Here is a 70157-nt window from a genome sequence, read left to right on the forward strand (position 1 = left end):
CAAGGAAGCAGGATTTCTCCAAACACAGAGGTTCTTCAACTCGGATGCTCAGCAGAATCACCCAGGGTGATTGTTAAGATGCAGAACCCCAAGTGTTCTAACTCACTAGGTCTGGGCAGGGTCCAGGGATCTGCATTTTATTTTATTTTATTTTTTATATTTTTTATTTATTTATTTTTGGTTGTGTTGGGTCTCCGGTTCGTGCGAGGGCTTTCTCTAGTTGCTGCAAGCGGGGGCCACTCTTCATCGCGGTGCGGGGACCGCTCTTCATCGCGGTGCGCGGGCCTTTCGCTCTCGCGGCCCCTCCCGTTGCGGGGCACAGGCTCCAGACGCGCAGGCTCAGTAGTTGTGGCTCACGGGCCCAGCTGCTCCGTGGCATGTGGGATCTTCCCAGACCAGGGCTCGAACCCGTGTCCCCTGCATTAGCAGGCAGAGTCTCAACCACTGCGCCACCAGGGAAGCCCCCAGGGATCTGCATTTTAAACAAGCACCCTAGGGGACTGACTGACCACCTCTGAGAAACCTGTTCTGCGGGCTTCAGTGTGCAGGGGAGGGCATGCCCGCTCTGAAGAGTCTCCAGGTCCAGCCTCAAGGGAGGGGCAGGGCTTAGCCACACAAAAGGAGGGGAACAGGCTGAGGCCCAGAGACACCAAGCAATTGGCCCAGGGATCTACTACCTGCAGGTTCAGTTTTAGGTACACTGTAGTCAACTTACTTGATCAAGTATATCTCATGTTGTATACTGAAGAAAAAAAAAAAGGCCACATATTATATTCAGGTCCTCCCACTGAGAGGGAGAATTAATTTCCCCACCTCCTGGATCTGTCTGTGGGACACGCTGATGTGACAGAAGCACAGCTTGGGCACTGGGATTTGTTCTTCCTTGTTGCTTTTTGAAACCCCAAGACCACCACATGAAGGAGCCAGTGCTGAGCCTGTTGGAGGCTGAGACCACGTAGAGCCGAGATGATCCATCCTAGCCAAGGCTCCCTGGAGCTTGCCGATCGGCAGACAAGTGAGTGAAGCTGAGCTGTCCTGGTGGGCCGCCCTTTGCCTGCAGCCGCATGAGTGACCAGCTGAGCCCAGCCCGAACTGCTGACACAGACAATCACGAACCACCATGTTTGGGGGTTTGTAATGCAGCAAAGACTGATACAGCCTAGTTACTGGGGAAGAGAATTTTCCTTCCTTCCCTTGTGGCAAGTTTTTCTTAGTCATGGTAATTAACACTAACTGCCCAACAGACAAACTCCAAATTGCAAAGACTTAACATAGGAAGCTTCATTTCTTGCTCAGTAAAATCCAGTGTGGATCTGGTGGTCCTCTTCTATCGTGTAGCTAAGGGAACGCATGGCCTCAAGGTAGCTGTGGAAGGGAAAGACAGGGATTGAGGCCCATCAGCTTTCAATTGCTTTAGCCCAGAAGTGACCACCCCTATGTCACTTCTACACACACACCATTGGTCAGAACTAGTCCTGTGACTGTAAGAGAGGCTAGGGCATGTAGGGGAGCATGGGACTTATTGGTGACGCTTGTCTTTGCCACAAAGAACATACCACAGGTATAATTAATGTCTTCATTTGTGTGGTTATCTGTTTAACATCTGTCTCCTCTGTTAGACTGAAGTCCATGAGGGCAGGGACCACATTGCATCCGTCTTGCATGGGACCTGCTCTACCCTTGGTTGGCATTAGGAATAGTTGTTGAATTGCTAGGTGAATGAATAATTGGGCAGGCCACAGTGTGATATTTTGTGTTTAGCTCCCAATTGCATATAAAATCCCCAATTAAATTTCTAACAGTCCCTCTCTCCCTGTAATATATAAAGTAATATATATGTATTACCTTTGATATTGTAAAACTCTTATACAGTGATCATTCAATGAATACAAATAGAACATGAAAGTCCCCACTAATTGCAGTCAGGGGTGTGGTTATGTGCATTGTATTGCTTGGTGAGAGTGGATTTGCATTTTATTATTGTTTTGATTTGCATTTTTATGTGACAGTTTTCTTGTGCCTGCCTCAGAGTGGCCTTGGCAAAAGTTCCTGCTTCAAGGCAAAACTAGGTGAGTTGTTCTCTCTGTTGTGGTTTTGGATGAATCTTTTGCTCTCTCTAAACCTCATTTTTCAGGAATTCCCTGGCTGTCCAGTGGTCAGGACTCCACGCTTTCACTGCCATGGGCCTGGGTTCAATCCCTGGTCGGGGAACTAAGATCCCACAAGCCACGTGGTGTGGCCAAAATAAATAAATAAATAAATAATAAACCTCATTTTTCTTATCTGTGAAATGACAAGAGCATCTGCCTCATAGGTTTGTCGTGAGGCATAGATGAGTCTCTCTGTGTAAGGTAAAGACCTGCCACTTGGCAGCCCCCATTTTATATAAGCTGTCCCCCCTTGCCCTTGTTCCACAGGCACCAGGAAGAACACAGTTTGTGAGGGAGCTGGGGCAGGGTCTATTGGAGGGTTTGGGGGAAGGGAGAAAGTTGGGGACTGCTCCATGAGACCCTAGACAGAGCTGGGCCCTATTCTGGGTGATGCTGGGTGCACAGAGAGGAGGCTGACTTGTCCCTGTCTATATTAGTTAGCATTTGCTATGTAACAAAACACCCTAAAACTTATTGGCTTAAAACAATGATCATTTTATTTAGCCCATGATCCTGTGGGTCAGTTGGGGGATTCTTCTGGTCTGGGTCAGCCTGACTGAACTCTGCATTTGTAGTCAGCTGGGGGATCAACTGGTGGCTGGACGATCTAGGATAGCTTCTGTCACCTGTCTGCAGTTTGCAGGCTATTGGCCGAGCTACCACAGTTCTCTTCCTCGTGCTTTCTCCCACTACCTCCTCCCTCTCAGAATTTGATTTTGTTCATTTATCACTACCCCACCCTCCCAACCCCCCACATGTAGCATGAGCCTCAGGGAGGCTGCTCCCACCTATAGCTGGAGAACTGGTATGATTAATTAAGATAACTGCATTTCCGTTGCTGGTGATTGGTCAGGAGAGGTCACAGTGGCCCAGTTCTGGCCAAAACGTCTGTTAGGAGTGCTCCTGGGAAAGATTTCCCCATCCCATGGAAGAGCTATAGAGAGAACAACTAACTCTGATTGAGGACTTGTTATGCCAGCCACTGTTTATTCAAAGTGCTTTAGCTAAAATAACCCATTTGATTCTCTTGAGTTAGGTATTATTATCCCTCATTTTACAGATTAAGAATCTGGGGTATAGCGTGATTAAGAAACTTGCCAAGGGTCAAACAGCTAGTGAGTGTTGGAGCCAGGATTTAATTCCAGATAGCCTGACTCCAGAGTACTGAGTTCTCAAGTACTACCATGCCACCCTCCTTCTTCCTCTGGTCATGGATCTCTCTTATGTGACACCTGGTACTGCTGTAGCCACTGTGCCAGCAGTTACCTGGGACAACAGAGCAAAGAGACAGAATGAGCCTAGGGAACCAGGTCCTTGCTAACAGCTCTGAGAGCCAAATCAACCGGCCCTGAAGCCCACTCCCCGCCTGTTGACCTCTTGCTTTGTGTGAAATACGTTTGCTTCTTTTTAAAGCCACTTTAACTCACGGTTTCAGTTACATGCAGCCAAAAAGTATCCTGAGACACCAAGACATCCAGAAGGAACAGAGGGAATGAGGGAAGACCTACTGGGTCTTCTGTTCTCATGAACCACTCAGCTGAGATTGACACACAAGGCCTCTGGCCTTTCACCCTGGGGCTGGTTTGGAGGCAGGGAAAACTCATAAGAGATGGGGAGAAGATGGATGAAATAACCAGGAGAAATGACAGTACTTCATAATTCCTTTATTAGGCACAAGATAAAAACATATACTCATGGCATCGAAAACCCACAGTGTTGATATAGGGTCCTGGACCCCAAGTGTCCCCAGAACAGAGCTTGGGACTTTTCAGGAGGCCAAGGGACAGAACCTGCCTGATCCTGGCACCCAACTCTGGTGCTCAGGTCAGGGGCCACTGAGGTGGACAGGCCTGGCCCTTCACTCCAAACTACTCTTTTGAGTTAGATGAGGACCAGCCTCACCATTTGCACTCTTGATCTTCCAGCCCAAATCCTTGGCTCAGGCCTGGATGGAGAAGCCCTTGACCAAGAGGACAGAGCTGCTGGGAGCACAATTCCCAGCACGGTCTGGGCTCTAGAGTCCTGAGTTACAGGGGAGAGGCCTGGAGCCTTTGGCACAGGGATGCTTCCCTTTCTCTGAAAAGGTGCAAGACACAAAGGCAGCTGGGTTGTTTGTGAAAGGGACTGTCCCATGTCACAGGTACCTGGGCATCAGCATGAGTGGATGCCGATACCTGCACTGTGGGTGCTCAGTGTAGACACTGCCCGGTGGGCATGGAAAGTGCTGTCAACTCTGTGAGCAGGACTTCTGTCTCTGTCGATCACTGCTGTGTTCCCAGCACTGGGAGCGGGGCTTGGCACAGCGAGCGCCCGAGGACTCGGTGAGGCACGAGCTCCTGTGCACAGCTGTGTGCATCCAGCACGCTCCACACACACCTCCTCCTCTCTCCCTCCCAGAAGGCACTTAAGGCTCGGCTCAGTTCAAAGAGGCAGGAGAGAGCTTAGAGATACCCCAGCCTCAACTGGCAGTCTGAGGCTGAGAGTCCAGTAGGGTGGCGTTAGCCGTAGAGACCCACATCTCTCTCTCCCTCCTCCTCCGCCTCCTCCAGCCCCAGCCCTTCTGGGACCACCTGGTCAGCCTCGCAGAGGCTGGATCGCGAGGTGGGTGTAGGGATCACATTCTCCCGCAGCCAAGGGTGCAGCAGGATGCCTGAGGCCGTGAGCCGCTCAGCTGGCTCCCTTCGGAGGAGGCAGCGGACCAGGCAGCGGGCCGGGGCCGAGAGGCCCTCGGGCAGGGCGAAGGCCCCACGGCGGATCTTGCCAAAGAGCAGGGCAGGCTCTGAGTCCTGGAAGGGGTAGTGGCCAGCCAGCATGGTGAAGAGTGCCACACCCAGGCTCCAGACGTCTGCTGCCTTGCCGGAGTAGGATGGCCGGGAACTGAGGATCTCGGGGCCCACATAGGCTGGGCATGCGTGCTTGTCCCACAAGGAGTCGTCAGGCCCGGTCAGCACGCAGGCGTCCTCCAGGTTCTCCAGCACCAGTTTTGTCCTGTGCAGGGGGAGAGACGGGGGGTCAGATAGCGGGACCCCCCACGCCACCACCCCACATTGTCACACTTAATGGCACCCATTTCCCAAGTGCCCGCTGGCATTTGCCAGACATGAGCCAGTCCTGTGAGGCTGGATGATTAATCCCGTATTACAGATGAGGAAGTCTAGGCTCAGAGAGATTAAGTCATGTCTTAAGGTCACAGAGCAATTAAATTTGAACTAGGACTCTGAGAGGAACACATTTCCCAACTGTCTCTGGGGCGGGGGCCTGTGTGGGGAGGTGCGTACTCAGGTGGCTGAGGGCATTAAGCCTCTATTAAACCAGATGCAAACTTAGGGTCTAGGCAGGTAACAAAATTAGAAGTAAGAAGTGGGGACTGTGCCAACTATCTCAGCACAAACCCTGCCTAAAAAGGGCACCACTAACAACATTACAGTCAATATTCGGAGTGTCCACTGCGAACATGACCCTGGGCTAAGCTTCTACCTGGTGTGTGTCATTTCACCCTCATACAACCGATGAGGAAGAGGCCATTTTGCAGCCACGGGGAGCAGGGCTGGGATTGAATCCTGGCTCTCTCCAGCCCAGAGCCAGCGCTATGAGCTGCTGATGTAGTTCCCAGGGCGGCTCCATGGTCCCCTTTTCCACAAGAGAAGTCAGAGATCACATTGTAATGAAAACAATCCCAGCTTTTAAAAAGTTAGCAACCAATTTTATTTATTTTTTTAATTAATTAATTAATTTTGGCTGCACTGGGTCTTTATTGTGGTGCACGGGCTCTCTAGTTGCGGCGCGGGCTCAGTAGTTGCGGCGCGTGGGCTTAGATGAGGTATGTGGGATCTTAGTTCCCTGACCAGGGATCGAACGGGGGCCCCTGGCATTGGGAGCGTGGAGTCTTAACCACTGGACCACCAGGGAAGTCCCTTTATTTTTTTTATTTTTTATTATTTTTTTGGCCGTGCCGCATGGCCTGTGGGATCCCAGTTCCCTGACCAGGGATCGAACTCGGGGCCCCTGCAGTGGAAGCCTAGAGTCCCAACCACTGGACCATCAGCAGATTCCCGCAAGCAATTTTAATTAAAAACACAAACGAACAGGAATTTGGGCCAAAAATAAAAAGTGTATGTAGACCACCATTTGCAACTTCTGCTTTAAATAACTCCCACGGGGCTTCCCTGGTGGCGCCGTGGTTAAGAATCCGCCTGCCAGTGCAGGGGACATGGGTTCGAGCCCTGGTCTGGGAGGATCCCACATGCTGCGGAGCAACTAAGCCCGTGCGCCACAACTACTGAGCTTGCACTCTAGAGCCCGTGAGCCACAACTACTGAGCCCGTGAGCCACAACTACTGAACCCACGTGCCACAACTACTGAAGCCCACGCGCCTAGAGCCTGTGCTTGGCAACAAGAGAAGCCACCGCAATGAGAAGCCCGCGCACCGCAACAAATAGTAGCCCCCGCTCGCCACAACTAGAGAAAGCCCTCACACAGAAACGAAGACCCAACACAGCCAAAAATAAATAAATTAATTAATTATAAATAAATAAATAACTCCCACAGAGCACTCTAGACTACTTGAACAGGAAGCATACTATTACCACTGCTATTAATCTTGTTCCCATGGCACCACTTCCTGGGTGCCTGTCTGAAAACGCTGACTAGTCCTGTGAATCACTGCACAGGGGGTGGGCTGAGGTGTTAGCATTATTGGCCCATTTTTCAGATAAGGAAGTCAAGGTTCAGGCAGGTGAAGCCATTGCTCAAGGACAAATTGCAAGTTAAAAAGTAGAACCAGGCTTCCCTGGTGGTGCAGTGGTTGAGAATCTGCCTGCCAATGCAGGGCACACGGGTTCGAGCCCTGGTCTGGGAAGATCCCACGTGCCGCGGAGCAACTGGGCCCGTGAGCCACAACTACTGAGCCTGCGCGTCTGGAGGCTGTGCTCCGCAACAAGAGAGGCCGCGATAGTGAGAGGCCTGCGCACTGCGATGAAGAGTGGCCCCCGCTTGCCGCAACTAGAGAAAGCCCTCGCACAGAAACGAAGACCCAACACAGCCAAAATAAATATAAAAATAAATTTAAAAAAATAAAATAAAAATAAAAAGTAGAACCAGAATTTGAACCCAGGTTTGCCTGATTCCACCATCCCTCTTCTGATGGTGCTTCTCAAACTATTGCCTTGAAAAGGGAAGAAAGTACTTTTCTCACTTCTGGGTGGTGGTCTGGGGGTGTTGTACTCACCCTAAACTCAAAATTATTTGAAGCTGTGTATTAGCTTAAAAATCATTATAAAATTTACATTCTACTTCTTACTAAAAGCATGTTCATTTTAGTATAGAATGTAAAAGGAAATAGAAAACCACCCTTAGGCAAACATCCTAGGAATAACTGCTACAGGCAGAATGGATGGTGGCTGAAATTAGTGGGTGAAAGTTTAAGGAGAAACAGGATATTTACATGCAGAGCCCCAAAGAACCTCAAAGTACTGATTAATTACGAGGTATTGCCCAAGGTATTTATTAATTATAAATGGTAAATTAGGAAACTTCCAGTGGAGAAACTTGGCAGAAGCCACCTTAACCAAAGATTGAGGTTAACATCACAGCAATCCGTATCAGCAGCCCGTATCTCCTGATAGGATGGGCTGAGAAGGCCCTATGGCTTCTGTGGTATTCTTGCCAAAAATGCATAACCTCAATCTAACTGTGACCAGAACATCAGTCAAGGCCTTATCCGTGGCCACGCTCACCTCTCCGGGTCAGTAAAGACGAAGCGCTGCAGCTTGAGGTCGCGCAGGACCAGCCCGTGCTGGTGGCAGTGCGCCAGGGTGGCGGCCATCTGGCGGAAGAGCGCGGCGGCCTCGGGCTCCAGGAGGCGCCGCCGGCGGCGCACCAGGCTGTGCATGTCCCCATGCGGCCGCGGGAAGAAGGCATAGAGGTGCCGCGTGCCTGTCAGGACCTCCACCGGCCGGGCCACATGGCCGTGGTGGGGCAGCCGTGAGTAGGGCTCCAGCACCGCCAGGGCCTCGCAGGCTGGGTACACCTGTGGGAGCATGGTGTGAACACGGGTGGGGACCCCGTGGGGCCCAGGTCGGCCTTGCAGCCGGTCACAGCCAACCCTTTAGACACTACTGTGTGCTGGGCCTTGTGCCCCAGCGTTTCAGCAGCAGGTCACTCAATCCTGACCAAGCGGAGGGCCACACGGCCAGCAAGGGACAGAGCTGGGATTGAATCCCTGTTCTCCATCATCTGTGCTCTTAGCTGCGAGCTCATATGGCCTTAAACCTCAGATAATTAAAAATAACAGGGGCTTCCCTGGTGGCACAGTGGTTGAGAGTCTGCCTGCTAATGCAGGGGACACGGGTTCGAGCCCTGGTCTGGGAAGATCCCACATGCCATGGAGCAACTAGGCCCGTGAGCCACAACTACTGAGCCTGCGCGTCTGGAGCCTGTGCTCTGCAACAAGAGAGGCCACGATAGTGAGAGGCCCGCGCACCGCGATGAAGAGTGGCCCCCGCTTGCCGCAACTAGAGAAAGCCCTCGCACAGAAATGAAGACCCAACATAGCCAAAAATAAATAAAAAACAAAAAACAAAAAAAAAACAGGTAACCTGAACAAAAATAACCCCCCCAAACAGAGGGAGTCCAAAAGGGCAGATAATGCAGAAATAACTCATCCTTCTCCTCCTCATCAATATGGCTACCATTCTCTAGGATTCACTGCCCACCCACCCTTTCCTTTGTTCCACAAGCAGGCATTGAATGCCTACCTGTACCAGCCACTGGGGTGCTAACTTGACTGACAGCCATGGTCCCTGCCCTCCTGGTGCCCATAGTCCAATACATGAGAGAGTAAACAGGCCAAAAAAACTAAATACTTACAAATTCTGATAAGAATTGCAAAGGAATGCTGGAATAAAGAGTATTCTGGCAGGGGGCACCTATTTTAGAAAGTGTAGTCCGGAAGGGACTCTGAGGAAGTGACCTGAATGATTGAGGTGCCCAAGGGATAAGCTTTCTAGGTGGGAGGCACAGGCAGTGCAAAGGCCCTGAGGCAGGAAAGAACCTGAGCTGCTCTAGAAACCCAGCCAAAGACCAGTATGACTGGAATGGGGTGGGGGAGGAAGGTGGGGCCCGTGGTGAGAGTGGGGAGGTTGTGGGGAAAGATGCTAGGGGCTTTATGGACATTAGATGGAAACCTTGCCATAGTCCTGAAAGGATGTTCAGAGGAAGGTGACTTGGAAGCCACACAGCTAATCAGTGGTAGAGCAGTCTACTCACTTTGGTTTATCTGCCTTTAAACCCTTTGCTTGTTATTTTGTCTATGACACACAGAAAATAAAAATAAGTAAATAAAGCATATACGTATTTAATCCATGAAAAAATGTAAGTAGATGTGTTAAAACAAAACAAAACAGTTGGGGCGGCTTGGAGGCAATAATCCAAAAACGGAGACTTTTTTAAAAGTCAGGGCAAGCGCATCCCTGCCTCTGAGCATTTGCACTTGCTTTTCCTGCCACCTGAATGTTCTCCTCTAGATACCCACAGGGCTGGCTCCCCCAGTGCAAGTCACTGCTCAAAGTCACCTCCTCAGAGAGGTCTTTCTGGACTTCCCAGCTAAGATCACCTTCACCCCCTCCCCTCCCCACTCCCTTCTCCCCCAGCTCCTAGTTTCTCTCCATAGCAGCTAAGATCACCTGACGTATGTTTTACTTATTCACCCCCAGCATGAACTGTGGCGGCAGAGCTTGGTCTACTTTTGAGCCACAGCATGGTACGTGGTGCATGGTGCACGGCACGTACAAGTGCTCACTGAGAGTTTGTTGAATTAATGAATAAGGCGATAATCTAGGAAGACAGGATGTAGATCTTTCTACACACCGACCAGAAAAGCCTAGGCAATGTGGAAACGGCAGGTCGGCCCCCACAGTTCACGCTGGACATAGGAACAGGCACATCCCAGCAGACTTCTTTAAATGTTCCTGAATATCTAGGGCCATGTGAAAGCATGGTGCTTCTGGCTCCAGCTTGCCATGGTTGTTCCTCTCAGCATGGACCTCCCTCCCCAGGGGAACAGAAAAAAACCCGTGGTGCTGCAGGAAGGGCACCCAGAGTTCAGGGGTTCCTTAGAGCACCTGGGGTAGCCCTGGGGACCAGCATCAGGCAGCCCAGAGCCCAGTGTGATGTCCAGATCTGGCCCTGCCCGCTGCACCCCCATCAGCAGGAGCTGGAACCACCATTGCTGCTCCTCCCAGTTGGATGGAAGCTTCAGTCCCTCTGCCTCTCTGTGCCTTCCCAAGGGGACCCAGCCCCCTTCTACCCCTCCCTGTGTACCTGGGTCTCCCTATCCTCCTTACCCCTGCCCACCAGAGCAAACCTGCCCTGCTTGTATCTGAACCACCTGTCCTAGCATGGGGCCCACGGCTCTGGGCTGAACCTGCTTGGGCCCAATCTCAGCTCCGACACCTCCTGGCTTTGTGAGCTGGCAAGTAACCACAGCTTTCTGGACCTCAGAGCCTGTCCTCTCTCTATAGAATGGGCCCAATAATAGTAACTACCTCATAGACTGTGTGAAGATTAGAGGAGTGATGCAGACTAGACAATCAACCTGGTGCATAGTAAACACCTACGATTATGCTTTCTCATCTCTGTCCTTGTGAGCTGAGACCTGGCAGTGTCCTGTATGGGTCACTTGGCCCTGCCTGTTGCCTGAATTCTGCCAAGAACTCTGATTTCTGTCAGGAGCCCTGGACTATGCCCTAGGATCCAGGCTTGATGCCATGTGGCTTCATGCATGGCCCTTCTCCTCTCTTGACCTCAGTCTTTCCATCTGTAAAATGGCCACCAGTAGGCCCAATGACCTCCAGGTTCCCAGGAGTTCTGATGTCTATCATATCTCATCCTACTCTTGTGCACATACTTTAAATGGCTTCCCACGGCCTAGTGGGGCCTTCTTCCTAATGCTTTCACAACCAGTGGCTGCCAGCTCTCATCTGCTGGCCCTGTCTGCACCCCCTCTCCACTCCGGCCATAATGAAGTCCTTTTCATTCTCTGAAGTGCCCTGCTCTCACTCCTGTAGGCCTCTGCATAGCTGTTTCCCCTGCCTGGAACTCCCTTCTCCCACTTTTCCCTGGCTGACTCCTACTCAGCCTTTTCTGACTCTGCCTTTGAATATACTAGAGGCTTCTCTGTGCTCTCATGGCCCCTAAGCTCCACCCCAGCAACATTTATCATACTATGGGGCCTAAGCTGTGAATTCCCCCAGGGCTGGGACCATCTGGTTTACCTCTCGGTTTCAGCCCAGCCTGGAGCTTGACAGAGAGCTGGGGATTCACTGGTTGCTTCCCCAATAAAAACAGAACTAAATTAATATAACAGTCCCTCAGCCCTGGCAATCCTTTCCCAGCCCCCTGTGATGCTCGCGGACAGTGGCCGCTGGGGAACGTACCTTGCAGATGTACTCCGTGCCTGTGGGGCAGTGCAGGGTGCGGTAGGTCCGGCTGCCCTCCTCAGGCTCCAGGAGAACATAGGGCCCAAGCCTGGAGGCAGCGGTCACAGCAGGGGTGTGAACTGGAGCAGGGGGTGGGCTCAGGGGCAGTTGGCAGGAGGGCAGCCTGGGCTGGGGCCCACATCGAGCATGTTTCTGGGTGGGACACTCAGTGTCTAGGTCATCATCCAACTCCAACCGCTTCTTCCTGGAGGGGGCACCCTCAGGAACAGCCAGAGAGGTGGCTCGCATCTAGAAAGAAGGGGAGAAAAGCACTAAAGTAAGGCTGCTTGGTGTCCCCTCTTCTCCTCTGCTGGTGGGAGGATACACTGGCACAGCCTTTATGAACGGTGACTTGGCGGTGTGCATTAAATGGACAAATGCGTATACCCTTGACTGGGTGTCCCACTTCTGGGAATTTATCCTCCAATTAAAATGCCTACCAAAAAATTAAATATGTGAAAGGCTGCTAATCAGAGCCTTGTGTCTAACAGTAAAAAGCAGGAAATTCCCCCAGTTGTCCAGCAGTAGAAGACTGGTTAAAACATCATGGTACAGCCACACAGTGGAATACCATACAGCTCTGAAAAAGACCAGGAACTCTCTACATACTGATGCAATGATGCAAGTACAAGGTTATCCCTACAGCCCATATGATAGAAACAATTAAATGTCCATCATTAGGAGACTGGTTAAATACATTATATTTCTCTATATGTGGAACAGTTGTAGCCATTTAAAAGACAGGAAATTCTTTATGTGCTAATTGGAAAGATCTCCAGAGTGAACTGTTAAGTGAAAAAAAGTACAGTGGAGAGATGGACTTGATGGTTGGTGAGAGGGAGGAAGAGAGACTTTGCACTGTATCTGTTGAGTGCTGTAGTATAGGCAGCTATTACCTCTGAAAGGTAGGGAGGGATGGAAGGAGGGGGAGGAGGAGTAGGGATGATGAAGGATGATGAATCAATGAAGTGTATACTGAATTTACATATGAATGGATGTTCTGGAATGAATATACTTATTGTCAAGTGAACAAAGGTAGCTGCTGAACAATGTACCCAAGATGATCTCATTTATGTAAAAAACCCCACCAGCATGTAATATGATGTATCTGCATATTTGTATATATAGGTGTGTAAATGCACAGGAAAAGGTCTGGAAGGACCCAGACTAAATTGGCCACAGTAGCTTCTGGCCTCCTGAGAGACTCCAGGAGAGGAAGGGATTTGGTAGGGAGGCAAGGGAATTTTCAATTTCAATAATTTAAAATAAAGATTCCACATTCATTTAGTGCTTGAGTATTTCAAAACAGATGGAGTGTACTTCTTTTTTAAAATGTGAACTTTGTCTACATGCAGAGTTAGTCCACCAGCCAGCTCAGTTTTACCACCAGGTGAGAATGAGGCCGGGAGGGGAGGTCTCTCAAAGCCCCAAGATTCACTCATTCAACTTCAGAGGAAGCACTCCCCACCCCCACCCCGGGCACAGCTGTGTCACTGTGTGTGTGGTGGGTGGAGGAGAGGGCAAAGGCGTGTCAGGGAGGAAAGGTTCTCTCCAGGACCCATCTGACCACCCATCCAGGCTCCAGATGAGCAACAAGGCGGCCCAGGTATGAGGTGTGAGAGGGAGATAGACTTCAGCCAGGTGAAGATCTTCCCAACAGTCCTAGGCAGGATTAGGGGGAAACATCACTGAGTCAGCTCTCTGACTGAGAGATCTCTCCAATCTCTCCAATCATGCCAAATGCATGGGCTCCCAAATGCATGGGCTGCCTTGGGAGGGAGGGAGCCCCCATCTTGAATGAAAGACAATAATCCCATCTTGGTAAGAATGCAGTAGGGGGTGACTGTAATCAGATATTCCCTGGATGTCATCCTGGCTCAGACCCTTCCTGGCTGGAGAGCCCTAGGCAAGTTCTTCAAAATTCCTGAGCCTCCATTCCCTCATCTGTAAAGTGGATGCAAAGCCCATAAGATTTTTGTGATGTTGAAATGAAAATACAAATAAATTAACATGGCCCTGTTGCAGGGTAGGTGTCAGGAAATGGTCACTACTGTTGGTTTATTATTATTATTATTATTATTATTATTATTATTATTATTATTACTCACAGCTGAAGATGCTGAAGTGCTACCCTTGGGAGTCTCAGAAACTTCTGCAGGGATCAGGTTAGGATGACACTCCTTACTGCACTGGCTATTCAGAGAGTAAAGCAAGATGATCCCTGTCTGTGTAGATGCCTTGTGTCCTGCAAAGCCTGAGACTCCCTGGAGTGGCTCTCCCATGGCCACGTCAGCACCCCAGGCTGCTTTTGCCCTATCCAGGGCTCAGAGCCTGGTCGGGCCTGGGATAAGCTCCATTGGACAGACGGGGTAACTGAGTCTATAGGTGAACAAGGGAATTTGCAGGCCGCAGGGCAAGATTAGAATCTCTGCCGTAAGATGGAGGCAGCCCCTAATTTCTACCTCTTGCTGTTCCCTGACACCCCCAGGGGAATAAGGGCGGGTCATACCAAACACACATACACAACCCAGGGCAGACGGGTGTACACACGCCCCCCCAAAACACACTCTGTCCAAGCCAGCCAGCCAAGGCACACATACAGGGCAGAGAGGGGCACCCACATCATTAAGAGACACACACCTCGCCCTCCACCGGCAAGCGTGCACGCACACGCACACAGAGCTCTCCCAACTATCATACTCACGACTGCGGGACGGATACCAACAAGGCCACACGCTCAGTCTGACCCCTCCGCCCACCCCGCCCCCACGCCCCCACAGCGAAGGCAGTGGGCGGCCTCGCCCAGTCCTCGGCAGCCGGGATCGGAAGCCGTAGGAGAGGAAGCGGCGGAGGGGCGGGTGTCCCGGAGCAGAAGGTTCAGCGGAAACCGAGGGCCGGCGAGGGGCCTCGGAGGGGCGGGCAAAGGGAAGGAGGCTGGGCCCCTGGGCTGAGATAAGAGGCCTCGCCCCCACGCCCCAGAATCAACAGGTACAACACACACAGTCGGCAACAACAGAGTACGCGCGGTTCCTACATCTCGCAAACCGGTAGCCGTCAGGCCCGTCACACCCGTGGCCCATGCCCTCGCGCCGCGTCCTGGCTGCCCTTGACCCTGCGCCCCCCCCCCGCCCACGGGCACCCCCGTCCCCGCACGGCCCGCACCTGCCGTCCGGTGCCCAGCCCTCCGCATAGCTCGCAAGGTCCCCGGAGACACAGCCCCACCCGGACCCCACTGGCCCACGCGGACCCCAGCAGATCCGCACGGACACATCCCACAGGTAGACAGGCTCCCCCCGGCCCCAGTGACCCCACAGACCTCCCCGCACCCAGCCACACAACTCCCCTGCCCGCCCCACACTCACACAAACGCGGACACCACACACCCTCCGCCCCCGGGACACGCTGCCACGCCCCGCGGGTACGCATCCTCCCGCCAGCCTGATCGGCCACGCTCGGCGACCCCACGCCCTGCGGGGCCGTGTCACCTGGGCCCGGCGGGAACACTCAGCCCAGGTCGCTCCCCGGACCGTGGGTTTCCTTAAAAGTTGTGTGTATGTGTGTGTGTGTGTGTGTGTGTGTGTACGTGTGACACGCGGCAACCCCAGCCGCCCCGAGGCTCCCGGCCGCCCCTCAGCCCCTCCGGCCGCAGCCTCCCGCCCCCGCCGGGTACCCTGCCCTCGCGCGCGACGGAGTCCTGGCGCCGGCCAAGCTCAGAGTCCCCAGGCACCCCCGGGTGGCCCGCGCTGCTCCTCCGTGGCTGAGCTCGGCTCCGGGTCGGGCTCTGGCTTCGGTCCCCAGCAGCCGGACGCGTGCGGAGCCGCCGCCGCTTCCGCTGCGAATGTCTCGGGGGCGCCGAGCGCCGGGCTCCAGCTCCGGCCCGGGTGATGTAAACCTGAGCTAATCAGCCACCGCCTGATGCCCTCAGGCCCGGGATTGCACCATCCCCTGAGCCCCGCCCCCCGGGGTCACCTCCGAGCGCGCCCCGCCCCACCCCTTCCGTGCGGTCCGCTTGCGGTCCCGGAACCCCTCCCGGCTCTCTAGGGGTGTCTTGTTTCCACCCCCGCCCCCTGCCTACCCCTCCCGCCCCGTGCTCGAAGACTCAGCGATGCCGGTGGCTGGCTCTCCCTATCACCTTGGAAAAAGCATTTTGCTTTTCTGAGTCTCAGTTTTCCCATCTGTGAAATAGAAGAACATCCTTCTTTCTCAGGATGGGGCGGAGGAGGAAAAGAGCAAACCGTGACAGTTTTCTGGGTGCCCCCACCCCGCGGTAATAAAGCACTTGCCCACCATTGCTTTATTAAACGTTTAGGAGAACCCTGGGCAGGCCGGAAGCTCCATTCCCCCCCATTCTACTAAGGGGCAGCCTGAGGCCCGGCTATGTGAAAGCAACCCAGGAGCTTTGCAAAGACCACAGACTTAGGAGCTGACTCTGGGCTCAACAGTACCATTGTGGTGCCCTGGGGAGGCCTGGGTTCTGGTGGGCTTCACAGCACTTATTTAATAGAGGTAGTGCAGCCTGGTAGTTAAGAGCAAGTCCCCTGGAACCGGCCTGCCTAAGTGTGCCCAGACCCTAACTCTGCCCAGACCCACTGCGTTCAGACCCACTGTGCTACCTCAGGAAATGGATTAAATAAGTTAACACATGTTAAATGCTTAGAATGCATGGCACATGGTAGATGCTCAGTAAACAGAGTGGAGACAGTGGAGGCTCAGAGAGGGACGGCACCCATAACAGGACTTGCACCCCAGGTGTGGGAAGCCCAGGTGCCACTCGCTGTTTGGTGAAGCATCCCTGTGCAGCCCCAGGGGTCCAATCCCTTTAAGGCCTTGATGTCTGAATTCACCAGTGTCAAAAAATAACTCCTCCAAGCAGAGGTTGATGGGAGGCAGGTGGAGTCACCTTTGTTTCCTTGGTTGCAGAACTCCAGGGACCAGCTCACCTGTGTCTCAGAGCCTTCAGGGCACACCAGGGGGTTCTGGGATCTCATTTAACCCTGGAGATTCCCATGCCTGGGAGGGATGAATGAGCTCATTTTCTACACCAGGACCTAGACTCAGTTGGACACTCCCACAGCTGTAGGGGGCAAGGAAAGGCTGGGATGTTGTTTTCCCAGCACCTCTCTGAAGCCAGACTGTGGCTGCGTTTGCTTATACATTCCTAACTTTGTTTCATGCTGTGTCAGACCCTGTTCTAAGTGCTGGGAACTCAGCAGTGACAAGACTGACTCATCCCTGCCCTCATGGATCTTATAAATCAGTGGGGAGACAGACCATTCTCAGGAAAATAAAATCAATAAACCAAGATCATTTAAAATAGATTATGAGTCATGTATTTTCTTGAATAAATAGCATAGATTTATTCTCTATCAGATATGACTGAGGGCTGGCTATTTTCAGTAGGGCTCATCAGGAAGGTGATGTTTAAACTAAGATCTTAAGGAAGAGAAGGGGTGAGGAGTGCAAAGATGTGAGAGGAGACGGAGGAAAGAGTAAGTGCAAAGGCCCTGGGGCACTTAAGGAACTGTGAAAAGGGCAATGTCACTTCTATTCTATAGATGAGTCAAGGTGAGGGGCTTACCCACGACCACCCAGCTTATTATATGAAGCAGATTTGAGATCTGAACCTGGGGCAGCTGACTCCAGTGCCACAATGTCCAGGGACATTTCACAATCTTTGCAACCCAGAAGCCTCTTCCAAGACTTGTGGGTATGGTCACTGAAACTGTATCTTGGGCATGGACCCCAGGTTTGGGGACCTTATCACAGTTAGGGGTATCAAATCCCAATTCTCTAGACCAGCACTTTTCAATAGAACATAACAAAACCAAATATGTAGTTTCAGATTTTCTAGTTATGCATTAAAGAAGCATAAAAAGAAACAGGTGAAATTAATTTTAATAATATAGTTTATTTAATCCAATATATATATAGCATATTATAATTTCAACAGATAGTAAAAAATTGTTAATGAAATAACCTAAATTTTTTTCATACTAATATCTTCAAAATCTGGCATATATTTTACGCTTAGTTTGGACACAAATCAGCATGGAAGCTAAATTGTCAGTGGTTAAAGTAAAATTGTCAGTGGATAAAGAATGTTAAAGTATCAAAACAATTACGGTTTGTTTAATGGAGAAAATGTTTTACCTGTTTTAAAATTAAAATTTAAAAAAATGAAAAATTCAGTTCCTCAGTCACCCTAGACACACTTTAAATGGTCAATAGCCACCTGCAGCAAATGGCTACCATACGGAGTAGCACCACCCTAGACATCCCTGGCACAGGGTCCAGCGAGTATAGCAAAGAAGTGAAGAGCCTGTTGGGTCTACAACAAAGATGCCAAATAGCCTTGAGCCTCAGCTTCCGCATCTACAAAATGGGATTAATTATACCTTCCTTGCATTGTAGTCTTCAGGATTAAATATACTGAAGCATCCTTATGTCATAGTCAAACCACATTTCCTGGGTTCAAATCTTACCACTGCCGAGTAGGGAGATTTTGGGTAATTTACTTAAGCTCTCTGTGCCTCAGTTTCCTCATCTGTAAAATGGAGATTTTAATAGTATCTACTTCATTGGTTTGTCATGAGGATTAAATGACAATGTTTGTGAAGTGCCTGGAATATAAATGCTATATAATGGGACTTCTATGGTGGTGCAGTGGTTAAGAATACGCCTGCCAATGCAGGGGACACGGGTTCAAGCCCTGGTCCAGGAAGATCCCACGTGCCGCAGAGCAACTAAGTCCGTGCACCACAACTACTGAACCTGTGCTCTAGAGCCTGCACGAGCCACAACAACTGAGCCCACGTGCCACAACTACTGAAGCCCACACACCTAGAGCCCGTGCTCCGCAACAAGAGAAGCCACCACAATGAGAAGCACATGCACTGCAGCAAAGACCCAACGCAGCCAAAAATAAATACATTTATTTTTTTAAAAAAACAAAATAAATGCTATGTAAGCATTTGTTAAAAAGTGAGAAAATAAAAGGAGACCAACACTCCCCCCCTCAAATTAAATGCAAAAATGTGCACTTTCCTGAAGAGAGAGTTTGGCTTTCATGAATTTCCTTCTCTCCAGGCTCAGAACATCCCTCCGCCCAGGTCCCTGAGCCAAGCAGGCTGCATTTCTATTTGCTGTAGTTCTGAGGACCCTCAGCAATACTGGGAGGAACTCAGAGGGAGGAGAGGAGGTGGGGTCCGGGGAGTGCTGTGCTTAACTTCCTCTCCACCCAGGTGTTGCTGGTGCCTGCTGTTTGCCTGAAATTCCACCACTGGTGTCCTCAAAACTTTCATCTTTAGGTTTTCCCCTACAAAAGTGAAACGATGGCTTAGAAAGAGTTCTGGTTGCATTCCAGATCTGGCTGAAGCCACTCACCCTGTGAGATTGTGGGCAAGTCTTCTCCTCTTTGGGAGTCTTAATTTTCTTATGTGTAAACTAAGAGGAGAGTTGGATTAGGTCAGGGTTTTCCCAGATATGTTGCATACAGCAGTAGTAGGATGCCAGACGGTTTTAGGGTCTCAAGACTCTATTAAATAACATTGAATCATATTGTGATACACGTATTTCCTTTTGATTTTCTTCCAGTTCCTGCAATTACTGGGGGAGAAAGTCTCATTTAACAGCGTCTGTGTTCTTAACACCTCAACGTTAAGGAAGGGAGAGCAGAGCTCAGCGAGAAACAGGATTTAGCTAGGATTTAAGAGTTTTGTTTTGCTTTCCTCATATTTAATTTTACAGTTACTTCCTCTTTATGGCAAATGATAGTGGCTTTCCATTTGAGGTCAGTGATTTAAATTTTTTTCCCTTTTAGATGAATTTACCTAAGTTTTAAAAAATGAGCTGATTGAAAGAAAAACATTACGGAACTAATAATACAGGTGGGTAAATGGATTTGGGCCAATCAATTTGGGAAAAACGGTGGGTGATTCAAGAGTTGCAACTCTGGACCTGTGCTCCTCTTGGGGAGCATTTATTAGGAGACCGGGCACCTCCCTCATCTCTGGGGTTTTCCAGTGGCTTGGCAGAAATCCCTCAGCATCTGAATCTGGTTCAGGCTGGGCCTCAGAAAAGGCAGGAAGGCCAGGGTTTGGGCACAGCACCAGCTCAGTGGTGGTCCTGTTGCAGGCATGGCTGTGCTGGGTGATCCAGCTCTGGCCCGTGGGCCTGGGTTTTCTTCGTGAAGAATGTGATTCTTGTGCCCATGGATCCAGCATGGCCCTGTGTGGGTGCCTCCCTTACATCATCTGATGCCTCCACAAACTTCCCCACCAAGTTGCTGTTTTCATCCCTGGAGGCAGATGAGGAAACTGGGGCTCAGAGAGGTGACATCACTGCCTAAGGAGGGGGGTAGGCAGTGGGATTTGGAGCCAGGTCTGGGTGAAACCCTGGGTGGTCTTTGGGTACACCGCCTCCTTGGCCTGTCCTAGTTGGATGACACTGAGCAAGTCACTTAGCTACTCTGAGACCCAGAGCCCTCATCTATCAATGGAATTGAGGATAGATTCCTCCTGGTAGGGTTACTGAACTGCTTACTGTTATGGGGAACTATTATTGGATTAAATGGAGAGTTATATGAGTTAATTACAGGTAAAGAGCTTAGAAGAGTTCCTGGCACATGGTAAGCACTTGATGATAAGTGATTAACATTATTTCCAGGGGGCCCGGGCTTCTACCTCCAACCCCAAGCACACACCCCTTGAGAGCTGAGCATCCCCCATGTGGCATGCCTAGGCTGTGCCCTCCATCTGCTTTCTCGTGTAATCCTGGCCACAACCCTGTGAGCTAAGAGTGAGTTTATGCCCATTTTACAAGTGAGGAAACCAGGTGTCAGAGAGAGGAAGTAACCTGCCCAGGATCACACAGTAAGGCGGGGGTGTTGAACCCAGGTCTGTATGGCTCCAAAGCCCATGTTGGTCCACTAATTCAGGAGCCTCAACGAGAATGATTGAAAGTTCCTGGGGAAGTCCCATGCCCTCCTCAAGTGTAAGGGGTCCTAACCCCAAACTGTGGTGGGAGGAGCTGGAAACTCAGGACGAAAGCTGGTTTCTGGTTCTGACCTTGCCTCTGACAGTTGGGTGACCTTGGGCAGCCACCAGTTCTGCTCTGGGCTCAGCCACATAATTACTGTTTTGTGTGTGTTGGGGGTGGCACCTCGGAACTTCCAGGGATCCTGACTCCCTCCTTTACCTTCCCACTGCAGGGAGGAGAGAGCCCCAGATCCACCCCCTCCTGATACTGGAGTCCTGCTGAGTTGGGTTGCTGAATCATCTGATTCCTGCCCTGCCTTCTTTCTGACCTGCCTCCTTCCTGTCCTGAGGCCACCAGGGCCAGGGAAGGAAAGGGATTATGTGTGTTCAATCCAGGCCACTGCCTGGCCCTTCCCTTTCTGCGAAAAGCTTGCAGGGTGTGGAGTGGGGGGTGCCTAGGTGTTCAGCCAGCAGCCAGTTGCATCAGAAAGCCTTGCGCAAGGCGCCCTCCTGGGTCAGGCGTAGAGCCCTGCCCCACAGCCCTACCCCCACCCCATCCCTAGCCTGGGGCCCCCGGGGTACCAGAGTGAGGATGGTTAGGCCTTGTTGGAGACACTGAGCCAGACTTGGCCCCTGGGGCCTGACCTAGCCAGGGCCAGAGGACAGAGGGGAGGGTTTGGGGCAGGTGCTGCTCATCCCTCCGGGTGATGGAAATTAGGCTGGAAACTGCTCCTCAACCAGTCCAGGTCAACCCACCCACTCAGCCCCTCCCTGGACAAAGAGGAGATTAGACCAGTGCCCTGGACACTGACTGAGCCCTGATCCTTACTGGTTGTAGACTGAGCCCTATTCCCTGACTGGGGACTCTGACTAAACCCTGACCTGAACCTTCAGATGTAGCCTGAGCCCTGATCACTGCCCACAGCCATGGCTAGATCCTGACCCTGGTCCCAGGCTGAGTGCTGACTTGGTCGCTGACGGGGCACCCACCTTCTCCCATCTTGACCCCTGACCTAAATTCCAAGGCCAGCTCCTGACTGAGGTATAGTCCTGCAGACAGATTCAGCTCTAATCCACTACCCTTGACCCCAGTCCCCAGATAAGCCCAACTCTCACCTCAGGCCTGGTCAGAGATACTCTCCTGAGAACCAGGAGCTGCGCTCAGGCCCAGGCATCGAGAGTTTGGCACCTGCCGGCCTCCCTTGTGAGCATCTTACCCCCTCCGAGGATGAGGATGGCCAAGGTGCTGGGTTGAACTGGGGGCCCCATGGAGCTGTCCTCTGACTAGCCCAAGACTGTGACTCAGCAGGGTGGGGGCTGGATGTGGAGTCAGGCAGGGCCACTGGGGAGGGGCTGGGCAGGTGCTGAATCAGTGCAGGGAGAGAGAGGACAGTGTCTCTGAGGTTAGAGATACAGGTGGGGTGTGGGGAGGCCCTGGGTCTGGAAACAGATGGTGTGCCTGGCAGGCTGGGATCATTAATATAAAGCAACTCAGCCCAAGTCCTATCTACCTCCATCTTCCCATTTATTGACCATTTTTCCATTGCTCATCCATATTTTTCTCTCTCAGAGCATCCCGTTCTTTCCCTTCATAGCACATATTATAATTTGGAATTATACATATATTTTATTATACATAATTATTATATATATATTTATATATATATATATATATATATATATATATATATATATATATATCTATATCTATATATATATATATCTGTCTCCCTCACTAAGCTGTAAGCCCCGTTAGGGTAGGCACCTGCTGGTTTGGCTCACCAGCATATCTCCAGTACTTGGTATAGTGCCTGACACATGGTAACTACTCAGTAAATAGTAGCTGAATGAATTAAATCCCTCCACCTATTTATTCATCCCTCATCTATCCATTTACCATTCATGTGTAACCCATTCCCCACTGTTTATCCATTCAACTTTCTCCTACCATCTCTCTATTCTTCCATCTATGCTCCATTCAATCATCACCCATCCAAACTCCCACCACCTATATATCTCTCCAGCATCAATCAAACCATTTATATATTCATTCAACAAATATTTATTGAGTACCTACTACCTGCCAAACACTGTCCTAAAGGCTGGAAATACTGCAGAGAAAATAACATGTATATATCTGATGTAACAGATGATGTAATAACAAAAAAATGCTTACATCCCAGTAGAAAGAAAATATGCAAGAAATAATTAACATAAGACATACTTAAAGTATTAGGGTATGTTAGAGGGTGATAGGTGCTAGGGGGGAAAAGTAAAAAAAAAAGAAAAAAAAGGAAAAGAGTGGGGAAAGAGGATCAGGAGGGCAGGGTGGAGGTAAGCAGTAGGTAGGGTGGTCCAGTGGATGCCATGAGACTGTCTGGAGGACACATTGTTCAGGCAGGGGGAATGGCTTATGCAAAGTCTCCAAGGGGAAGCCTGTTTGGTATGGCTGGAGTGGAGCAAGTGAAGGGAGGTGGTGGTAGATGAGGTCAGAGAGGTAAATGAGTGTTCAGACCATCTGGGGCTTTGGAGGCCTTTGAAAAGACTCTGGAGAGAGAGGAGCAGTGTTGCAATAATTCTGTTGAAGAACTCTGGTGGCTCAGAGCAGGGCAGTAGCTATGCAGGTGGTGAGATGTGATTTGATTCTGGGTATATTTTAAAGCAACAGGCTTGCTGATGTTTCAGATGTGGAATGTGAGGGGAAATGGTTTGTCAAGGATGCCCCCAAGCTTTCTTGGCCTCAACAACTGCAAGTATGGAGCTGCTATCAGGTGAGATGAGCAAGGTGTTTGGGGGAAAACCAGAGATTCAGCTTTGGTTGTGCTGAGTTTGAGATGTCTTTTAGACATTGTAGAGGAGCTGTTGGGTAGGCAGTTGGATGTAGGCACTGGAGTTCAGGGGAGAGATATGAGCTGAAGATATAGATCTGCAGTCATGGACATGAGGCTGGATGAGAGCAGCAGCGACTGAGTCCTGGACCACTCCAGCAGGCAGGGTTGGGGAGAAGCCAAGGAGTGACCCGTGAGGAGTGTCCTTCTGACAGCCAGGAGAGTGTAGAGGCCTGGATGCTAAGTGAAGAGAGAAGGTATTTCAAGGAGCAGGGAGTGTTCAACTGTGTCAAAAGCTATCGATCAGTCAAGAAGATGAAGGTTGAGAATTGAGCATTGAATTTGGTAACTAGGTGGCCTTGACAAGAGCAGTTTCAATGGGGATGGGGTGGGCAGGTAGAAGTATGATCCAAATAGATTTAAGAGAGAAGGGGAATCAGAGACAGTGAGTACAGACAATTTTTTTTCAAAAAAACCTTTGCTACAAAGTAGAGTAAAAAATGAACGGTAGCTGTGGGGAAGACTGCAGGATCAAGGGAAGGCTGTTGTCTTAAAGATCCATCCATCTACCATTTATTCATAAATCCATTCAACCACCATCTACCATCTACTTGTCCATCCACCATTCACCATGCATCTGCCCAAACATCCATTCCTTATTCATAAGCTGAGAAGTTTGTCCTGAACCTCTACAGGGTACCAACTCCCATGCCAGGCACTGGAATGTGGGGCGGAGGGAAAGAAATGGAGAACCCAGAATCTGGCGGTGGTAGCTACTCAGTTTAAGTTAATTGAATGGGTTAAAGAGCAAGAAAACAGGGTGCCTGCCCTCCAGGTGCTTGGTCTAGCAGGAGGGCACAGAATGCCAGAGCTGGGGCAATATCTGGGTGTCATCTAATATAAACCAGAGAGAGGAGGTGTCTTGCCTGAGGTCACCCGATGGGCCAGCAAGGGAACCAGGATTGACATCTGGGCTTCCTGTCTTGGCAGACAGGTTGAGACAGGTTTTTTCTCTTCTAGGATCTGTCCGGGGGATGGAATTTAACTGGGAGAAGGAAATGTGTGAGAACATGGCATTTTCAAGAGGACAGATTTGAAAATATTTTTATTTATTTACATTTTGGCTCAAAATTCAAAAGGTACAAGGGGTCGTACTTGAAAAGTCTCCCTCCCATTCCTGTCTCCTCTTTTTGCAGGCAACCAATTTTCTTGTTTCCTTTAAGATATAAGTTATGACTATTTTCCCCTTTTTACACAGATGGGGGCATACATTCAGTCCTTCAGGTTACTTTTTTTCTTCCTATTTAACAATTTGTCTTGGGGATTATTCCTCATCAGTTCAGAAAGTCGTTCTTTTTTTTTTTTTTCAGCTTTGTAATATTCTGTTGTGGGGATGTACTAGTTTACTGCAACCGTCCCTTGTGAATGAACATGTCATTATTTCCAGTCTTTTGCTGTAACAAAAAATGCTGTGATGTTCATACACGGAGGAGTAGCGAGAAACTCTGAGCTAATTTCCTAGAAGCAGAATGGCTAAATCAAATGTGTGTGCATTTGCACTTTTGATGGAAATTTCTGGATGATCCTCCATCAAGATTGTGCCAATCTACCTCCTGCTGCAGAGCTTGTGAGGGCTGTTTCCCCACGAGTTCGACAGCACAGTTTTGATCTTTACTGATCTGATGGCGGTGTGGGGCGGACACTGGAAGTGTCTTCAGGCAGCTTTTGTATGTTTCTCTTGGGCTGAGGGATGAATCTTTTCCCGTTTTACAGCCACCTAGGCAGCAGATGTGGAAGAGGCACTTCTCAAGGTTGGCACCGCCCAGGCTGCCTAGGTGGTGGGCAGTGAGTGCCCCATCTCTGGGGGAGGTGAGCCAGGGGAGGTGCGAGGAGGCCAGGCCATCCGCCTGGCAGGGGCTGCGCTGCTGAGAACAGTTTCAGCTCCCTCTGCTTCCTCAGCTTCTGGCTCCCCACCTCCTCCCAGGTGTGCGCTGTCTCCATCACTTCCCCCACCTCTGCACCCCAACAGGCCACCCCAGAGTCCCCGCCCCCTTCCTTAGGAAGCCCTTTCCCTCTTCCTGCCATTTAGCCTTTCCTTGGCCTAGAGCTTCTGGAAGGCTGGGGGAAGGTGACAAACAGCCCTCCTACCTGGTCCCTCAAGACACCAGGGAAAACATTAGAATCTCAGGCTATCTCCACTCGTCGGGCACTCAGTGATGGTCAAGCTCACACCCCTCATTGTGGGTCAGAGTGCAGAGTGAGTGTGTGCGGATGTGCATACGTTGGTGTGAATCACCTGGATATGTCTCTGTGGCGGTGCGGGCAGACCTGGGCTGGAATCCCTGCTCAGCCTCTAATCAGCCCCCTGTGAGCCCAGTTCTCAGGAGCAGACCCCCTGCCCGCCTTGCTGAGTCACCTCCTTCTCCTCCCACCTCACTCCTTCCCTCCAGCCACGTTTCCTTTATTTCTAGTCCTTGAACAAACCAAATTTTTCCTGCCTCGGGGCCTTTTCCTTCACTGTTCCATTTGCCTGGAACTTTCCCAGGCTCCTCCTTCTCCTCCTTCAGGTCTCAGGTCAAATGTCACCTCCTCGAGAGGCCCTCCCTGACCACTCACAAAGTACCGTGCCCTACCCCAGTTCCTGCGGTCTGTCTCTAAGCCATAACTCCGTCTTATTTTATTCATAGCACTTGTCAAGGCTTGAAATGATCTCTGTGTATTAAATTGTCTGTCTCTCCTGCCCCCACCAGAAAGGAAGAACCCTGAGGGCAGGATGCCGCACCCCCGTGTCTAGCACACAACCTGGCACCTACTAGGTGTTCAATTAATAACTATTGAATGAATGAATGCAAAGTGCTCAAGTACAATGCCTGACATGTACTAAAACTCAATATTGCTGGTTATTATCATTATGTAAATGCTAGGGGCTAACATGATTATTTATGAGGAATAAACAACTTCACTCAGCCATCCTTACACTGACTATTTACTTGAGTCCCATGTGATGCTGCATCATGGGAGAAACAGGGATATGAGACCCAGTGGCTGCTGTTGAGGAATAGACAGTATAGCTGGGAAGACAAGGACCGAGGAAAAATAATCATCATGTATTGAGATAAGATTGGAAGTGGTTATTATCAACCTATTTTTTAAATTAGAAGCTGAGGATCACAGAGTCTGACATGCCTAAGGTCACCCGGCTGGTCAGTGTGTCTCCAAGGCACTTAGCACAGCGCCTGTGCCAAGAATGGGGGCTCAGTGGCCAAGGTGTCATTCGCACACCTGTTTGGGCCTCCCTGGAGCGTTTCCGGTGCTTGGGATGCGGGGCACACGCCTGGGCACACCCCTTGCACATGGCACTAGGGAGGTGGCTTTGGGCTGCATGTGTTCCTCACAACTCTGGGGCTCCTGGTAGAGAGGTTGGCACTGAGGGCCACTGGGGGTCTCTCTGCTGGGAGGTCTTTAGCCCTGGGGTCCAGGGTGCAGGCTGATTGGAAGGAGCAGCTTCGATGTAGGCAGGACAGGGGCAGGCCTGGGAGGGGAAGAAGGAGGAGGCTGAACTTGTGCTCACGGGACACACGAATCGGCAGACACCAGGCTTCCAGGAGCTGGTGCATATGCGCACACACACACAAACTCTCTTGCACCCTCTTGCTCCCCCAGCACTCTGAGGACTGCTCACACTGGCTGAGCCACTCTGAGGGTCAAGGGTCCTCCCAGTCCCCTGGCCTGACTGGCCTCACGGGAGCGCTCAGCCTTGCAAGGCAGGACTGTGTCCGCCCTGTTCACCGAGCATCCCAGTGCCCAGCCCAAGCCCAGCCCAGGGGAGGCGCTCAAGAATTGTGGAGACGATAAATTCATTCCCTTCCTCTTTCCATCATTAACTTATTACCCTTTCCTTCACTCACTCACTCACTCGGGGCCTCCAGGATGGGGCCGAGCTGCTCCCTCCCTCACCCCTTCCTCCCTCCCTCCCACAGCCTGCATCCACGAAGTGCCCATTAAATGCCAAGTCCTGGCAGCTCTTCTGCCAAACCCGGTCCTGGACCCTGCCTGGGTGCACACCCAGTGGACATTCTGTTTTCCTCCCTCCTTCTCCCTGCCCTGACCACACGTCCCAGGCCAGATGCTTATGAAACCCTATAAGTTCTTCCATCATCAGGCTCCTGATGGCCTGATGCCCAGGGTTTGGCTTTGAATCATGTGCTCTGGGGCTTGGCAAAGCTGAGACTGGAAGCTCACAGCCCTCGGTTGACATCAACCCAGGCTGAGACTTGGAGCAGGACCAGAGTCACTGGGCCCATCACCACACACACCCATGGAGCACACCTGTGAACAGACGTGTGACGGTGTGCCCTGGAACAGAACGTGATGTGTCCAAGGTCACAGGGGGTGTCCATGTAGGAATCCCACCACAGCACATCTGTTCACTCATGAACACATCTGCACAGCAGTGGCAAGAAACTCCACTTCCTAGTATCACAGGACCAGTGTTTGAATCCCAGCTATTTAGTAGCTGTGTGACCTTGGGCAAGACACGTCACTTCTCTGAGCCTTATCTTTACTTACTTACACATAGTAGATGCTCAATAGACATGGCAGCTAAAAAAAAATCAATAGTAGAATAAGTGCATATACACACTGAGTGTGTCAGTGTATCTACAGGATGCCATCGTAATAACTTACAGCCTGTTGGGAGTGCACATGAGTGTATATTGGTGTGTACCCACTCATGCAACATGTTTATTCAAAGGCTTGTGTATGGGCCCACCAGTGTACATATGGACACATGTGTCTGTGAGGCCATTTGGGCTGATTATTTTTTCCAATAATGCACACCATTCCTGGGTGGTTTTCAGAGGATTTTCTGATTACCCGTCACAGCAGGAATTGGTGTTTATCTGGGTAGACACACACATGCTTGCCCGCGTCTGTGGACCTGTGAGGGGTTATGAGTACAAACCCATCCCTTACCAGGTTGGTTAGCTGGTAGAGTCTGTGGGGATTGGGTCACTTCTGCAGCTATGGATGTCAGTGTTATGGGGCATTCTGGAGCTGGGCTGTTGGGGTTCAAATCTCACCTGTGCGACCTTGGGCAGGATGCTTCAACTCTCTGTGCCTGGTTTCCTTTTCTGGGAACTGGAGGTAGTGGCAACCACCTTAGAGAGGTCTGAGGACCAAAAGAGTTAGTTAATTTGAAGTGGTGAGTACAGAGCCTGGCACAGGCAAGTGCGGTGTGTGCTGTTCTTTGAATCTCCCTGCGTCTGTCCTGTGATACATTCCTCGTCCTTCAGTTACAGCACTAGCTCTATTATACCGCCATTGTCTGCCTACAAAGACTGTCCTGTCCTCCAGATTATGAGTCCCTGGAGGACAGGACCACGTCTGAGTCATCCCTAATTAGAACCTGCGCATTGCCAGCTGACTCTAAACCTCAGATTTGCCCTCTTCCCCGACAACAGCTAGCATTTATTGGGCACTTCTAGGTGCCAGGCACGACTGTAAGCTCCTTAAGTCTTCAAACAATCTCAAGGGATTGGTATCCTTGTCCCTATTTTAGAGACAAAGAAACCTAGAGGTTAAGAAAGGCTCAGGCTCACACAGAAACCTGAACCCCAGCAGACTGCCTCACTCACAGCCCGCTCTCGATTTGGGATGAAGAGTTTGGGGCATGACTGCTGCTGAACGCCTGCCTTCTGGATGCCCCACGGAGGGCTGTCTCTCATCCCACCTCCGCTAACACCTCCCCATGGATATGACTATCCCTTTGTTTCTCTCTCTCACCCTGGGGCATCTCAGCTCCCTGCCCTGGCACAGCGCCGCCAGAGGCAGGCTGTGTCCCCAGGTCACCCCTTCTTTGATCCAGTAGGGTGTGAGGTGGAGGAGCTCCCTTGAATCTGGGCTTGAGAAATAACCTAGACACCTGCCCACCTGCAGCGGGGATGGGGGAGGGGAGGCAAGCCCTCAGGAGGGAGGGGCAGCCTCTGGGTGGTGATGCATTGGGCGCTCAGGCTCTGGGATAAAAAGAGGTGGACCCTGCCCATCAGCCTCCCTCCCTCTCCCAGGTCTCCTCACCTCAGAGAGGAGAGGGCATGCAGGCTGGTGGAAACAGCTTCCCGCAGGTAGAGGGAAGCTGTCAAACTGAGCTGCCATCACCTTGCAGGAACACTAGAAGGCACCCTTGAGGCAGCTGTGGGCTCTGAGTCTATTTTGGGCCCCCGTGTGCCCCTTGGGTCTTCAGGAGCCCCTGAAGCCCAAAGCCTTGTGTATTCTGGTGTTGTTGGGTGGCGCACCCTACAAATGTCAATCAGGTCAAGGTGGTTGATAGTGTTGTTCAAGTCTTCCATACCCCTACTGATTTTCTGTCTAATTGTTTCTTCACTTATCGAGACAGAGAATGGAAATCTATGCCGCGGCCTGGAAACTCTCTCAGTGAGGTCAGCTGGGGTGATCGTAAGGCCCCTCTCTGCATTGGTTTCCTGGTCCGTTCCTTAGTTCTTCCAGGTGGAAGAGTGAACCTGATTCCTGTTACTCCGTCTTGACCAGAACAATTGTGTTATTTTTTTAACTTTTTAAAGAAAATAATTTTAGATTTATAGAAAGAAGAGTGGCAGACAGTACCGAAAGTTTCTATATACACTTTAGCCATGTCTTCTTGCTCTCTTGCAATCGGTGACAGTTTCTTGGCCTTTCCTTGTTTTTGTGACCTTGACACTTTTGAAGAGTGCTTGTCACATGTTTTGTAGAATGTCCGTCAATTTGGGTTTTCCCGTGATTAGGCTGAGGTTAAGGATTTGGAGGAAGAACACCACACAGGTGAGGTGTGCTTCTCATCACATCACTTCAGGGGTCCATAAAATCAACTAAACTTGTTATTGGAGATGCTAAACTTGATCATTTGCTTAAGGTAGTGCCTGCCAGATTTCTCCACTGTGAAGTCACTCTTTTTCCCTTTCCACATTCAGAAAGCAAGTTGCCAAGTCCAGCTCACACTCAAGGGGAGGGGAACTAAGCTTCACGGCCTGGGGGGTGGAACATCAAAGGAGCTGTGGGCATGTGTTAAACCCCCCATGGAAGTTAATAAATATCTGGAGGGAAGATAATTTGAAACGACACAAATCTACTGTTTCACCTTAAAGTTTTACCTGTTCATTTTAGCATTCATTAGTGGGTTTCAACTGCAGCAATGATTACTGTAGTGTGCTTAGGGAGATTTCCTTTTCTCTCAATCCTTCAGTATTTATTAATTAAAATTCTTCTGAAAGGGAGATTTGTCTCTTCTCCCCTATTTATTAAGTGTATTCAATCAATTATATTATTTAAAAAATTTTAAGATGAATTATTTTTAAAAAATGTAATACATTCACACCGTTCAAAATTCAAAATGGGTGAAAGAGCATGTGGTGCAAGGGTCCCTCCCACCCCCACCCATACACCCAGTCCCCAGTGCCCTCCCCAAAGGCAACCGAAGTCAAGAGAGATTTGATGAATATACCAGCAATGTCCATAACTATTCTTCTTTTTACACAAGTGGTTTAAAGGTAGTCATAGTGTTGTGCACCTTGCACCTTTTCACCGAACAATTTAACTTGGAGATCAGTTCGGATCAGTACATAAAGCGCTTTCTCATTCTTTTACATAGTATCCCAGTATGTAAATCTACCATGATTGACTGACTAGTCCCCTATCAGTAAACATGTGGGTTGTTTCCAAATGTTTTCTGTTACAATGCTGCAGTGTTCCAACATGTAGAACTGAACCTACAGATCTATCTGCACAAGAGGGAGGGGTCAAAGGGCACGTGTACTTCCCATTTTGATGCTGCCAAGCTGCCTCTCTTGTACGTCGTACCAGTTTACACCCTGTGTTAGTTTCCTAGGGCTGCTGTACAAAGTACCATAAACTGAAACAACAAAAATTTATTGTTTCACAGTTCTGGAGGCTAGAAGCCTGAAATCAAGGGGTCGGCAAGCCATGGTCCCTCTGAGACCTCTAGGAAAGAATCCTTTCTTGCCTCTTCTAGCTTCTGGCTGTTAACCAGCAACCCTAGGTGTTCCTTGGCTTGTAGATGCATCACTCCAGCCTCTGCGTCCATCTTCATGTGGCTGTCTTCCCTCTGTCTGTGTCATATCCAAGTTTCCCTCTTCTTATTAGGACACTGTTTATTGGATTAGGGCCCATCCTAATCCAATATGGCCTCATTTTAATTTTATTAGAGCTCCAAAGACTTTATTTCCAAATAAGGTCATATTCACAGATTCCAGGTGGATATGAACTTTTGGAAAACACTATTCAACTCAGTACACATCCCCACTAGCAAAGCATGAGAGTGAACCTCCTTCAACACTCTTCAAGGATTGCAGTGACATTTGGCATTATTGGGAATTAATTTTGGTTATTGGATTCTGCTTCTCCAAAATGGGATGCTCTATGGGGACAAGGCTGTGTGGAGGCCTGAGATTTACTGGGGTTACAGACAAGGGTTGGCTTCCCATGTGGCAGCTGGAAAGGAAAGCTTATGTGACATAGGTATTCTGGAGTGGAGCTACCTCCGATTTCTGGGCCATTTTGTCAGTGTGAAATTCTCTCCCTGGTCCTGATCAGCTGTGAGAGCTAACCCAGAACATCTAGGTCAGAGGTCACACACAGCAGCTCATGGGTTGAAGCTGTCCCCGGAAATGTTTGTTGTGAGCAGTGCTCAGTCATATTTTGAAACAGATACTAATGTTTAAAAATGGATACAACTCATATAAAATTTTGGATTCCTAGGGCTTCCCTGGTGGCACAGTGGTTGAGAATCTGCCTGTCAATGCAGGGGACATGGGTTCGAGCCCTGGTCCGGGAAGATGCCACATGCCACAGAGCAACTAAGCCCGTGCGCCACAACTGCTGAGTCTGCGCTCTAGAGCCCGCGAGCCACAACTACTGAGCCCACGTGCTGCAACTACTGAAGCCCGCGTGCCTAGAGCCCGTGCTCCGCAACAAGAGAAGCCACCACAATGAGAAGCCTGCACACTGCAACGAAGAGTAGCCCCCGCTCACCGCAATTAGAGAAAGCCCGTGCGCAGCAACGAAGACCCAACACAGCCAAAAATAAATAAATAAAATAAATACATTAAAAAAAAATTTTTTGGATTCCTAACTTCTCTGAAAAAAAAATCTATTAACACTATGCTCGTATTTCCACAGAGCGATGAACATCTGGATACATTTGTGGGCACTTAATGTTGTGACCCCAGCTCTGGGCCTTCAAACCAAGGGGCAACATAGTGCAGGGGCCCAAGCTGTGGCCTCCTCAAGCTGACTGTCTGCATTTGAATCCCAGCTCTGCATTTACTTGTTGATCTTGGGCAAATGGCTTAATATCTCTAAGCCTCACTGTCCTCATCTATAAAATTAGGATTGATTTATTCAACACATTTCTATCGAGCATCTACTATGTGGCAGGCACTGTTGTAGGCACTTGGGATATGTCAGTAAACAAAGCAAGCAAAGATCCTTGCCCTTGTGGAGCACGTACTGTGGCAAGGGTAGACAGGTAACAAATGATGCTACAACACATAAGTAAATTATCTGGTATTTGAAAAGTGGTAAATGCTATAGGAAAGCAAAAAACCAAAGTAGAATACTACTCAGCCATTAAAAAGGATGAAATAATGCTATTTGCAGCAACATGGATGGACCTAGAGATTGTCATACTGAGTGAAGTAAGTCAGACAGAGCAAGAGAAATATGATATCGCTTATATGCGGAATCTAAAAAAAATTGATACAAATGAACTTATTTACAAAGCAGAAGCAGACTCACAGACTTAGAGAAGGAACTTATATTTACCAGGGGAAGGGTGGGGGGGAGGGAGAGTTAGGGAGTTTGGGATTGACATGTACACACTACTAGATTTAAAATGGATAACCAACAAGGACCTACTGTATAGCACACGGAACTCTGCTCAATATTCTGTAACAACCTAATTGGGAAAAGAATTTGAAAAAGAATAGATACATGTATATGTATAACTGAATCACTTTGTTGTACACCTGAAACTAACACAACATTGTTAATCAACTGTACTCCAACATAAAATAAAAAGTTAAAAAAAAAACAAACCCCAAAGTACACAGGGAACAGGGAATGGGGGCATAGTCACCTTCTAAACTAGGCTGCTCAGCAGGAATTCCCTGGTGGTCCAGTGGTTAGGACTCCTCGCTCTCACTGAGGAGAGCCCGAGTTCAATCCCTGGTCAGGGAAAGAAGATTCCACGGCCAAAAAAAAATAGGCTGCTCAGGGAAGTCTCCACTGAGAAGGTGACATTTGCACAAAGACTTGAAGGAGGTGGGGGGATTGACCAAGTGCTGAACTGAGGAAGAACACACCAGCAGGGAATGGCTAGGCAAAGGCTTCAGGCAGGAGCTGTGCTTGATGTTGAAGGAATAGCCAGGAGGCTGGTCTGGCTGGAGAGGAGACAGGAGCGGGGAGAGTGGTGGGAGCTGAGGCCACAGGGGAAGAAAGTGGGAGAAGGGTGTCAGCAAATCACGTCAGGCCTTGTAGGCCACAGGGAGGATTTTGGCTTTTACTCTGGGAAAGGTGAGAGCCATGGGAGGGTTCCAAGCAAAGAGGGGACACTGTCTAACCTATGTCATCCAGGATCTGTGTGACTGCTCTGTAAAGATTAGAGTCTCTGTGTATGTGTGTGTGTGTGTGTGTGTGTGTGTGTGTGTGTGTGTGTGGTGTGGTGTGGTGTGTGTGTGTGTGCATGCATGTGTGTGCACAGAAGCAAGAAGCTGGGAGAGCCGGGAGAAGCTTGTGCAATAATCCAGATGAGAGCCAGGGAGTTGGCCTTGAGGATGGTGAGAAGCACTGAGGTACCGGGTGCGTTTCCAAGGGTGAATTGACAGGACTGGCTGGTGGCTTGGATTCAGGCTGTGAGGAAAGAGGAGTCAAGGATGACTTCAAGGCTTTGGCCGGAGCTGCCACTCTCTCAGGAGTGGGCAGCATAGGAGGGGCAGGTCTGGAAGGGGAGGGGTGGAAAGGAGAACAGTTCAGGAAAGTTGAGTTGAGGTTCAACATGTAGGTGAATTCAGGTGGAAATCCAAGCCTGGAGCCTGGGAGTGAGATTTGGGAATAATAGTCCCCACCTAGGTGGTTGTGAAGGTTAAACGAACTCATGTCTGTGAGGCCCTGAGAACAAGGCCTGGCCCCCAGTGAGTGCTAGTGAAGGTTAACTGTTCTTATCTTTCTGGAAAAGATCCCACCTTTGGCTCCAGCTCCGGCTCTTAGACCCCCTCCTCACATCCCTCTCAGGGATGGAGACAGAAGTTTGTCAAGAAGGCTGAGAAATTTCTCATCTCATCTGTAAAATGAAGATAATCATCCACTTTCTCAAAGGATTATCGTGAGGGGCAAACGAGAAATAATGGATTTAAGTGCCCAGCACACAGTAGGTGCTCATAGCAGTTTCTTTCTTCCCTCCCCAGGCCCTGGTGGTCAGGGAGAAGAGAAGCAAAGTCAGTATCCATCCCAGCTGTTTATTGAAAGGCAAGGGGGGGGGGCGGTGGAAGGGTGCAGAATGGGGAGGGGCAGTAGGGCCTGCTTGGTGGAGGAGGACTGAGGACCCTCCCAGGAGGGCTGCCCCCACCCCCATCCCCACCACCTTGAGACTAAAGGGGGAGGGTAGAGGCATGAGCCTTGGGCATCTCTCTCCAGCTGTCTTGGAGCTCCCCCTAGTGGTAGAGAACAGAGATGATGCATCTGGCTGGGGAGCCTGCAGGATGGAGGGGTTGGTGCCTCCAGCAGGGCACATTTGTACAGGGTGAGGTCAGGACCTGTAGGTGATGGTTTCTAGGCGGGTGGACTCTGAGGGGCAAAGACATCCCAGTTCTCCTGCCCCCTGGCTCTTAGAGACCATTTAAATGCATGTCCAAAGTATCTTCTGAGCCACCTGGGACCATTAGGCATCAGCTAGTCTCTCTGGGCCGAACCTGTGCCACCCTTGGGGGTCCCCTGGAAGCCAGGAAGGTGTGGGGTCGTGCTCCCACCGTGGAACAAGATCTGTTCCAGGAGTCTACAGACGTGGGTCCGAGTTCCTGCAGACTGCCAGCCTCCCTCGGCCACCTCATCTGTAAACTGGGGTTAGTAATAGTTCAGGATGGGGTGGACTGGGGGCTCTGATGTCAAGATGTATAGAAAACATACTGTAAGGAGTAAATGTTTTCGCACAATCCTGGTCCAAGTGAGCATCTTGGATCCATCCTGAGGCCTCCTGGTGCAGCTGACAGAGGGAGGGGTCAGTGGATAAGAATGACCCCACCACCCCTCCCCTTACCTTTGCCTATGGAAGGTAATACTTATATCCTGGGGAGAAAAAGAAAGTCATGCAACTCTAGAATCTGGTCCAAACCCTTCATTAGTGCAGAGGCAGGAACTGATGGTCTGAAAGGGTAAGGGGTTTGCCCAAGGTCATACAGAGGAAAGAGTGGGGATAGGTTGAGGGAGTTTTCTGCCCTTGAATGGCTTTGGAAAGGAGGAATGGGTGGGAAGTTTTGGGGGGACTCGGGGAAGGCTGGCATCTTGGAGGACTTAGGGCCCTACCCCTGGGAGGGGGACACAGAGATGTGAGCTCCAGACTTTCTGACCTGGAGTTGGGCTTTCTGGGGGCTTAGATGGAAGGGGCCCCATTGAAAGGGAGAAGTTAGGGAGACAATGGGAAGGTGGGATGTGGTGGGGAGGAGGAAGGGTCCAGACCCCAGGCCTGGCTCTTCCTCTGGCCGTGAGGGCAGCTCAAAAGTCCCGCTTGGGCTGGATGGTCTGCACAGAGGATTGCCCAAAGTGGCTGGCGGGTGGTGAGAACCAAGACCGGCCACTGGTATCGTGGAAAATGGGGGACAACTGCTGCTCCAGCTCATCCCCGAAGACCTCCATGTGGCCATCGGTTTCAGTGTCCAAGGGTTCTGCCTTGGGGTCCTGGCTCAGCCAGCCAGTCATGGCCCAGAACATGCAGATGGCCAGCAAGATCCCGGCTGCCCCGCAGAGCACAGTGCCTGCCAGGCGGCAGGTGCCCAGGGCCTTGTTGTAGTCGGCTGCCCGCTGATCCAACACCAGGAACTCGCCCTCTCCGATGCCCTCCAACTTGGGGGGCACTGCATAGCCAGTGGTCAGGGCTGCCAACCCCAGTAGCAGAAGCAGGGTACCTGAGGATAAGCTGATCTGGAGAGAAGCAGACAGATTGGGAGGTAGTCAGGGTCAGCTGGGGCCCCAGGCCAAAGGATCACCTTGGATCCCAATTGGACTTAAAGGTAACCCCTTGGTCCAACCTTAAAAGATGGGATCATAGACACACCTGCTAGGATCTAATTGACAAGGGCACAAACTGTCATGTTCTATTTGAAATCTTGAGGTCTCTGAATTAATTTCCCTTTCAGCTCCCACCTAGCAGTGGATTTCTTCTGCCAGCCTTGAGTCCCCCTGAATCATCATTTTGGTCCCATCTTATCCCCCTGTCCCATCTACCCTCTACCTCTATCCCTCTGTTGGGTTAACTTCTACACATCCCTCAGATCACATGCATCTCAAACCTCACCTCCTCAGGGAAGCCTTCCAGGATGCTCCTGGACTGGGTCAAGTTCCCATCTCTGCACTCACGCAAACGCTGTGTCCATTTGCTCTTCAGTGCACTCACTTTGGTGCACACCTGGACGTGTACCTTGGTTACTATGTAAGTGATGTCTGTCTGCCTGCTACACTGGACTGAGAGCTGGGAAAGCCATGAGATCAGAGACTGCCTGTTTGGGCTCCCAAGGTGTCTTCCATGCCTAGCACAGTGCTGGTACACAGCAGTAGCTGAGAGAATGTTTGCAGAATGACTAAATGAACCACAGCTAGGAGCTCCTCAAAGACAGGGACTACATCATCTTAAATTCTGTGTCTCCAAGAGCCTAGCACACTGCTTGACAATAAGAAGATGCTCAAAAGCTTAAAATACATACTTACTCCTGGAAATCTTCCCAGATCACCCCAGGCACTGAGGGCATTTCCTCTCCTGCCATCCTCTGCACACCTGGCCTGAGGTTGTGCATTCACTGTGCAGGTTGGCACCTCGCCTTCCCACTAGAGTGAAGCCTTTTGAAAGCAGAGAGGAGGAACCCTCTGTCTCAGGCTTCCTACAGTATTTATGAAAGAGCATTGTAGGGACCCAGCTCACTGCCACCTCCATGCCTTTACTCACATGGTGCCCCCTAACTGACCGCTCTCCATGGCTGGTATGGACATTGACTGTTCGTTTCTCTCACATCTTCTACTGTCCTGGCAACAGTCCCCCAGTATATCTTTGGGAAGCCACAGGAAGATTTAAGTGAGGTGAACCCTTCTTCCTGCCAGTCAGCATATACCATCCCTCTGGCCACAGTAATTAGTTCAGGGCTGGGCAAGTGACCCAATCAGAGCCAATGCAATACTTGCCAGGACTTCTGGATGTGAAAAGCATTGTTTCTTTTCTGAAAGAAATACTGGATGAAATTCTGATTTCCCTTGGAAGGTGTGGAGTGAGAGATTGAGGGTCAGCTTGGGAGCAGTCATCTGGAGAACACATGGGGAGAGCCTCAAACTAATGGGCTGCAAGGATGGTAACCACCATGGGGATCCTGAAGGAAATCTTGAGTCCTCAGTGTGATGCTTTGAACTGCTGGAGCGAACTTTGCCTGAAGGCACCCAACCTCTGGTCTCTTCTATAAAATGAGCAATATTTTCCCTTTATTGTTGAAACTCATTTGAGTTGGGTTTCCTCTTGCTTGAACATGCAAGACTCCTAATTGCTACGCAGTCCCTTTTCTTTCTATCCACTGATCCCACCTCCTCCCTGAAACCACAGGAAATCACAGGAATTGCTCCTCCTCCCACCTTACCTTCCAGCACAGTGAGGGCCAAGGTCGGTGAGGGCACAGTACAGGAGGCCCCTCAGGGTCATCGCTGAGGGGGGTACCTGCACAGTCCTCGTAGAAGAGGTGCAGATAGGAGCGGACCCCATACCACTTGCCATCTTCCACGTTGGGGCCTCGGCTGCAGCCACAGGGACGCTCGCAGCTTGGCATCCTGGGTCCCTGTGGGGTAGGCCAGGTGCAGTGGACAGAGGGAGGGGGCAGTGAGGGTTGCCCATGGTGATTCTCCAAGGCCCCCTGAATCTTTGTGCTACTTTCACCTCTCCACCCATTTTAGAGAGCGCACACTCATAGCAGAGCCTGTCCTTCTGGAATCCTGGCCTGTCTGAGTATAGTGAGAATGAGCCAAGGCACTGAGTACTGAGCCCACAGCCTGGCAATTTGTTGGTGGCAATAAATTTGCATGTTTACTGTGGAGGCCACCGAGTGGCTGGAACTGTGGGTTCTGGAGCCTGACTGCCTGGATTGGAATCCAGGATCACCACTTCCTGGCTGTGTGATGTCAGACAAGTGCTTTCACCTCTCTAAGCCTCAGTTTCCTCATCTGTAAAACACAGCTGATAATCATACTTGCTTTATACAGTTATTGTGTCCAGTGCCAAGAAATGATAGCTTCTGTGACTATTATTACTGTAATATCTTCATTATTATTTTACCCTGAACTTCTCGAGCCCCATGTCTAGAGTGAGAGCTTCTTATCCCCATCTCCTCTCCAAATCTCTTCCCTTTAATTTCCCTGCCTTTCAAGGTATTCTGGGCTGAAAGTGTCACTGTTGACACTCGTCCAATCAGGTGGAGCTCCCCAAGCTGCAAGGTCCTAAAAGATCCCTCCCCAGGGCTGCCCCTCAGAAGGCAACAATCTCCAAAAGTCCCAAGGAATCTTGACTCCACAGAAGGTGAAAGTCAGGGGTCCTCAGGCTTAGGTGTTCTTAGGCTCAACGTTAGATTTCTAAAGAAACCTATATAAGGACCTTTCTTTTCACAAATGGAGACACTGGGGCGTAGGGAATGGAAGGTACTTGTGTATCCAAGCATCCTTAGGACTAAAAGCAAAGGGGGTGGGGGCTGCTGGGGAAGGACTGGGCTCCCCCCATCCCATGATGGCCCTCAGTCCCTCTGAGCAGCTTCAAACAAAATGAAGCAATGTGCTTACACTGAAGGATAAGACAAATTTCTAGTCCCCTCTCATTTCCAGATGTGATCCTCAGATCCCTGTGTAGAGAGACTCACCAGTACACAAACACACAGCACAGAGAAACACACACACACACCAGAGACATACACAGATAGATGCACATACACACACCAACACAGACACACAAACACCACAGACATATACAGACAGGCACACATATACCACATAGAGACACATAGAGCTAGACACACAGCACAAAGAGACGGACACTCAGACACACCACACACACACACACACACACACACACACACACACACACACACACACAGAGCCATAGTGTGTGCTGGAGGTGATTCTATGGATCCACACCAGCACGCAGAAGTGCTGCGTTAAAGCCTGTCTATAAATCACAGCTCTCCACAGCCCTCACCCGAAACTCAGGGGAAAAAAGGGAAAAGGGGTAAGAGACAATACCCCCCCACCTCCACTGACATACAATGGGGAAAGGCAGAGATCAAAAGCGAAAGACAGAGAAAGAAGAGAGCGAGAGGTGGGGGAAAGAGCCGGAGCTCGAGGGAATGGGGGAGGGGGAGGGGTGGGGCTCTGCAGAGGGTGTGGCCAGAGCGGGCACCAACCCGGGAGATTTCAGCTTCCTCACCCCGGCCGGCGGGGCGGTGGGCATCAGTGCAACGACCATTAACTGAAGATCCTAGGGGACGGGGCGGGGTGGGAGCTCAGGGATCATAGGCCTGGGTTAGCTCCTCCTCCCCTGCAGCTCACTGTCCCTCTCCTCCAAATATACATCACCCGATCCTGCTGGCATCGGAGCAGGAAGGTGACCTTGACGCTGCCTCCCCCTCGACCGGGCCCCTCCCCTTCCTTTTAGGGTTGCCGGGAGGCGGACCGGCGGTCTGGGGGAGGGTGGGAGAGGATGCTGAGAGCCCCGGACCAGGGTTGCCAAGGAGCTGATTGGGAGCTGTCCTTAGGCGGGATGCGGGAGGGGCTCCGTGAGAAGGGAGAGGGAAGAGGAGGGAGCTACTGGGTCCGAGGGGTGGAGGCTGCGGCTAGGAGGCGAGCGGTGTCAGGCGCGAGGGCCCGAAGATGGGTGGAATCTCTCGTCTTTATGGGGCCTCGCTCGGTTCTCCTTCGCAGACCCCCAGACCCGCGCACTCCGGCGTCCAGTGTCGCTCAGGCCTGAAGGGACGCTGTCTTGGGGGGTGAGGCCAGAGAAATCAGGCCAGCTTACCCCGCCCCCACCGCACACTGTTTCTGAGCCGACCACCAGTTCCCCGGTCGAGATTAAGTGCATCCTTTCCCCTAGAGGGAAACTGAGGCAAAGAGGGGCGGGAATGGGTTTTCTGCAGAGAGGTGGGTGCGGTCTTGTCCTCTGAGGCCTCCGCCCAACCTACCAACCCTGAAGTGTCTCCGGGCGTTGGGCTGGCGAGACCTCTGGCCCTGCTACTTCCCTGAGACCTTACCTCGCAAAGCCCGAGGCACACCAGGGCCGGGGCGCCGCCGTCCTGCCCGAGGCGGGACACGGCGGGGCTGGGGACGCGGCGGGGGTGGGGGCTCTCCAGATCCTGGGAGGAGGCGGGGTGGGGGTCGGGCCGAGCGTGGGGCAGGGCTGAGCTCACCTCTCCGTCCGCAGTCTCCGCCGAGCGGGAGCGGGAACGCGAGCAGAGCAGAAGCAGGTTGTGTTGGCGCCTGCGCCGCAGTTGGGGGGCGGGGGTGACACGGGGGTGGGGGGGCGCCGGCCCGCCCTGAGGGCTGGCTCTGCAGATTTCGGACCCCTGCAGGATTGCGAGCCCCGGTCCCCTTCCAAGAATTCCCTTCTCTCTCTGAGACCTCAGGCCCCTCGCGGGGACCCCATCATATCCCTCGACCCCACCCACTCATGCAGTCCCTCAAACTCCTCGTCTGACTGTCCCATCACCCCCTCAATCTCCCAACCCTCTGACTGAAGACCCTTGACTTCACTGAGCCTTCATTTCCACACTGTATCCTCCGTTCTTCTCTGGGCCTCCATCCCCCTCATGGAGCCCTCACCCCAGTGTACAAACGCTCATCTACTGGCTGCGCCCCCATTCTCTTCACAGACTGCTGGCTCTCTCGTTGAGCCCCACCTCTCTCCTGCCGGGTCCCTACCAGGAAGTCCCCTCCTGCTTGCATCAGGAGCCCCTTATCTGACTGCAGTCCTCACCCTCTCACTGAGTCCCCCATCCTCTCTCCATTCTCTCCCTCTTCGAGCCCCTACCCCTTGCTGAGGATCAGCGCCCCTTATCTTGAGAAGGGAGCTGGGGTTGGAGAGAAGCTGTTGGGAGAGACAAGTCCTTTCCCTTCTGGAAGGATCCTCCCTTGTTGTCTCTCCCAACCTACCCCTAGCTCCGTCCTGGACAGTGTGTCCTCTGGCCCATCTCCCCGGAGAGCCAGCTCTTGCCAGGCAGCTGAGTCTACTTCATTCCTTGTCGTGTGCCCACCCACAGCCTTGGCTTTGTCCCACATTCACTCTATGGGCTTGGCAAAGTCACCACACCTCTCCAAGCTTCTTCAGGTACCATTGTGCACACGTGCTTTTGTGCCTTGAGTGTCCGCTCCGTCTCTCCTCGGGCTGTGGGCCGGGGACACAGGGACGCATAAACTCTGCAAGGTGGAGACACACCCTGTTCCTTCACTGTTGTATCCCCGAGCCTCACAGGACACTTGGCATTGAGCAGGCAGCTCAGTAAACACCTACTGAACACAGACTAATAAAAATAACAAATATATGATGCTGAGTGTAAGCAAAGTACTTCTCTAAGTGCTATATATGTACTACACCCATTTAACTCCGTGTGTGTGTGTGTGTGTGTGTGTGTGTGTGTGTGTGTGAGAGAGAGAGAGAGAGAGAGAGGGAGGGAGAGGAATTCCTAGAGCTCAAGACTGAAGCCCTCCCATGTGACAGGAGATGAACCTGGAGAGGCAGGCACACGTGAGATCCTTCAGGGCCTCACAAGCCAAGATAAGGAGTCTGGACTTCAACCCAAGAGTAGTAGGGAGCCATGGAAGCGCTGTAAAGAGGGGAGGGGTGTGATCTGATCTGCACTCTGAAAAGATCGCTCTGGCTGTCGATCCCTGGGAAGAACAGGATAGAAAGCTCAAGCGAGGTAGGAAAGAAATCCGTTAGGAGGCTCCATGTCAGAGATGACGATGTCTTGGCCTAGTGGGCTTGCACAGAAATGAATGGATTCAAGAGTTGTTGGTGGTGGTGGGGGTACAATGAAGTGCAGGAATAGCAAGAGATTGGAAACAAACCGCAGCTGTTTTAAAACATGGCTGCAAATTCCTTAGCACTTCTCCTACAGCAAGGTGGGATCTAGGTACCCTCTTTTTGTATCTCGGGTGAGCTGATGACTGCTTCAACCAATAGAGTATGGTGCAAGTAATGCTCTGACTTCCGAGGCCAGGACATGAAAGGACAGGCACTCCCCCTGGAACTCTAGCTCTTGGAGACCTGAGGTGCTAATGCAAGAAGTCTGCCTGCCTCGAGGCTGCCATGCTAAGAGGAAGCCAAAATAACATGGAGAACCCACAGAAGTCACCACCATCCCAACTGAGCTTGGCCTTTGAGTCATCCCAGTTCAAGCATCAGACAAGTGAACAAAGAAGCAACCAGGTGATTCTACTCCACATCTGTTAGAATCAGCTTCAGCTCCGATGATATGAGAGAGGGGATGGCTGAGGTTGGGGAGGTGATGGGAAGGGATGAGGTCAAATGTATAGGTGGATGGTCTGGCATTGAGCCAGCAGCGTAGGAAGGATCCAGTGCCCTCTGAGACCCGCGGAAGGAGAGGAGGAGGGCCACTGAGAAGAGATGCAGGTTGGTGTTTGTGAGTTGAACTCTGGAGTTAGATCCAGATTTGAATCCCTGGTTCTGCCACTCTCTGCTTACATGATCTTAATGCTCTGAGCCTCAGTTTCCCTAACTGTAAAATAGAGATAATATCAGCAATTGTGTCTCAAAGGGGTTATAAGAGTGAAATGAGATGTGTATATAAAACACTTAGCAAAGCACCCGGAACAGAATAAGAACTCAATACACTATTGTCATTGTTACTACTATTATTGTTACTACTATTTTTATTGTTTATGGGTGAGGAGGGTAGGAAGTTGAGTGACAGGAAATGTGTTAAATTGAATGTTCTTGAGGAAAACAAGAGGCATTATCAATTAAGAGAGAGGAAGGTTTGGGGGGGTATAGCTCCAGGGTAGAGCATTTGACCGCCAAAATAGAAAGGTTTTAGCTCAACACCCTTTCAAAGGGTGGTGAAGCAGACAAAAAGGCCACATATTCTATGATTCTGTATATATGAAATATCCAGACTCAGAAAATCCATAAAGACAGAAAGCAGATTAGTGGTTCCTGGGGCTGGGTTAAGGGAGGAATGGGGAGTGACTGCTTAATGGGTTTCCTTTTGGGGTGATGAAGGTATTCCAGAACTAGATAGTGGTGATGGTTGCACAACATTATGAATGTACCAAATGTTGCTAATGATAAATTTCATGTTACGTATATTTTACCATAATTTTTTAAAGAGTGGTAAAGATTTGGAACACTCAGTAATAATGATGATGATGATGGTGATGGATATCACTTATTGAGAATTTATTATGTGCCAGGATAATTTTACTTCTCAATAATCTTTAGAGATAGGAGCTCTGATAATCCCCATTTTACAGATGATAAACCCTGGGTTTGGGAAGGTAAGTCACTTGCCCAAGGCCTGCCACAATGTGACAGAATCTGAATTTGCTCTGATGGCTCTGAGGCCATCAGCTGTGGAGACAGGGGTCTGCATAGTTGTGACTTTTTTTGGCAGTGTCAGGAGACCTGGGAGAGAAGAAGAAGGCTTCTGGTACCCCAGCGCCAGGTGAGGCAGAGGAGAGGGTGATGGGTGATGCAGAGAGCAAGGGAGAGAGCAGATCCCATAATGGAGCTCACGATGGATCCTGGCTTGTTGGGGAAGGATGCCAAGGCAGCCCAGGAGGGGAGCAGATGGATCTGGAGAAGACTCAGGGAATCCAGACTGAAGAGCTCGATGCAGTCCAAAAATAAGTGGATGGGAAGGAAGGGAGTCTGAGGTCAGAATGTGGGATCCTGTAGTTAAAGATTTTAGATGTGGAAACTCGTAAGAGATGAGAAGGTCTAAGCCAGTACCATCCAATAGAAGTTTCTGCAAAGATGGAAGTGTTCTATATCTGTGTTGCCTATATTGGAGCCACTGGCCACATTTGGCTATTAAGCATTTGAAATGTGGCTAGAGGGACTTCCCTGGGGGTCCAGTGGTTAAGACTCTGCGCTCCCAATGTAGGGGGCACGAGTTCAATCCCTGGTCAGGGAACTAGGATCCCTCATGCCACACAGTGTGGCCAAAAAAAAAAAGAAAAGAAAAAGAAAGAAATGTGGCTATTGCAACTAAGGAACCGAATTCTAAATTTTATATAATTTTAATTACTCTAAATTTAATTTTAAATAGCCACATGTGGCTAGTGGCCACCATATTGGTCAACCAAGTGTCAGTGGTACAAATCTTGCTGCCAGGGCCCTACTTTGGGCATGACTACCGCCATCTCAGACCCCCACATCCATCCCCATCCCCCCAGTGCTTTTGCCCTGCCCCTAGTGGTCTCTTCTCTACATTGTAGCCACAATGATCCTTTAAACCATGAGTCAGATTCTCTCATTCCTCTGCTCAAAACCCTCCATGGCATCTCATCTTACTCAAGGTAAAAGGGAAAGACTGGTGGATTAAAGATGGCCACAAACTCTTTGTCACTCTGCTCCTCCTCATCTGAGCTGACCTGGCAACTGCTTTAACCAATAGAATCGGGTGAAAGTAATGCTGTGCCAGCTCTGGACCTGGCTTTCAAGAGGACCAGCTTTCCGCCCATTGTGGAACACTCACTTGTGGAATTCTCCCTCTTGGACCCCAGTCCCCATGCAGAAGAAGCCCAAGACACATGGAGAGGCCACACGTAGATGCTCCAGTCGACAGCCCGAGCCAAACTTGCAGCTCACAGCTAGCACCAGCTACTGTATTGGACAGCATCATGTGAGTGAGTCATCTTGGATGTTCCAGCCCACTTGAGCCCCCAGGTGACATCACATGAGCAGAAGAACCATCCCACTGAATCCCATAAACCCACAGAATCTTGCAAGATAATAAAATGGTGTTGCTATAAGGTATATGTTGTGAGATTGTTTGCTATGCAGCAAAAGATATGCTAAACCAGTCCTTACTGTGGCCTCTTATTGCCCTTCCCCCACAACCTTACTTCCCTCCTTTTTTTTTTTTTTTTTTTTTAAATTTTTTTTATTTATTTATTTATTTATTTATTTTTGGCTGTGTTGGGTCTTCGTTTCTGTGCGTGGGCTTTCTCTAGTTGTGGCAAGTGGGGGCCACTCTTCATCACGGTGCGCGGGCCTCTCACTGTCGCGGCCTCTCTTGTTGCGGAGCACAGGCTCCAGACGCGCAGGCTCAGTAATTGTGGCTCACGGGCCTAGTTGCTCCGCGGCATGTGGGATCTTCCCAGACCAGGGCTTGAACCCGTGTCCCCTGCATTGGCAGGCAGATTCTCAACCACTGCGCCACCAGGGAAGCCCTTACTTCCCTCCTTGATCTCATCTCTTCCATTCCCTCACTCACTGGACTCCAGCCACACTGGCCTCCTTGCTTTTCCTTGAATGAACCCAGCACAGTGGGCAAACTCCTACCTCAAGGCTTCGGAGCCTTTGCACCTGTTTGCTTCTCTGCCTCTCTTTCTTTTCTCTAGATATCTGTATAGCTAGTTTCTGGCTTTATTCAGATCTCTGCCCATATGTCACCTTATCAAAGAGGTTTTATTGCATCACTGTGATAGAGACATACACTGCTCACCAAATTTCTATGTGCTTCACGCTTGAAGTTAGACAAAGCCATGGGATTTGTTCTGGCCAATGAACTATGAGCAGAGTGATGCATGTCACTTCTGGGCCAAAGCATTTGTTCTGGTTGTTATTATATAACAAACCAACCCAAAACTTAGTGACTTAAAACAACAATGATCATTATTTTGCTCACAAATCTGCAACTGGCAGGCCTCAGTGGGAAGTCTGCACCACTTAGCATCGGCTGGGGTGACTTGACCGGGGGCTGGAAAGAGCCACTCCCAAGATGGCTTACTGACATTGCTGGCAAGCTGGTAATGGCTGTCAGGTGGGAGCTCACCTGTGTCTGAGGACCGGGGGCCTCAGTTCTTCTCCTTGTAGGACTTTCCACAGTTTCTCAAGCTTCCTTGCAGCCTGGTGGCTGGATCCCAAGAATGAGTATTCCAGGAAAGAAGAGGTGAAAGCTGCACGTTTCTCAAGGCTAGAGTCTAGAAGGTGGCTCAGTGTCACTTCTACTCTATTCTGTCAGTCACAGAGGCCAGATTTAAGAAGAGGAGACATACTCCCCACTCTCAGTAGGAGAGATGTTAAATAATGTGGGGGCTGTGTTTTAGAACTGCTAGAGCATTTAAGAGCTGGTGCATGACCCTCCAGTTATCTTTCCTCCTGCCATGACGATTGTGGAGGCTACATGTTGACATGGTAGCATCAGAAGATGGAGGTAGATGGGATTGCTGAGTCTCTGAGTGGAGAAAGCTGCTTTGGAGAGTCACAATATCAGAATATGTTTAAGTAAAAAATAAGCCTTTACTATGTCAACCTGCTGATATTTCAGAGTTAATTTGTTACTATGTCATGATCCAGCCTATTCTGACTGATTAAGAAATTGGTACCAGAAGTAGGGTACTTAACCAAAACCAAACTGTGTGTCACTGCCTTAGTGGTTGGGGCCACAGGCAGGGGAGCTGGCAATCCTTGTTCTACAGAACCAAAACATTTAGTAACACTTTTACTGCAGTAACTTGGGAAGCTGACTACAGGGGTGCCTTTGGCTGCATTTATTTGAATATTCAAGAGTGAGATGAGCTCAGAAGAGAACGGGCTGGGCTTCCCTGGTGGCGCAGTGGTTAAGAATCCGCCTGCCAGTGCAGGGGACACGGGTTCGAACCCTGGTCCAGGAAGATCCCACATGCCGCGGAGCAACTAAGCCCATACACCACAACTACTGAGCCTGCACTCTAGAGCCCATGAGCCGCAACTACTGAGCCCATGTGCCACAACTGCTGAGCCCGCATGCCACAGCTACTGAAGCCCACTCGCCTAGAGCCTGTGCTCTGCAACAAGAGAAGCCACCACAATGAGAAGCCCTCATGCTGCAACAAAGAGTAGCCTCCACTCTCAGCAACTAGAGGAAACCCGCATGCAGCAGTGAAGACCCAATGCAGCCAAAAATTAAATAAATGAATAAATAAATAAATTTATAAAAAGAAAGACAGTGCCATCTATTAAAAAAAAAAAAAAAAAAAAGAGAAGAGAATGGGCTGATTTGCAAACAGAAATAAAAGGAAATAGAGTTCAGAAATTTAGATTCTTGCAGAGTTGGAAAATTCTAATGCTTCTAGACCCCAAATGGAAAGAAATGAGCTTTAAAGAGGTGTTGAGCACAGTAGAATCTATTAATTCATTAAAATGTTTCAGGGCATAGATTAAGTTAAGGGCCTTCACACCCATTTAAAAAAACTTCTCTGTTGATTAAAGTATCTTGGGCTAAAGTTAATTAGAGTAAGAGATTGAATTTTAAAAGGGTTTGGATGAAAATACTCTGTAAAACTTCTCCGATGGACAACATGGTTGAGGGCCAAGATCATTTAAAGGGTGTGGCTTTACTACCTAATTATTCCTGATAGTTGCCATAAAATCAAGAGAGCTCTTTGGAAATAGAGACACAGATGTAGAGAACAAAAGTATGGATAACAAGGGGGTAAGGGGTGGGGTGGGATGAATTGGGAGATTGGGATTGACACTATGTATGAAATAGATAACTAATGAGAACCTACTGTATAGCACAGGGAACTCTACTCAGTGTTCTGTGGTGACCTAAATGAGCAGGAAATCCAAAAAAGAGGGGATATATGTACACATATAGCTGATTCACTTTGTTGTACAGTATAAACTAACACAATATTGTAAAGCAACTATACTCCAATAAAAATAAATAAAATAAAGTAAAATAGGTAATCAACAAGGAACTACTGTATAAGGGAGGTCTACTCAACAGCATGTAATAACCTAAGAAAAGAATCCTAAGATGAATATATATATGTATATGTATAAGTGAAAAAGATTCTCACAAACATTGTATATCACTGCTACTCCAATAAAAAAGATACAAACATTGTATATCACTGTTACTCCAATAAAAAATAAAAATTACATTTAAAAAAACCAAACACATACAGACTTCCCCGGTGGGCCAGTGGGTAAGGCTCCGCGCTCCCAATACAGAGGGCCTGTGTTCAATCCCTGGTCGGGAAGCTAAATCCCACATGCATGCCACAACTAAGAGTCTGCATTCCACAACTAAAGATCCTGCATGCTGCAACTAAAAGATCCCACGTGCTGCAACTAAGACCCGGCGCAGCCAAAATAAACAAATAAATAAATAAATACTTTTTAAAAACCCCACACAAGCCCCCCTCCAAAAAAAAAAAAGAGCTCTTTGGGGTAAGAAAGCAGAGAAACAAAGCAAACTTAAGGACTATGTGTTGAAATATATTGTGGGTATGGTTTTGTACATGAAACTGGCTATAGTCAAATGGATAAGAAGCCTAAGTGGTTTTTTTTTTTAAGATTTATTTATTATTTATTTATCTATTTTTATTTATTTTTGGCTGTGTCAGGTTTTTAGTTATGGCATATGGCATCTTCACTGAGGCATGCGGGAATCTTTCGTTGCAATGTGCGGGCTGCTCTCTAGTTGTGGCGTGCAGGCTCCAGGGTCCATGGGCTCTGTAGTTGTGGCTCATGGGCTTAGCTGCCCCGCGGCATGTGGGATCTTAGTTCCCTGACCAGGGATCGAACCCGCGTCCCCCACATTGTAAGGCAGATTCTTCACCACTGGACCACCAGGGAAGTCCTGAAGCCTAAGTTTTTGAGTTAACTGTCTGCCTAAAAAAATCACAAGCCTGGGATAAAAAGCCCATGACTGTTCAAATCTCAAAATAATCCTAGGAACCTACACCCATTAACATGGCTACTATCAAAAAAACAAAAGCAAAAACAGAAAATGACAAGGGTTGGCGAGGATGTGGAGGAACTGGAACCCTTATGCAATGTTGGTGAGAATGTAAAATGGTGTAGTTGCTATGGAAAACAGTATGGCAATAATTTGAAAATTAAAAATAGAATTACCCTATGATCTAGCAACTCCACTTCTGGATATATGCCTAAAAGAACTGAAAGCAGGGTGTCTTGAAGGGGTATTTGCACACCCATTCATAGCAATGTTGTTCACAATAGCCAAAAGGAGGAAGCAACCCAAGTGCCTGTCCACGAATGAATGGATAAACAAAATGTGGTATATGCATACAATGGAATATTAGTCAGTCTTAAAAAAGAAGAAAGTTCTGACACATGCTACAACATGGATGAACCTTGAGGACATTTTGTTAAGTGAAGTAAACCAGTCACAAAAAGACAAATACTGTATGATTCCACTTATATGAGGTACATAGAGTAGTCAAATTCATAGATTCGGAAAGGAGAATGGTGGTTGCCAGGGGCTGGAGAGAGGGGTAAATGGGCAGTTATCGGATTCCTGAGTAGAGAGTTTTAGTTTTGACAGTGGTGGTGGTTACCCAACAATGTGGCTACTTAATGCCACTGAGCAGTACACCTAAAAAATGATTAAGATGGTAAATTTTATGTTATGTATATCTTACCACAATTTTTGTTAAAGTATCAAAATGTTAAAAAAAAAAAAAAAAAGATCCTAGGGTCCCCAACAGCTTATAGGCAGGAAGTGAACTGAAAAAACCTGTGGACATCCCAAGGGTCACAAGGCAGCTCTGGACCTTGTTGCCTTCCAGTCAATTCCTTGTTCTTTCCCTGCTCTGGAGAGCTGACCCCTGGAGGCTGTATTTCGCAGCCTCCCTTGCCAGCTGGCCTCCAGCTGAGCTCAGCCAATGGGAGGCAGAGGTGGGTGGGAGAAAGGGAGAAGCCAGGGTTTTTCTGCCCTTCCTCCCCCGGCTTTCCTAGCCTCTCTTGACTGATGCAACCACCTCGTCTGAAATAGTAGCCTCTCCTCATACTTTACCGCCTTCATTACATGACATTATTGTATAGATTTATCAGTTTATTGATTGTTTGTTTCCATCCACTGGAGTGTAAGCTCCATGAAGGCAGGGATTATGTCTGTTTTGCTCATTGATGAATTCCCAGTTCTTAGGACAGTTCTTAGTTCTTCTCTGTGCCTGGCACAGAGTAGGCACTCAGTAAAGATTTGTTGAAAGAGTGAATAAATTTAGTAGTTGACTCAAACACACACAAGAGAATAGGGAAAGTGCCTGATAGGTATTCATAATCTGAAATAAAAGCCAGAGATGTCAGGTAACTTCTTTAAGTCTTACAGCAAATCATCCACTGACTCAAACCCAGGCTTCTTTCCATTCTGGGTTTGCATCCAGGTCTCCAAAGAGATTCTTTGGTCTCAGATTATTTTGGAGGAGAAAAAGCAGAACTTGACATTCATTTAGTTAATAGGAAACCCTGAAAACAATTGAGGGTGAGAAATTGGGTTGCTAAGAAACCTCTGAGGAAGGGGGAGAGTGTTGGCGTTCATTGCTAGGCAACCTGGAAGAAGCTAGACAGGAAGGTTCCATAGGCTTCTGGAAAGCCAGGCTGGATATGTTCTTAAACACTTCTAGTCCAACCACCTAAATGTACAGATGGGGAAACTGAGGCCTCAAAAGGCAAAGTGATTAGCCCAAAGTCCCTCCAATTTCTCAAGAAGAGCAAAGACAAATGGCATGATAGGGCATTTTCACTGGGTAGAGCTGATAGCTGAAGAAGAGTCTTTAAGACAGTAAAGAAGTCAACTGCAAAGAGCCTTGAATGCCAGGCCAAGAATTTTAGACTTTATCCTGAAGGTGATAGGGAACCACTGAAAAGTTTTCAGCAGTGGTCAGATTTATGTGTTCAGAAGATCCCTTGAGCTGCAGTCTGGAGACCCAGGATAAAGTCTAAATGCCTTCAAGGCCCTTCATGCTCTTGCCAGTCTATCTCCTCTCTCCCCACCAACCCCTCCAGCCACAACCGACTTCCTTCCATGTCAGCCTCTCTTGCCGAGTCTTCCCACTTGCTCTCACTGGTGTCTGGAAAGCTTTATCTTTCCCCTATATCTGCCTCATCCTACTATTCTAGTTCTAATTGCTGCATAACAAACTGTCCCCAAAACTGAATAGTGCAAATAACTGCCATTTCATTTTGCTCATGTGGGTCAGGAATTCAGACAGCGCAAGAGGGGGCAGTTTGTTTCCGTTCCATGGTGGCTGAGCCTCACCTGGGAAGACTTGAGTGACTAGGGGACGGAATCATCCGAAGGCTTCTTCACTCGTGTGTCTGGAGCCTTGGCAGTGCCTGTATTACCTGGAGCACCTGCATGTGGTCCATCCACGTGTTTTGGGGTTTCTTGATCATGTGACAGTCTTAGGGTTGTTGGACTTCTTACGGTGGTTCAGAGTGACTAGCCTTGGAAACCTACAGCCTCACTCCTGCATTCTAGTAGTTACAAGTAGATCATGAAGACCAGCCCAGATTCAAGAGGAAGGAAATTTATGGGAGGAATGTCAAAGAACTTGTAGCCGTGTCCTAAAACCACAACAATGCACTGAGGTCTCAGTCACAGCTTAAACATCGCCTCCTCCAGGAGGTGACCTGACCACACCCTGCTCCGTGTCTGGATTAAGGGCCTCCTCTGTGTCCCCCCAGCCCCACTGTCCATCTCCATCAATGCATTTCCACCCCTGTGTTTATGGGTCTTTCTGCTCCCCAGACCTGAGGGTTCAGTGAGGATGGACCGTGTCTGTTTTTTTCACCTTTGTACACCCAGCACCTAGCACAGAGCGTGGAAAAGCAGGCCCTTAATAAATGTTTGTTGCATGCATGAGCAAATGAGTGACTGAATGAGCTAAGGCATGGAGCCCAGTGCAGAGGCCATTCCTTCCTCATGAAGCTTACATACTAATTGGAGAGATACATACAAAATAAAACTTTATATGATAAATGCCAGATAGTGATCAATGTTATTATGAAAAATAAAGCAAAGTAAGGGGATAGTGTAAGGGGAGGTGATGCTTTATATGAACTGTCAGGGAAGATCTTTTTGAGTTAGTGACATTGGAGCTGAGACCTGAAGGAAGTGAGAGAGTAAACCTGGGAGAAGAGCATTTCAAGCAGAATGAACAGCATGTGCAAAGGGCCTGCAGTGGGTGTGTGCTTGGCAGTTTTGAGGAACAGCAAGGAAGCCAGGGTGGCTGAAGCATGGTGAGAGAAGGAAAAAGTAGCAAGGATGAGTCCCAGGGTGGGCCACACGCCAGATCACACAGGGTTTCACAGGCCTTGTTGAGGACTTTTGCTTTTAGTCTGAATGAGACGGGGGCCATTGGAGAGTTTCGAGCAGAGACGGTATATGGTCTGATTTATAGCTTAAACAGATTCCTCTGGCTGCTCTGTTGGTAACAAGACTGAATGGGGCAAAGGAGAAAGCAAGGAATTCAGCAAGGTGGCTGGTAAAGGATACTGGGCAAGAGATGATGGGGGCCAGGACCAGGAGAGTGGCCATGGAAAAGGTGAGAGGTGATAGGACACAGGACACATTTTGAAGATAGAACAAATAGGCTATAAGGGATATGAAGCTATGAGGAAAAGAAGAGTCAAGTTTGCTGGCCTTAAAAGGCCAGCTAAAGTAATATGTGAAGAAGTGAAGATGTGGGTCGGGGAGCAGGCTTGGGAGGACTGGGGAAACCACACTTCATTTTTAGACATGCCAAGTTTCAGGTGCCGATTAGATATCCCAGTGAAGACGACAAGAAGGCAGCTAGACATAATGAGTCTGGCAGTGTCGGGATGGAGCTATAAGCTTGAGAAGCTACAGCTATGATAAGCAGAATTCTAAGATGGCCCCCAAGATTCCCACCCCCTGGTGTGCGTGCCCAACATAACCTCTTCCTCTCGGTGTGGGTAAGACCCGGGAGCATGATGGATGTCACTCTTGTGATTAGCTTACATTATTGGCAAAGGTGAAGGGACTTCATAAATGTGATCAAGGTAAATGTGATTAAATTAGTTGATATTTAGTGAATCAAAAGGACCACTTCCCTGGGTGAGCCCTTTGAAAGAGAGCCTTCCTTGAGCCAAGTGACTTGAAGGTGCAGAAAGATTCTCCTGCTGCTCCTTGACAAAATAAGCCTCCACACTGAGAGAGGGCCTGTGAAGAAAAAAACTGAGTGGCTTTTAGGAATCCAGAGTGGTACCAGCTGACAGCCAGAAAGAAAATGGGGGCCTCAGTCCTTTAACCACAAGGAACTGAGTGCAGCCCGCCACCCCGTGATTCTGGAAGAGGACACTGAGCTCCAGAAAGGAATGCAGCCCAGCCAACAGCGTGACTGCAGCTTTGAGAGATCCTGAGCAGAGAACCCAGCTGAGGCATGCCCGGACTCCGGGCCCACAGGGATTATGAAATAATAAATGCATGTTGTTTTAAGCGGTTAACTTTGTGGCATTTCGTTACATAGGAATAGATGGCCAATACATCAGCGTATAGGCGTTTTTAAAGCCCTGGAACCAAGATAGCTCAAATAGCCCCGGCCAGGAACCTGACCCAGAGATGTATCAGAGAGCATGAATGGAGGGGGATTAGAGTGGGACACACCCTGCAACCTCTCCACAGGCGCGCCAGCAATGCTTCCTACTCCTCTCAGCCACTAGGAGTCCCCAAAGTCCACATAAGCAGGTCTCGCCCCCACCTTTCACAGGTCAGAATCCATTTCCTTCAGAAATGGAAGGAACCAAAATAACAATAAATGGTCTCCCTTCTATTCGTATTTCCTCCTCCCCCGCATCACCCGGGGGAAACTAAGGCCTGCGAAGGGAGGCGCTTGCCCAAGGCCTGCAGTACTCTAGCACCGTCTCAGGCCTGGCGTTTTACATGCCCCCTGCCCTGCCCCCTCCCAGGGCATCGTGAAGGGCAAACACAGACTTTTAGCCTCTCTCTCTCCAGCTTAGGCCAGGGGAGGGACTGCGAATGCGAATGCGAATGACATCAGCAGAGGGCCCTGAGTGACTTGTGGGCTGAGGTCGGAGTTTCTAATTGAGGCCGACTGGAAAGGGTGGAAAGCGTGCAGCCCCGAGGTTGGGGCTGACGGTGTTGGTGGAAACAAGACTCCTCCTGAGGGAGTGGGCATCAGAGGTGCCCAGCTGCAATTGCTGGGCCGGTGATCCCCTTCCCTTTATCCAGCCCCTTCCACCCTCCGCTGCAGACTGGGTTGCCCAGAAGCAGACACTGAGACTGAGTTTGGGGTGCAAGATATTTATTAGGCATAAACACCTGTGAAAAGAAGAGGGAGGAGACAGAATTGGGTTCAGGAAGCCAAACTGCGCTGCTGGCCAGGCAAAGCCTCAGCCACCCTGGAGGGGCCCTGGGGTGAGGACATGGGAGGGGGCAGGTACTCCCTGTGTCTGTCCCACCTTTAACTGAAGTGGCAGGCTTTTACACCTGTGCTCATTCGGACACCAGATGCAGGCTGCCCTGGGTGAAGTGGCTCTCTTCCACCTTTTCTTTCTTAAAGGTTTTGTTTTGATTTGTGGTCAATCTTGCTTCCAATCAGAGGCCAAGAGGAAGCACTCACCGTAATTCCTGCGGCCCCAAGCCCCCTTTCTATAGGTGCCCAGCCCTCCCAAACCTGCTTTAGTCCTCTTTTAAAGCATCTATGGGTATCCCAGTCCCCAAATACCCTCTGAATGAGACTTGCACACTTGGCCTTGGTTCTTACTGGGGAAACAGGCTTTGTCCAACTTTAGGAATTCATTGGATCTGGTAGAGGAAGAATTAGGCGGACAGGTGTAGGGGGACAAAAGTTTTGAAAAGCCTTGGTCTCAGTTCCCAAAACACACTGGTAAGAATCTCATGGACAGGAATCACCGTGGCTTCTGCTGCTCTTCTTCAGTCATTCAAGACATCTACACTGGGGGCCAGTTATGTGCTAGGCATGGGGACGAACCCCACTACTCCACACCCTGAGCTGCCAGCCTAACACCATCTGCAGATTCAAACAGGGAGGGAGAGGCAAGCACCCTGAAGTAACACTTCACCAGGAGACAGAAACCAAAATTTGGGGCCCTGTCACTGACCTTGGCTGCTTGAAGCTCCTTTACAGGTTGCTTCTGCACCTTGACCCTAAGTTTCCTCCTCTGGACAATGGAATAATACAATTTATGGAGCACCATGTTAAATGCTTCTCACCTCGAACTTCATTTTACTCTGTGAAGCAGGTATTATCATCCCCGCGTTACACATATGGAAAGAAGAGTCAGGGTAAAGTTAACATGCTCAAGGTCACACAGGTGCTCAGTGGCAGCGCCAGGCTTTGAGCCCAGGTATTGTGGCTCAACCCTGATTCTTAATCTTAAGGGCAGGGTCAAACTGGCCCCCTTGGACTAGGTGTGCCTGCACACGTGTTTCACTTGGTCCACAAGGATTTAAAAATATTTCACTCAGCTTTCATTTTGAAATTGAGATGTTCACAGAAACATCCAGATTTCCATCTTCTCTTGAAAAATCTAGCCCCCTGGCCACAGTGGGCCGCATTCCCACAGGGTCACAACCGGCAGGAAGTGAGCAGTTGCTCCCCTTGAAGTGGGTCATGAAGCCAGTGTCCACCCAGACTCTCTCATTCATGTCACCTGCCTGGCCTCTGCAGGGGTGAGTCTGCCATCCTTAATGAAGACCAGGAGTCCTGAGATAGAGGGAGCAGAGAGGCCTAGAGGGGCCAGGTGCCTCCTTGCCCTGGAACCCCCAGCTCTTCCTGCATGGTGCTAAGTCACATGGACTTGAATCTGCCAAACTGTTTGGGGAGGGTTGAGGAAAGGCAAAGACATGTAGAAGCACAGGGCGAGATGGGGCAAATACACTTTATTCAGTCCTGGCAGAAGTCCTGCTGTGGGTGCCAGTGCCCCCTCCCCTCAGCTATGAGACTAGTTCTCCAAGACCACAGACAGTGACATCTCTTCACTCACATGACGTTTTCTGGGATTTTTCATTGTCTTTTTTGTTGTTGTTTTTCTTTAAAAAAAAAAAAAAGAAAAAGAAAAAGAAAGAGAGAGAGAAAGAGAAAAAGAGAGAAAGAGCGCGCGCGCAAAAAGGCCCAGAGCCGGAGCACCAAGCTTAAAGGAGGCAGCTGGTGGCTTTGTCAGCGACGGGAACGCGTGGGGCAGAGACCTGCAGAGACCCTGGGCAGGGGTCCCGGAGGACTCTGGGACCGTTTGTTCCTGAGATTTGTGTGTGTGAATGAGAGTGTGTGCACACCCAGGAGGGTGAACACACGCCGGTGAGATACAGGTAGTGAGGGCAAATGGGGCGTGGGGAGGCCGGAGGGGCGGGGCTTGAGCGGGGAGCTGGAGTAAGAGGGGTAACAGCATCAGGGGCAGGGTTTCCGAGGGCACCCCGAACTGGATGCAGCAGCGCTAGGCGCAAACGGCCCAAGACTGCTCTGACCCTCCCTTCAGTCTCACTGGCCCAGTCGATGGTCTCTCTGAAGCCAGCTGCTGAAAAGTGGGGCTCTTCTTGCCACTTCATCTGCTATTATGCCTCAGTCTCAACCCCCTAGTACCAACGTGTCTCAGTTTCTCCCACTGAATACTGTAGGCAGAGGGACCTGGGTGACAGGAAGGGGCGGTGGGCTTAGGAAGGAGCCCAGGCTGGGAGTGTGCCCTGAGGTGATAAGGGCACTTGGGGGGTGGTGGAGCATAAGGACCCTGTCCCCAAACAAACTGTTACGTGTCTTGGTTCTGAGTTTTCTTTTTCTCTCCTGAAGGATTTCCAGAGAAAGACCCTGCCCCCAATTCCCAGGCGGGGGAAAGAAAGGTTGGCTTCTTGGAACCAAGACAAGCTGTAGAGGCAGTCATGCAGTCGGTGAGGGGTGGGTGCACGTGGGTTGGGCAACCCCGTAAGGGAAAAGGGGCTATGCCACTTGGGAGTTCCAAGCTCCACATCAACCCTTCCGGGCCGGCTAGTCTCTTTCTCCCCCTTCCGAGTGCTCCTCCCATTTAAGGCAGTGACGCCCCGTCGGGTTGAACGGAAGCCGTGGCTCCTGGATCAAAAGATTTCTCAGGATCGCTCTATATCCGCCCCCCTTCTTCCCGGATCGGCTGACAGGGGCTTGAGGTTCGACTGGGACCAGCTCCCTCCTCCCAAGAAGCATTAAGCATGCGCGAGAAGGGGGCGGATCCCAGTGTTCCCGGGGAAAAGGAACGGGCCCCCTCCCTGGGAGGGAGGGGCAAGGGAGGAGGGCGCGGGGCCGCCCAGCTGCAGCGCCCCCCCAAACAAGACAAGAGGCGGGCCAGGCTAAGGCGGAGGGAGTCCGGAGCAAGGGCAGGGGCGTGTCCTCCGGCCGTGAGGAGGGGCGTGTGCAAAATGGGGGAGGGGTACAGGTCTCTTGGAGAGGACGGGAGGTGTATCGGAGGGGGGGGCTGGCTGCTGGTGGCTGTGCGGGAGGGGGTAAGATGGGGAGGGGCTTGGATGTCGGAGAAAGGGTGGGGGTTGGGCTGCCTTGGGGTGTGTCTGCGGGGGAAGGGCATGTCTGGATTTGAAGGGGGTTGGGCACGTCTAGGAGGGGGGAGGCTGTGCGGGAGATGGGGTGCCAGCCTCGGCCTCCGAGGGGCCCCAATACCTGATTCCTGTATGTAAACAGCTGGTTTGGGGGCGTGCGCGCCCCGCTGACGGTGGGCTCAGTAGGTGAAAACCAGGTCGGCGATGCTAGACGGGCGCCAGTCCCCTGCGATCATCTCGGTAACCTCGGGGGTGCAGTAGTCCGGGAACTCGAAGTGCGACGTGCCCGAGGGGGGCGGCAGGTCTGGGTCGCGGTCCAGGGCGCTGCAGTCCAGGCCGGCGGGGCCGGGGGGCAGTCTGGACAGAAAGCCCAGCGGCTCCTCCCCCGACGCCACCGTCTCCTCTTCGCCTTCCTCCGTCGCCGCCGCCTCCTCCTCCTCTTCCTCCGGCTCCTCGTCCTCCGACGGAGTCGGGGAGGCGGCGGTGACAGCCGCCCCCTCGCCCGACGGCCCCTGGGAACGCTCCGCTTGTCCCCGGGCGGCCCGCCCCGCCGGGACCATCCTCCACAGCTCCCGCCCGGGGGTCTCGACCAGGCGCACTTCCAGCAGCTCCTCGTCGTCGTCCTCGTCGTCGTCCTCGGGCGCCGCCGCGCCGCCCCCCAAAGGCCCTCCCGCTGCTCGGCGGCCCCCGCGGCTAGGCAGCTGCGGCCCGGGCTTGAGCCGGCTGCCGCCGCCGCCGGGGGGGCGGGGCCGCGCCTTGGCGGGCGCCCCCTTGCTCTTTTTGCGCGGCCGGTACTTGTAGTCCGGGTAATCCGCCATGTGCTTGAGGCGCAGCCGCTCCGCCTCCCGCACGAACGGGATCTTCTCCGAGTCCTGCAGCAGCTGCCAGCGGCGGCCCAGGCGCTTGGAGATCTCGGCGTTGTGCATGTCGGGCCACTGGTCCATGATCTTCCGCCGTTCGTGCTGCGACCACACCATGAACGCGTTCATCGGTCTCTTAATGTGGCCGCTCGGGGTCTTGCACCAGCCGGGCTCACGCGCCCCCTCCTCGGCCGGCCCGGGCCCCGGGGGCGGTGGCCCGCCGTCCCGCTTGGCCCTCGCGCCCCGCTGCTGCACCATCGCGCCTGGGCCCGGGGCCGCTAGACGCCGCCGGGGGCCGTCCGCATCCTCAGCGGCTGGGGGTGGGGGAGGAGGCAGCAGCGACGGAGGGGCGGCCCCGCCCTGCAGCTCGGCCCGGCCCCCGCGAGCTGGGGAGCGAGAAGCTGGGCGCTCGGGCCCAACGGACGGCGGGGGGAGAAGGTCAGCGGCGCGGTCTCAGGCGGGCTCGGCGCGCCCCCGCCGCCTCCGGCAAGTTGTGCCCCGCAGCACGCCACACATTGTTTTGCGGGGGCTGAGGAACTGCACTCCCAGGGCCCCCGCGGGCTCTCCTAGCAGCCTCCTGCTCGGCCGCGGCCCGCGCGCGCCTCTCTCCGCCCCGCCGCCTTCCAGTGTCTTTCTCCCCGCGCGGCCCCGCCGGCGCGCGCGCCACCCCTCCCCCTCTCCGTCTGCGGGCCGCTGCGGCGCGCGCGGGGCCGCCCCGTGTAAACACCGAGGTGCCCGCTTGGGCTGCGGCCGGGCCACGCCTCGCGCTCGGGCGGCGCGTCACCCGTTGCTGGGCAGAGAACCTGGTATTTGCATCTCCCAATCGCTGGCTGCCGAAGTGGGGCGGGGCTCGTGCTGCGGGGCTGGGCGGTCTTGTGGCTGGGATTGGGGGTGTCGGATGAAGTCGGTTTCTTTTCTTAGGCTGGGGACTAGCGGGAGAGTGGGGTGGGGGACGCCGAGCGTGCTTCCCTTCTGGCTCCAGAAAGCCTGTCCCCGCCCCGCGTTGCCTTTGAAATTTTCGCTTACTCAGTGACACCTGCCGCCAGGTAGGACCTCCGCTCCCTCCTCTTTCGGGGGCGTCTTTTTAGTCGCCCCAGAACAGAAGGTGAGGAGACCTAGGCTCAGGAAAGCTCCTTAAGGGGACAACAACCTCATCGTATCATTGATGTAGCCCCTGCCTAGTATCCAGCCATATAGGCGCTCAACAAATGTTTATGGGCCCAATGAACCGAATCCCTTTTATATTTTTCTTCTCTTTTGAGGCACCACGAGAGTCCTGAGAAAGAAGGGCACATGACGCCCACTTTCCAGGTAGGAAACACCAAAGATCTGCAGACTAGGGCTCGAATCCTAGGCTCGCGGTCCCAGCTCTCTCTTCCCTCAGCGCACGAAGGGGCCGGGGCACCTCGCCTAACCAGCCGAGGGTCCTGAGGAGGACGAACTCCGCTTTTCACACGTCTCAGGCGAGGTTCGAAGATGCGTAGGTGCCCCATTCCCAGGTTCCACGCCACACCTAGACCAGCCTGGTGCCAGACTAGGGCGCGATGCCCCTCCCGGCTCTGGAGAAGCGTGCGCGGGCACGGGGGCGGAGCCAGGCCAAGGGGCGGGTCCGAGGCGCACGCTCGAGGCGCGTGGCGGGGAGGGGCTGCGCGCTCCCATCTCACCACGTGTGAGCCCGCTCGGGCATTGCTGGGCGTGTGCTGCCCCTTGGGGGAGGTCACCTTCACCGCGCAGTGGACCCGGGCGATGGGTGGGGGCGCTGAAGCGTCCCTCCACGGAATCAGGAGCTGGGAGGGATCGGGATGGGGGTCTCTAGGGTAGCATTCTGCTGGGGCATAGTGGGCAGTGTCCGGATTGGAAGGTGCGTGTCTCAGGCAGTAGACCTCACCCGCCCGTGGGCGGGCGGGCGCGGAGAGCCCAGCCGGAGGGTGTGGGGTGGGGGAGGGAGGACCTGCGTGCGGCTCCGCAGACGCTGGGGGCGGGGTGATTGCTCTGGGTGCCCGGGAGGGAAATTGGATCTTCGCCGGCGGGAGGGGGCGACTCTTAAAGGCACAGGGCACTCGGAAGGAGAAGGCTCCGCTCCCGACCAAATGGTTTCTCTGGCGACTTATTGGACGCTGAGATTTGGAGACCCCCGAGTTTGAATCTTAACAACGGTAGCTTGTACGGTTCATTGCTCAGTGGAGTCAGAATTCCTGTATTCATATCCGGCTGCCTCCTTTGCGTGTCCTTAAAATAGGAAAAAGCAGTTTCTTCCTCATATGGTTATTTTACAGATTAAATGGGATAAATGGATGTAGGCACAGTAAATGCACAACAAATATTAGTTATCAGAGACTCAGGGCACCACCAACCTAGAAACACCAACATAATGAGAAAAAAGGCATCAAAGTAGTGATCCTGGGAAAAATAAAAGCTTTTTAAAAATTTTCTAGCACTTTTACACTTTTCCTACTTAATATTTGTTTTATTTTAAATTACATAGGATGGGCACTGCCGTCTTTTCAGTGCTTAGGGCTTCTCAAAGGTCTTACTGTGGCCCTGTAGCTGCTGCCATTACTATTATTAGAGTTTGAAGTACTGGCCTCCTGGATATTCCTCAAACACAGAAGGCTTGGACCCACCTCAGGGCCTTTGTACATGCTGTCTCCTCAGCCTGGAAAACTCTTCACCCCCATCCCCACATGGCTGGTCCATCTCATTCTAGCCTCAGTTCACATGGACTCTCCAGAGACGCCTGCCCTGACCACTCTCTGCTGTCGCCCACCCACATTCCCCTGCATCTCAGGTACACAGAGTTGTTGGTCTATGACATTGTTATCATTGTCCATGATTGGTTCAGTTCATGTTTGTATATATTTATTTATATATAATATAGTAAAAACCAGTGAAATCAGCAACCCAACACAGGAACTGGAACATGGATAATAACCCACCTTTCCCTGTGAACTTCTCTCCCATCCCATCCCCTGCTTTCCCTCACCTGATGTAATGTCTATCCTGAGTCTTCCCTTACACTTAAAAAAAGCTTAGCAGCTTTATTGAAATACCAGAGTATTCATGCATTTAAAGTATACAATTCAATGACATATTAAGGGAGCTGTGCAACCATCACCACAATCAATTTTAGAATATTTTCATTGGGACTTCCCTGGTGGTCCAGTAATTAAGACTCTGCGGTCCCAGTGCAGGGGGCCTGGGTTTGATCCCTGGTCAGGGAACTAGATCCCGCATGCAGCAACAAAGATCCCGCAACTAAGACCCAGTGCAGCCAAATGAATAAATAAACATTAAAAAAAACCCCAACAAAATATATTCTCTTGTCTTTAGCTTTAAAAAAAGGGTATCATAAAGAGGAATAAAAAAAAAAAAAAGGATATCATGCTGTATGTAATACTCTGGTATTTACTTTCTCACTCAATATTATAGTGGTAAGATTCATCTAAATTATTGCACCTGTGTAGGGTTCATTCATTTTCCACTGCAGGAATGTACCACAATTTTTCTGTCTAGTGTCCTGTCCCTGGACATTTGTATTATCGCCAGGTTTTTGCTCTTATGAACAAGTGTTCCTGTTAACAATCCTAAATGTGTTACTGGTGCTCAAGTGCAGGAAGGTCTCCCAGGTATTTTATGGGAAGTGTGGTGGCTGCATCTGAGGATATGAGTGCTAACTTTTATAAGGTGATTCGAAACTTCCAAGTTGTAGCAATTTACTTTTCCACAAGCAACATAGAAGAGATCCTCTTCGTCTACATCCTGTCCAAAGTTTGGTATTGTTAGACATCTTAATTTTTGCTTGCATTCTTCTAACCCATCACCCTTTCTATTTGCTTCATAGAACTCACCACATTCCGGAATTATTTTATTTGTTCACTTGTTTTTTGCCCATCTCCCCTCCACTGGAATGCCAGCTCAAAGAGGGCAGAGATTTTTGTCTGTTTTTTTTTTCCTGCTCTGTCCCTAGGAGAGTGCCTGGCACACAGTGGGTGCTCAATAATTATTTATTAAATGAAAGTCAGTGCTCTATCATAAGTGTGCTCAAATTCCTCCGGGAACCCAGAGGAGGAAGTGAAATTTTGGAACCCAAAACCCAAAACTCTGGTCTGCCACTGGGATGTGGTATTTATCAGTGCACACAGACTATCCTGAGTCCTTTCAAATGGGTGCCCCAGAGTCTAAACCTTGCCGGCCGCAGGAGTTCAAGGCTTGGCTGACCACTGAGCAGTTCAATCTGGACTGTGGTAGATAGATGGTAAGGTTCTTGGAGAGATGCTGACCACTGCTGCCCGACTGGTCCAGGCCACCATCATCTCTTATCTGGGTACCTGCCCAGCCTCCTTTCTGGTCCCTGTACCCACCAGATCTCCTTCCATTCCATTCTCCTCCCTGAAGGCAGAGTGATGGTGTCTTTCCGTCAAAAATCTGATTGTGCATCTTCCCTTGTTAAAACCCACCAGTGGTTTCCCCATTACTCTCAAGATAAACACCAGTCTTTCACCTGGCCCACTAGGCCAAGCTTGGTCTGACCCCTGCTCACCTATCTGACCTCCTTTCCCGATTTCTCGGTCTTGATCCACTCTCTAGTCACACAAGTCTCATTTCAGTTTGTGGAACAAGACAAGCTTCCCCACACAGGGTGTTGTGAAGTCCATTCCCTCACCCTTTCCAACACTCCTGCCTCTGTCTGCCTCCTTAGAGCTCTCCTAACCCCATGTTCCTTTTCTTCAGTGCACCAGTGACCTGCCTAGCTCATTTGACACTCAGAACAGATAGCTCCCTTAAATGACATTATTTTCAGCAGCAGTCATGAAATACAATGAATAATACTAATGATAATGGCCAGAAAAGAAATGCAGATGGTGACAATACTCTTTTATTGAACTTTGTATACATAATCATGTCGGTAAAAATAAATATTACAGTACAAAAAAGGAAAAGAGTATTTGATCCATACTTTTCAATTATATTACTATATTTCTTTGAAAAATAAAAGAAACACACCCACACAGTGGTCTGTTGCAATAATAATTCCATTCCATTCCATTAATTACATTACAGTTTAAAAACAAATAAGAAATCACTTTAAAAATAAGAATCAATTTTAATATTAAATATATGATTCAGGGGCTTCCCTGGTGGCGCAGTGGTTAAGAATCCGCCTGCCAATGCAGGGCACACGGGTTCGAGCCCTGGTCCGGGAAGATCCCACATGCCACAGAGCAACTAAGCCCGTGCACCACAACTACTGAGCCTGTGGTCTAGAGCCCACGAGCCACAACTACTGAGCCTGGGTGCCACAACTACTGAAGCCTGCGCGACTAGAGCCCGTGCTCCGCAACAAGAGAACCCACCGCAATGAGAAGCCCGGGCACCGCAACGAATAGTAAGCGCCCCCCACCCCCCACCCCCACCCCAGCTCGTGGCAACTAGAGAAAGACAGGGCACAGCAACAGAAGACCCAACGCAGCCAATAAATAAATTAAATAAATAAATAAAATAAATCTATTAAAAAATATATATGATTCAAATTCGGTAAAACACAATTTTACTAAATAATAATATTATATATAATACTATTTTACTAAATAATAAAATTTGCTGTTACCACGCTTGGCCGTTCACTCTTTGTTTCACTGTTTTAAATTTTAAATACAAAAGCTTCAAGTGGTCACATAGAATGACAGAATTGAAGCAACTCAAGTTCTGGTTCTTCAGCTTCCTAATCACTGTGCTATCATTGTTTATTTTGAATCTATTGTTTAAACACAGCCATATGTTGTACCAAAGGGGCTGGAGACACAAGTACTCAGGAAGCGAGCTTGAACAATTCTGGACTGTTACGAACTTATTCTCAAAACTAACGCGTGTAGCTGTGTCTGACTTGGTGTGTGTTAGGGGCTGAATGTATAGCTGGGAGTGCTCTGAATTATCTTCCTTGTAGGCGATTATGTTTATTAGTGTACAAGTGATTAAAATATGCTGATTCGAAGCTTACAAATATATCATTAGGACTCAAGGTACACCAACAACTTGATTTTCAGAGAGGAGTGTCTTAACACTGACATGGTTTAGAATTGCGGGCACATGGTAATAATAAAATGCAGAGAGATGTTCAATCAGTTTTATTGTTCTCAAATTCTCCGCAGACAATACACCCTTTCATTGCCTGCAGAGCCCCACTTGGTACACCACAACAGAGCAGAAGCTCCATGGGATCAAAGGACCCACCTGATTTCCACTCTCCCTAGCACTTAGCAGATCTTGGCACAACACAGACTCTCAATACCTGTTCAGTGAAGGGAGGAAGGAGCCAAATCGGGTGTGGGCGTGGCTGTCACAGACACCATCATGCAACTCCACCCACCCCAACTGTGTCTAGCTCTAAAACATCAGTCTTTGAACCAGCACGGTCCTCAAAGACATTCATAATAAAGAGGGAGAGCAATAAGAACAAGGTAATTCATTTCTTGATTCATCTAAATGTCTTCTTTGAAAAATTCAAAGATTATGATCGTGTGTGTGTGTATGTACATTACAGGGCTCTTTTACTGAATAATGTTATAGAACTGCACATGGGGCTCTTGAGCACTTAAATATGGCTACTGAAAATTGAAATGTGCTACAGTGCAAAATTCTCACTGGTTTTCAAATACTTAGCAAAAAAATTAAAATATCGTATTAATATTTTTGAGATTATAACATTTTGGATATATTGGGTTAAATAAAATATGTTAAAATTAGTTTCACCTGCTTCTCTTATTTAATTTTTTTTTTTTACTTTTTAAAATGTGGCTTCTGGAAAATTTAAAATAACACTTACGGCTTGCATTATATTTCTAAGAGGCAGTACTAATAGAGAAGATGGAGGTTTTCCTCATCCTTACTTGGCAAAATAAAAAGTTGGCAATTTTTGTCCATCTCCAAATTTTAAGATGAATAGTTTTTTTCAGGGGTGAGAGGAGTTTTTTAAACTTCTCTGTGAAATCCCAAAGTCTTAAAGATCCTGACAGAATTCTGGGTTGCCTGTCCATAAGACGTAGTTTGAGACTCAGAGAAGCACAAGGCAGCAAGGAGAGACCAGACCTGGAGGCATGTTCATGGGGAGAAGAGGACAGCATCAGGGGCATTTTAGCAGCACCAGCAGGGCTGATGGAATTGGGGAATCATCAGATTGGGGGAAGGAAGAGGACGGTGACTAGGATGGAGGAGCTGATTTTATCTGGACAGTGGGTTCCATCTGGTGACTCACATCACACCCCATCGGTACATCTCCACATCTCCTAGAGTACAATTCCCACAACCTGACTCTGAAATTCATTAGACTTTTCCTTTGGAGGTGACCATATTCTTTATCATGAAAGGGGACACTATTAATAATTATGCTGGAAGAATAGAAATAAACTGGGACTTCCTGGGGAAACTGGGAAATAAGTCATTCCCACCTTATTGGATAAATATAGAGGACTCCCATAGGTGACTCAGAAGTCAAGCATGGAAATACTGGGGCTTTAAACAATCAAAGCACCCAGTATTTGAAGTCAAACTTTGTTCAATGTTATGAGTTTTTAGGGAGTTTCTTCAACTTATTTGCCTCAGTTTTCTCATCTGCAAAATGGGAGAGCATAATATTTCAGGACATGGAGCATGGTAAAGAGTCAATGAGTTGTGGGACTTCCCTGGCAGTCCACTGGCTAAGAGTCCGCGCTGGCACTGCAGGGAGCGCTGGTTCGATCCCTGGTTGGGGAACAGAGATCCCACATGCTGCGTGGCGCCGCCCAAAAAAATAAATTAAAAAAAAAAAAAGTCAATGAGTTGCAACAGGAGCAACAACAAAAGTACTCTATTGTGTGTATTCTCTTTAAAAGGAAATGTACAAAAAGGCAAAACTATAGAGATAGCAAAAAGATCTAACGGTTGTCAGGGTTTGGGGGGGAGAGGGTTGAATAGGTGAAGCACAGGGGACGTTTTAGGGCAGTGAAACTCTTCTGTATTTTATAATGGTGGATATAAGACCTTATGCATTTGTCAAAACCCATAGAACTATACATTAGAAAGAGCAAATCTTAATGCATGAAAAATTAAAAAATCACTTATGACTGGGGAGAATCCCAAAATGGAATGCAGAATGTGACAAAACAAACTGTATTACAAATGTATGAAACAGCCTCATTAAAGGGGGTGGGGGAAAGGAGCTTGACTTAAGCAACTTTAGAAACGAGCGGGGTCTGTAAAACTAAAAGCAAAAGAAAGTGTACATAAAGTTGATAATGTTTCCCACAGGGGTATGGGTTAACAATGCTGATGCTGCTATACATTTTTACTTGTGGATGGTGGGAGCCAGGTTTCTCATTGTTGGAGTGGGAATTTACAGATGAGCAAGGGGAGGAGGTGAGAATGATTCATGTGGTAATGGATTAGAGCTGGAAATATAAATAGGACCTCACCTTTAGCTTAATATAGATGCAGATGGTTACATACAGAAATATTCATAGATATGTTTATGTATACAGGTTAGCATATACACATATATTTCTTTGTTCTGTTAGTTGAAATAGGAGGAATCTGGACTTTTGAGAAACAGCTAATTCTAGGGCTGGGGCAGGGAATACACAAGATGAGTCTGGGGCAACATATAGTGCCAGAAGGTAAGAAAGTGCTCAAGAACAACAAAAGACACACAAAGATGGGAATATGTCAAAGGGACACAGGAGCCAACTAAAAGAGCTGCCAAAGGCCAAATCTGGACCAATTTGAGCAACAAAATTAAGCAGTACTGGATTATAACTGAAAGTATGAAATAAGTATCTATGAGTCCATTGATGTAAATAAATGACTAAATAAATAGAGGAAAAGAAACACATCTTCAGTGCAGAAAAACTCCAAATAACTTACATAGATACTCCACCCTCAAGGGGGTAGAACATTACTCCCCACTCCTTAAGTGTGGGCCAAGCATAGTTACTTCTTTCCAAAGAGGAGAACATGAAAAGGGGTAAAAGAAGAGCAACTTTACAGAGGAGAAACCTGACAGATACTACCTCAGCTAGGTGATCAAGATCAACACCAACAGTGATAAGTCCTGTTGATGTCTGAGAAACTGCCACAGCCAAGAAGAATCTAGGAGACATGAGATAAATGCAATGTGGCATCCTGGATGGGATCCTGGGATAGAAAAAGGACATTAAGTAAAAACTAAGGAAATCAGAATAAACTATTAATGGTAACTAATGCACCATATTAATGTAAGATGTTGATAATAGAGGAAACAGGATGGGTTGGGGATATAGGAACTTTGTACTATCTTTGTAATTTTTCTGTAAATCTAAAACTATTCTAAAAAATAAAGTTCATTTTTAAAAAGATGGCACAGGGTTTTAAAAACACGTTTAGTTTATTTAGACTTTAGAGTGTTAAAGCAATTACATAGTCTGCCTTAAAAATGGAATTTCTTCAATGGATTAAGAGAAATATTCATTTATCCTACAGTTTTAATATGTTTTGTCCAATAAAAGTCAGCTACCAATTACTTAGGTCAATGTCTCAGTGACTCAGCGTCTTTCATTTGCATGCATTTGAAATACAAACAAGGAAAGATGACTAGCTTCTTGATCATTTAAAATTAAATGAAAATACCTATATTGAAAGAAATCCACGTAGAGCAGATATCAACCCCATTGCCTAAATTTTCATTGCCTAAAATTGTTTTAGTAGAGAACGACATATATTGTTGTCTAATTGGAACAGTTTTGTTGTCCTTAAATAAAATACCAGCCAAAGATTATTCAGGCTGCAACTGACAGAGGCGTTACTGCTAGTTCCTTCTAATTTGGATAATTCCTTTTTTTGAAAAATCGAGTCTTGTTGCTTCATTGAAGCTGGAGGGAGAGCAGGACCGAAGCTCACTGGCGGTGTCCCTGAGCGGAAGGCAGGACTCCAAGCCAAGGGACCTGCCCATTGGTGGGCTGCCGGGCAGCTGTGGGGCGGGGACGCCTGGGATGGAGCTCATAGCCCATTGGCTGCGTCGCTGCAGGATGGTGTAAAGGACCGCCAAGGCCTGTGCTGCCGGTTTCCACGGCAACGGAGGCTTGAAAGAGCCACTCAGATTTCGGCGTTCGTTCCCAACTCCCCCCTTCCGGAGGGGGGATGGGCGGCCTGGATTTGAGGGCTGGTGGAGGAGGCGTGGGGGCTGGGAGTTAAGGGGACAGGGCTTTCCTCCGACCAAACCAACCAAGCAAAGCAGCATTTGAACTGGGTTCGAGAAACCTGGCCTGCGTGCTCACTGGAAAAAAATCAGACAAACAGAAAGGCGTTAAAGACGAAAGAGAAGAATGACATATAATTCCATCCTCCCTTGACCTCTCCATTGGTAACATTTTGCATGTGAACGAACACAAAGCCTAGCACAGAGTAGGAACGAGATACTTAGTGGCAGGGAGAAAGGGAGGAAGGGAGGAAGAATGAGGAGAGAAGGAGGGAGGATCCCTGATGTGGGCAACGTGGCGTGAGACAAGTGCCCGCCCTTTGAGGCCGAAAGTCCGCAGACAGACCTGACGGGGTATGACAGCCTTCAGTATGGGGGCTTGAAGGAGAGAGGTCTCGCCGGCGCACTGGAAGGACGGAGGGGGCGGCAAACATGATCGTGACTAGGCATTTGGGAGGACCTATCTCTGTAGTAAGACCGGGTTCACATTCCCAATGGCCCTGCCACTTACCAGATGCCAGTGCTTCAACTCTCCAGATACCAGTGTCCTTGTATTTGGGGAATGATAAACAGTACCCACCTCGTTGTGTTGGTGTCAGAACTGAGTTGAGATAATGCATGTCAACCTCTTAAAACGATGCCTGAAACTTAGTAAACTGCAGTCACCAGCAGCTATTACCTTAATTGAAGACAGGGTAGGATTTGACTAGGTGGAGAGAATAGGGGGTTATCCTTATGTGGAGGGAGGAGCAGTGTGGAAATCTTACAAAAGAGACCAGTTTGGATGTCATATAGAAAATCATGGGAGATGTTAGCCAGAGGACAAAAAGGAAAAAATAACGATGAGAGCTATGTTTACTGAGGGTCTGG

General features: G+C 49.7%; 3 protein-coding genes across 6 annotated transcripts; all 3 read right to left on the reverse strand.

Annotated features, from left to right (window-relative positions):
* Nucleotides 1-3797: 3797 nt before the first annotated feature.
* TRIB3 (tribbles pseudokinase 3) lies at nt 3798-15531 on the reverse strand. Of its 2 annotated transcripts, none has more exons than XM_057529810.1 (4): nt 15303-15531; nt 11586-11876; nt 7887-8179; nt 3798-5138 (listed from the first exon to the last, which is right to left on the reverse strand). In XM_057529810.1, the coding sequence occupies exons 2-4, from the start codon at nt 11874-11876 to the stop codon at nt 4649-4651; spliced, it is 1074 nt and encodes a 357-aa protein (XP_057385793.1). In that variant the 5' UTR covers nt 15303-15531; the 3' UTR covers nt 3798-4648. The 2 variants fall into 2 exon arrangements, with proteins under 2 accessions (XP_057385793.1, XP_057385792.1); XM_057529809.1 differs by having other exon boundaries at nt 15298-15530.
* Nucleotides 15532-34221: 18690 nt separating this feature from the next.
* On the reverse strand, nt 34222-41192 carry NRSN2 (neurensin 2). Of its 3 annotated transcripts, none has more exons than XM_007193336.2 (3): nt 41130-41192; nt 38328-38522; nt 34222-36633 (listed from the first exon to the last, which is right to left on the reverse strand). In XM_007193336.2, exons 2-3 carry the CDS (start codon nt 38511-38513, stop codon nt 36208-36210), a joined length of 612 nt encoding a protein of 203 aa, XP_007193398.1. In that variant the 5' UTR covers nt 38514-38522; nt 41130-41192; the 3' UTR covers nt 34222-36207. The 3 variants fall into 3 exon arrangements, with proteins under 3 accessions (XP_007193398.1, XP_057384330.1, XP_057384331.1); XM_057528347.1 differs by lacking the exon at nt 41130-41192 and adding an exon at nt 40154-40657; XM_057528348.1 differs by lacking the exon at nt 41130-41192 and adding an exon at nt 40131-40657.
* A 15375-nt stretch (nt 41193-56567) lies between these two features.
* SOX12 (SRY-box transcription factor 12) lies at nt 56568-59764 on the reverse strand. Its single transcript, XM_057529980.1, has one exon. It carries the CDS (start codon nt 59339-59341, stop codon nt 58403-58405), a length of 939 nt encoding a protein of 312 aa, XP_057385963.1. The 5' UTR covers nt 59342-59764; the 3' UTR covers nt 56568-58402.
* Nucleotides 59765-70157: the final 10393 nt, after the last annotated feature.

This window comes from Balaenoptera acutorostrata, chromosome 15, assembly GCF_949987535.1.
Source record: "Balaenoptera acutorostrata chromosome 15, mBalAcu1.1, whole genome shotgun sequence".
NCBI lineage: Eukaryota > Metazoa > Chordata > Mammalia > Artiodactyla > Balaenopteridae > Balaenoptera > Balaenoptera acutorostrata.

Excerpts from the sequence above, each read along its gene's own strand:
- TRIB3 (XM_057529810.1), bottom strand. The coding sequence starts at position 11,876 with ATGCGAGCCACCTCTCTGGCTGTTCCTGAGGGTGCCCCCTCCAGGAAG. Across the intron at positions 8,180-11,585 it reads GCACGGAGTACATCTGCAAG|GTGTACCCAGCCTGCGAGGC; the intron begins GTACGTTCCCCA and ends ATGCTCCCACAG. Across the intron at positions 5,139-7,886 it reads GTCTTTACTGACCCGGAGAG|GACAAAACTGGTGCTGGAGA; the intron begins GTGAGCGTGGCC and ends CCCCCTGCACAG.
- NRSN2 (XM_057528347.1), bottom strand. The coding sequence starts at position 40,192 with ATGGTCGTTGCACTGATGCCCACCGCCCCGCCGGCCGGG. Across the intron at positions 38,523-40,153 it reads CCACCGCCCCGCCGGCCGGG|GGACCCAGGATGCCAAGCTG; the intron begins GTGAGGAAGCTG and ends CCTACCCCACAG. Across the intron at positions 36,634-38,327 it reads GGCCCTCACTGTGCTGGAAG|ATCAGCTTATCCTCAGGTAC; the intron begins GTAAGGTGGGAG and ends GCTTCTCTCCAG.
- SOX12 (XM_057529980.1), bottom strand. The coding sequence starts at position 59,341 with ATGGTGCAGCAGCGGGGCGCGAGGGCCAAGCGGGACGGCGGGCCACCG.